The 72,089-nt window shown below is 39.8% G+C and overlaps 1 protein-coding gene across 2 annotated transcripts; it reads right to left on the bottom strand.

The window, feature by feature from the left end:
- Positions 1-36,881: 36,881 nt before the first annotated feature.
- Positions 36,882-64,163, bottom strand: Ccdc198 (coiled-coil domain containing 198). 2 transcript variants are annotated; one of them, XM_076848362.1, is made up of 9 exons: positions 63,941-64,163; positions 61,543-61,625; positions 48,381-48,467; positions 47,074-47,175; positions 45,651-45,810; positions 43,283-43,331; positions 43,190-43,229; positions 39,270-39,284; positions 36,882-37,136 (listed from the first exon to the last, which is right to left on the bottom strand). In XM_076848362.1, the coding sequence occupies exons 1-9, from the start codon at positions 64,161-64,163 to the stop codon at positions 36,882-36,884; spliced, it is 1,014 nt and encodes a 337-aa protein (XP_076704477.1). The 2 variants fall into 2 exon arrangements, with proteins under 2 accessions (XP_076704477.1, XP_076704478.1); XM_076848363.1 differs by lacking the exons at positions 39,270-39,284; positions 43,190-43,229; positions 43,283-43,331 and having other exon boundaries at positions 36,882-37,117.
- Positions 64,164-72,089: the final 7,926 nt, after the last annotated feature.

The raw sequence follows: 72,089 nt of genomic DNA, 5'->3' as shown, positions 1-72,089 counted from the left end.
TACTAAATTATGTATACACAATAGTTTTATTCAGCATAAAATTTAAATGCTCTCAAATGTTTAATAGGTCTAATTTGTAAAATCCATGAAAGGATTTTGGATTAAGTGGGTTTTCTTAAGACCTAATTGGTTTCCAATATAAAACTGTAATATCTTTCAAGGAAACTGGGATTTGTTTTCTATCTCAGAACAAACTTTCCTTATGTACTGTCCTATGAAAATTGATCATAAATGAATGAACTTACTAAAAAATTCATTGTTTTTTTTTAAAAAAATTCATTTTTTTTTTAATATTTATTTTTTAGTTTTCGGTGGACACAACATCTTTATTTTTATGTGGTGCTGAGGATTGAACCCAGCGCCCCACGCATGCCAGGCAAGCGCGTTACCGCTTGAGCCACATCCCCAGCCCCCAAATTCATTGGTATTTAAGTTTAAAATTTCTAAATATTGTGCATGAAACTCTTTTAACATAGTTCCAGTAAAATTTTACTTTGTTAAGTTTCAAGTTTTTCCCATCAATTTTTTTTTGGGGGGGGTAGTGGTACTGAGGATGAAGTTAGCGCCTCGTGTATGCTAGAGAAGCACTGTACCACTGAGCTACATAAAGACAGCCTTTTAAAAAGACAGTCTCACAAAATTGCCCAAGCTGACCTTAAACTTGCAATCCTTTTGCTTCAGTTTCCCAAGTCACTAAGATTACAGGTATGTAGCACCACCCCCAGCTGAAAACCTTTTAATAAGGGGCGGGGGAAGGAATCCCTGGGGAAACAACCACTTTGATGATTAAACAAGTATGAAATCTAATTAAAATATGTATCAATATTTTACTCTGTGAAGTCAGGTCATAATATTTTCTTTATAGTACTAGGCCCACAAAATTTTTAATGGACCCTTTTTCTTATGGGAAAAAAATTTGCTTGAAGTATCAGCTTTTGGTTATATAATGCTGAATGATGGGGCTAATACACAAAGCTCGATTCAGATACATTAAGGTGCTAACGTGCAAAGCCTGTGCCACTTAAGTACTGGTTAAACCAACAATCTCAAGCATACTATAAAAACAAAAAACAAACAAAAACCCTTGTCATTTCCCTACTCATGAGAATGAGGATATTTATCTTTCAGGATAGTTACATGGACTCACTGGAGTATACCTCTATGACGGTAGGGAATTAGTTCATAGCTGGATTTGTTTTCTATTCAGAACAGTGCCTAGAAAAACTAAATTGTGCCAGAGTCATAAAAGAAACCCTTGATACAGAAATGAATTAATTGATACAGAATGCTTTGAAGGTACACAACAGAAATGAGTTCTCAGATTTGAAAGCCTCTGAGGTATCAGGGCAGACAATCTCTTTATTTTTCTCTCCCCATGACTGATCTTCTTCCTTAACATCCTACGTAAGAGTATGCATCCTCTACTTAAAAGGTCATAAAAAATTATTTTTTGCCCTGACCTAGTAGGTTTGTTCCATCATTCACTGAACAATGATTAAAGACCTCCTCTGAGTGAGACATCTGTGCTAGACACGGAGAAAATAGAGCCATCCAAATAGCTCTTGTGGGGTTCACAGATCTACCTTGAAAGATAGGTAGCTTTTTTGCTAAATTTAGTTTACCAAGGAGGAATATGGTTGTTATGTATTTGACTTTTAAATGTGAAGTACTGAACTCTTAGATAGTTATGTAACTTATGTGTAAGCCTTGCCTCTTTTTTTTTTTTTTTAATTAGCCTCAAGGGCTTAACCAAATTAACTACCAGCTATGTATTTCTATACCTGGGCAGAAGGGTGCCTGGGATGTAATCTTTTTGGTTCCAAATCTGTGCATTTCTCTTGGAAAATGGGTTTATATGTTGGGCCGACAGTTGTAAGCCCTGTAGTGCAAACACTGGGAGCAATGGAAATGTTTGCCAGCATCAAAGGGGATGTTTGAATATCTAGCAGAACACACTTAAGCTTTCACTATGAGCCAGACATTGTAATAGGCACTACAGAAGAACAGACACTCCACCTTTGTGGCATCATAAAATCTCTGAGGTCTAAGGTAGCAGAAGTCTGAGGAAAGAAAGAAAAAGGCCTGTGGGGCCCTGCAGGTTTTCTGTATTTTTTGAGCAGGCTGCAGTTTCAAAATTATACCGGGAATCTGGGGAACTCTTAAATAAGTATTCCAGTGTATAGCGAGTCAGAAATATGGTAGGCAAATTTTAAGATTGATTACGAAAAGGGATGAAGTCTTCTTCCTAGAGAGCAGTTTAAAACTGAACAATGAAAGTAATGTCAATGTGACTATTACTTCAGCAGCCTAGTTTTCTCTTTCAGATCATAGTCAGCATTTTGTACTATCACTGTGTCCCTCTTTAAAAAAAAAATCCTTGGGCTGGGATTGTGGCTCAGTGGTTGAGCGCTTGCCTTGCATATGTGAGGCACTGGGTTCAATCCTCAGACCACATAAAAAAATAAAAGATATTCTATCCATTGACAACTAAAAAAATATTAAAAAAAATTTTTTTAAAGCTTAAGGATTTTAGTGTGTGTGTGTGTGTTTGGGGGAGGTAACCCACAAACAGAAAAAAAAAAAAATCCTCTGAAATAGTCCATTTGGAAATGAAGGCCTTAATCCTGCCTTTTGCTAGGAGTGCTGCTGGCAAATAGTCCTGAGCCATCAGCAGAGAAGGGCTGGTGTGTAGGATGTTATACGCCTCCTGGGAGAAGCCGGTACTCAAGGCTGGTTGATGCTGAGTGTACAGTCTCAGCTGCAGTACCCCAATTCTGAAGAACCATCCCAGTGCCAGAACTCCCTAGGGTTCAGCCAAGCCTTCATTGACACTGCATTTCGGCTCAGCTTCCCTCTCTGCTCAACCTGCTTCCTAGGAATACTTCATAATTCACTTCCTACATTCTGGTCTCCATTTCAGGTCTGCTTCCTGAGGATCCTGGTTGGAACACAAGGTAGAACTGAAGGAGTTAGAGATTTGTAGAGACAAAGGAACTTCCTCACAAATAACTTTACAATAGCCATCTTTATTTCTTGCCATCCGGGACTGATGGTATACAGGAGGTCTTCTGCAGGAACACCAGAGCCACCACCAGGGTCTAGGCAGAGGGGAAGGGCAATGAAAGGTCTTGTCTTATGGTTAAACGCACTGCTTGGAGAATCAGATTTGGGTTCAAATCATGTCTGACTTTGGATAAGTTATTTACATATTCTCAACCTTACGATGGCAATCTCATAGGCCAGTGAAATGGCATTGCTTCCACTTGCTGTTTGGGGGGATTCTGGGAGCACAGAAGGGATTTTAAGTATATCTGCCAACATACTCAGTTCCCCCTCATGATCCCTGTGTCACAGCTGATAAGGGAGAGATCCAGGCTTTAGGTGTGAATTCTTGGGCTGGAGTAATTTTTCACAGATTTCTTTACCTCCACCTTCCTTCTCTCAGATCAACTGAGTAGGGTCCTGGGTAAAATAAAATATTTGCAAAGGAAGGAGAGGGAAAAAGTCCTAGTAGGAAGCAATAATCAAATTTAACCTAGAATGTATGCAAGGAACATACATATCCTATTTATAGCTACTTGTGACTTACTATTGACAATTGATACATAAACATTCTCAACAAAATGGTACTCTTTTTGAATTTAGAGTTAATGGCATGCCTATAATGTCAGTGTTGCACATATTTTGACTGTGATATACTTTTCTGCCGCTCCTGACCAACGGGGGCAGCTGGACTTAAGGTCACTCATGTGAATTAACAGGAACACTAAATAAAACACAGACACACTCTTTACCTTTAAACAAGCTTCAGGACGGCTCCTCCGCTCTGGGCCTTAAGCTCTCCAAATGGGAGCGCCGGGGATACCAGAGGCTGGTGAGAGAGAGAAAGCACAGTCGGAAGTGCGCTTTTATTGGGAGGACCCTCCATCTTAGAAAGTTCCATCCAAAAAAGGTAAGAATGGGTGGAGCTACAATAGACATATGAGTGTAATTGGACCCTGCCGCTGTCTGGCTGGGCACAAGATCACGAGCCACTCAAACAGGAACAAACTTTATTTGAAAGAACCGCCAATAACACGTCCCGCCCGGGAAGCTTCCCGATCCACCCACGCGGCGTTCTGCTGGGTCCTTCCCGGAACTCTAGCGCAAGCGCCTCCCCGGAATTCCCTCCTACTGCACTTTCCCAACCAATGGGAACTCTCCAGGAGTCCCGTAGCAGGAGTCCGGTATCCATATGAATGTACTTTTTAACATAATCGTATCATCTCAATGGCTAGCTGGCATCACCTTTCAATCAAAAATGCCATGCATCATATTAATTGGCTGTGGCTCCCAGCATCTCCCCCTTTCTGTTTAATTAAGCAACAAGTAATGTGGCTAGGGACCGTGCCTGTTAGGTTTGTCCAATTCAACATATGGTTCTTACCCGTCATTGGAAAACTGACCTTTAGGCGTCAGCCTCCTGTCTTAGGTTGATACCATTGCAATTGGATCATACCCGTCACTGACTACCGATCCAGCATATAGCCATACTTGTGGATAGGCCTATGCACCAGTGGGGGGGTGAGGTTCTTTGCCTCACCTCTGTTGGCCCCCAGATTTGGCCTTGGTGCCAGTGGGGGGGTGAGGTTCTTTGCCTCACCTCTGTTGGCCCCCAAAATTAGACCATCACTAGTAGAAGGGAGGAGGATACAGAAATGCCACAACACCAAATCAATTGACGACTCCTAGGGAAAATTGTATCACTGGTGACACATCAGCAAAGATACGCCAGCATTACCATAATTTGTTGTATCAACAGATAGATCACAGTGCATACAAGTGATACATAGTCCAGGCAAGTTTTGTAAGCAGTTCAAAGTGGAGGAATCTATCAATATGTCCATTTCCTCCCAAGATCATTGATGTATCAGTTTATACAGTTTGTTGTGATAATTATCGAAGAAGTTGTAGTTTGGTTTCATCTTTGTCTTCACCGGCACTGGGATGAAAAATAAGAATTCTGACAATGATGTTAAAGAGAGAAAGAAAAAAAAAAAAAAATGTAACATTTTAACAGGTACTAAGAAAACATTTTTTTTTTTTTTTTAGAACAATTTATATTATCTTGAACAGAATTATTAAATATAATGAAAAGGAAAGATGAAAATAAACAAACAGATTTGTTAACCTGCTTATTTGTACACATATTAAAATAATTTTTAACAGCTGTTTACCCAATTTAAATTAAACCATTAAAATTACGTGAATAATAAAAAGTACTTGGATCCATTTTTTTTTTTTTTTTTTTTTTTGAGCACTCCTCATATATGATCTATGGACATACGCACATATAGACACATAACACAAAACAGAAGTGTGCACATATAACATACAACACATAAGACAATAGTAAAGGCCTTGTAGTTTCACCTAGGTGAAATCTCCATTGCAATGTTAAAAACTCCACAGTTAAAAAATAAAACTGATCAGAAAAACATCAACCTAGGTCTGTATGAGCTCAAAAATAAAATAGAACCTATGATATGGAAAAATGCAATAATAAAATAGATATTGAAAAAAGCATCCTGGTTAATCAGTCGCAGATGTAAGAATGGCCAAGCTGGAGTTCTGGATATCAGCTGTTATGGATTTGAGTCAAATTATCTTCTTTTTGATCTGTAGAAATCGTTTTAGTTAGTCTTTCTGGAATCCAAATCGGCTGCTGTTCTCCCTGTGGAAACACGCAAACAGAGCCCCGACTCCAGACAATTACTGGGTCAGGACCTTTCCATTGTCCTGTTAGAATATCTTTCCAAAGAACTTTAGGCTTATGCACATTTTTTGGATACATATGCCTTTCCGCAGCACTAAGTCCTGATGAATCCAAATTTAAAAAGTTTAGAGTAAAGAGGGTTATTTTAAGTTTATCTTTGGGGGATATATACCCCTTTCCAATTCCCTCCTTTTGTTTTAATAAGTACATTTTAATAGTTTGATGAGCTCTTTCAACTATGCCTTGTCCCTGTGGATTGTATGGAATTCCTGTTATGTGAGTAATGCCAAATGATGAGCAGAATTGTTTAAAAGAGGTAGAAGCATAACCGGGACCGTTATCTGTTTTTAACTGTTTTGGAACGCCCACAGTGGCAAAATTTTGTAAGCAATGAGCTATAACATCTTTAGTTTTTTCTCCGGCATGAAGGGAGCCCATCAAAAATCCAGAAGAAGTATCAACTGTAACATGCAAATATTTTAATTTTCCAAATTCTGGCAAGTGTGTGACGTCCATCTGCCAAATATGGTTAGGTATCAGTCCTCTAGGATTGACTCCAAGATTAACTTGTGGTAAAAATGTCACACAATTTTGACATTGTTTTATTATATGTCTGGCTTGTTCTTTAGTTATTTTAAAACGTTTTTGTAAAGTATTAGCATTGACATGAAACCTTTTATGAAAATTTATAGCTTCTTCTATTGTGGAGAAAATATGTATGTCATGTGTAGATTTATCTGCTAATTCATTGCCCAAACTAAGGGCTCCAGGCAATCCTGTATGTGCCCTGATATGTCCTATAAAGAATGGATCTTTTCTGTCCCAGATTAGACTTTGTATAGTGGAAAACAAAGAGAAAACAGTAGAAGAAGGGGAAATCCTACCTGCATCTTCAAGGGATACTATAGCATTAACTACATATTGACTATCAGAAAATAAATTAAATACGGAATCTTTAAACATCATAAAAGCTTGTAATACTGCATTAAGCTCTACCTTTTGAGCTGATTGTTTGGGTACTAAAAATGTAAAAGTTTGATCAGGGGTAACTACTGCTGCTGTACCATTATTTGACCCATCAGTGAATATATTTGGAGCATTCATGATAGGGGTCTTTCTTGTCATTTTTGGAAAAACTACAGGATGCTTAGACCAAAAAGACAACAAAGGATTAGATGGCAAGTGATTATCAAATGAAACATTAGATTTACACATGATTATTGCCCAAGTATTTAACTCATTGGCTAACTCATCAATTTGATCCATAGTATATGGAGTAATAATTTTATTGGGAGAAATCCCAAACACTCCCTTTGCTGCTTTTATTCCTTTGAGTATTAATTGTCCTACAGCCTCAGGATATCTAGTAAGAATAGTATTAGGAGAATAAGATAAATGTATCCACAATAATGGACCTTCTTGCCAAAATACTCCTGTAGGAATATTTTTTGTTGGTAGTACAATAAATAATAAAGGCAAACTTATATCAATTCTATCCAAGTGCATATTTTCCATATATGTTTCAATGATTTTTAATGCCTTTCTTGCTTCAGGCGTTAGCATGCGGGGTGAATTTGGATCTGATGGACCTTTTAGGATATCAAATAAAGGTCCTAGCTCTCCTGTTGGTATGCCTAGATAAGGCCTTATCCAATTTATGTCTCCCAATAACTTTTGAAAGTCATTAAGTGATTTGAGTTGATCTACTCGTATTTGAATTTTTGGTGGACGGACCATGGTTGAGGATAACAGGACTCCTAGATAATTAATTGGAAGATTTAATTGTACTTTATCTATTGCTATCTCTAGATTATAATTTTTTAATAAGTTTGTAAGTGTGGCATAACATTCCAGCAATATGTTTTTATCTTTATGTGCCAATAATACATCATCCATATAGTGAAATATTTGTAGTTCAGGATTTTGATTTCTAAGTGGTTGGATTGCTTTGTTAACATAAATTTGACACATAGTTGGACTATTAGCCATCCCCTGAGGGAGTACTTTCCATTCATATCTCTGATCAGGACCTTCATGATTTAGTGCAGGGATAGTAAATGCAAAATGTGGACTATCCTCAGGATGAATAGGAATTGAAAAAAAACAATCTTTAATATCTATAGCTAAAACATACCAGGTTTTTGGTAAAGCAGACAATTGGGGAATCCCTGATTGAGCAGGTCCCATAATAACCATCTCATTATTAATGGCTCTTAAATCTTGTAATAATCTCCATTTACCAGATTTCTTTTTAATAACAAAAATGGGAGTATTATGGGGAGATATGGAAGGTTGTATATGTCCTTTCGCTAATTGTTGTTTAACCAGATCATGGGCTACTTGTATCTTTTCTTTAGTCAGGGGCCACTGAGGAACCCACACTGGTCTTTCTGATTTCCAAGTAATTTTTATTGTCTCAGTGGCCCTTTCTGAAAATCCAACCCATGTCTGTCTGTTCCTTGATCTATTTGAATTGGTGCTGCTATATTTTGTCCTTGTTTTCCTAATCTTTTTTCTTTTTTAAAACCTTGTTTAGCCCTAGTAGTGGGCGCATTAGGATTGATGTTATTTGTTAACGTTAAACCTAATTGATCTAGGACATCTCGTCCCCATAAATTTATAGGAAGATGATCCAATACATATGGCTGTATAGTTCCCTCACATCCTTCAGGATCCTTCCAATCTAATACCATTGCACTTCTATGGGGATTAGTAGCCACTCCTAGGCCTCGAAGCGTTTGAGTGGCTTGTTGTAATGGCCAATGTTTTGGCCATTCCTGACTAGATATGATGCTAAGGTCTGCACCTGTGTCCAGTAGCCCATTAAAGTCGTATCCTTGAATATTTAGTTTTAGCATGGGGCGAGAATCTAAATTTAAAGACAGCATAGCCCAATCTACACCTGTGGAGCCCAATCCCCTGGTACCTCTTTCTACAGTACGACTAGAAAATTTATCATGTAGGCTGGGTATTATTAGTAACTGTGCTATTCTATCCCCTGGTGAGATAACTGATATGCCTCTTGGAGAACTAGCTATAATTTTTATTTCACCTTCATAATCGGGATCAATTACCCCGGGACTTATCATAAGTCCTTTTAGTGTGGAAGAACTGCGTCCCAATAATAAGCCTACCGTTCCTTGGGGAAGAGGTCCTTTTACTCCTGTGGGAATGATTTGAATTCCCATCTCTGGAGTTAGTACTGCTCTTGCGGAGGCGCAGATGTCCAGCCCTGCGCTCCCTCTAGTTTGTCTGATGAGGGATTTAATGGATAATGTGTCCTGGGCACTACCTTGATGGTGCTGCTGGGTTCCTCCATTGCCCCGTATATTTGTGGTTTTGGGCCCCGGAGCATTGGGCCCTCCAGTCCGTTTTTTGGCAATGGAGCCTGATGCCTTTCTCCACGATATCGTGGGTAAACACTTGATCCTTGTCCGTTTTTTGATAACGGAGTGCCCTCTATGGTGGTTTGAGAACGGCATTCATTAGCCCAATGTCTCCCTCTACGGCATCGTGGGCAAATACCTGGTATTCTATTCCTTTGATACCTAGCTTTGTTAAACCCTCCTCCTATGGGGCAATTCCTTTTAAAATGTCCTGTCTGATCACAATTGTAGCATGTTTTTGGCCTGGCATCTAAAGCCTGTTGTACTGCTGCTAAGACTTGTCCTTGTTCATTAATGTCTCTACATAATTTAATATATGTGTTTAAATCTTCATGTTTCCATGGTCTAATGACCTCTCTGCAGCAACGATTTGCTTGGTCATAAGCCAGTTGTTTTATAAATGGCATTGCTTGTTCTACATCTCCAAATATCCTAGAAGCTGTCTGAATAAGCCTATCTACAAATTCAGCGTAAGGTTCGTTAGTTCCTTGTATTACCTTAGATAACTGTCCTTGTAAATCTCCATGCCCCTGTAAAGTTTTCCATGCCCTAACTGCATCTGCAGCAATTTGTGCGTATACACCAGGATCATATTCAATTTGTTGCCGTTGACCCTCATAAGGTCCCTTTCCTAACAACATCTCCAGATTTCTTTGAGGGTAACCGGCTGCTGTATTTCGCCTAGCTGTCTCCATGCAGAATTCCTCATTGGCAACCTTCCATAACAAATATTGTCCTCCATTTAGCACAGATCGACACATGTTAGCCCAATCTGCTGGTGTCATGTCTAAGTTGGTAATAGATTCAACCATGCTTATGGTGAAGGGTGCTTGCGGGCCATAGGTTGTTACAGCCTCTTTTAATTGCTTTACTGTTTTGAAATCTAGAGCGCGATGAATTCGTTGCCCTCCTGCCTGCTCAAGTACAGGGCATGCTAGTCTTTGGGATCTTGCCTTAGGATTTTGTGCATTAACTACAGGAATTGAGGGCCGCTCAGCTCTTACGCCCTCTGGTGATAGAACGGAGTTAGTAGCAGCCTCCTGTTGTAACTCCCCAACTGATGGTCGTTTTTCCTCTAAGCTTTCTTTCTTCAAATTTTCCTCTGTCTGACTAGCTGGAGAGACCTTCTCTTTTGCTTGACCTGACATGTTTTCTACCACAGTTTGGACCTCTAACAATTTACTTAACAGTTTTTCGGTTTGTTTTTTACTAGTTTCTAATCTACTATAAAGGTAACGCAACCCAGTAAGGTAGCATAAAACAAAGCCGAAACAGAATGAAACAAAAACGGAGCAAAGAATAGTTGTATCAATTTTCTCTTTCTCCGGGCCAAACAACTTCAAGCCTTGAGCCAACCATTTTTCCCAGTTTGCCTGAGAAAATTCTAGGGATAGGCAGCTTGAAACAAAAACAAAATAAATCAAAAGAAGAACACATTGTTTTTTGAAATGGTCACCCATTCTGTCGCCTTCTCTCAGGGGCGAGCAATTTTACTCACCTCCAAGCTTCAGGCGCTCCCCGTACGGGCCACCAGTTGCCGCTGTCTGGCTGGGCACAAGATCACGAGCCACTCAAACAGGAACAAACTTTATTTGAAAGAACCGCCAATAACACGTCCGCCCGGGAAGCTTCCCGATCCACCCACGCGGCGTTCTGCTGGGTCCTTCCCGGAACTCTAGCGCAAGCGCCTCCCCGGAATTCCCTCCTACTGCACTTTCCCAACCAATGGGAACTCTCCAGGAGTCCCGTAGCAGGAGTCCGGTATCCATATGAATGTACTTTTTAACATAATCGTATCATCTCAATGGCTAGCTGGCATCACCTTTCAATCAAAAATGCCATGCATCATATTAATTGGCTGTGGCTCCCAGCAGGACCCAATGGTTGTAGGGCCACGCCCAAGCCTGAAGACACACCCTCAAACTGCCCGGATGGGGCAATGTGCAAGTCACTGCGGGGTGTAGCGAGGGTCAAAGCCTCGCCCTGCTGGAAGACACGAATCATTCAGAGCAGCTCGCCACACTTTCCTATGTGAAAGAAATGGATAAGGTTTCAGTAGTTCCTCCAGGATGTTGTAAGTGAGTATGTCACACCAGGAGGATGATCCCTGGAATACTGAAACAGAAAAAAGTTTGGGAGCCTAATACTTGGGACTGAATTAGGATTAAGGGTCTTCTAATTTGCTCCTGGCTTTTGGATGGTACTGCTTTATTTTTGCAGATACTGTTCAGGAGTAATTATTTTATACATTTAAAAATTCAACTAAGGGCTGAGAGTTCTGTTCATTGGTAGAGCTAGCATGCCCAAGGCCTTGGATTTAGTTCCCAGCACTGTAAAGAAACAAAACAAAATAGAAAAGGGGAAAAACAAAACAAGCAAACAAACAAAAAAAAAAAACAACACAAACCCACAAATTAAACCAAAACCCACAAAATTACACACTCAAAAAAATGAACTGTGGAAGAAAATACCTTGAGGCAAGAATGTCTAAAAAGAACATAAAAGGAAAATTAAAAATTGGAGATGAGTATTTTTTTTAATGGTCTTTTCTAAACAACCTTTTCACCCTGCCCTTGATTTAGCCAAAGGAACAACTGAAGATAACTAAATACCAGTTTGCCCTGGGGGTGAGTCATCAAGGACATTCAGCTATTTGATGTGAGTTGGAACTATGATCTAAGATGTCTCTGATATGCAGAACAGTTCTGCTCTTTATGTTTGTGTTTACATGGCTACTATAAATTGTTTTCCATTTGTACATCTCAGGATTAAAACAAACAACAATAACAACAACAACAACTGGAGATGGTGTATTTGTCACAGATTTCTACCCTAAATTATTACTAAGCCAGAATCTAGAGGGACTCACAAAATGCTCATGCTTAGTACAGCATCTTACATAGTGGTTAATTACATAGGCTTTTGGCATTAGAAAGCCGAGATTCAAACCACTTACCAGCTTCATGATCCGGAGAGTTTGGTCTGCAGAGTATCAGTTTCTTTATCTATGAAAGTAGAAGAATAATTGATCCTCATAGGGAAAGGAAGATGATTAAATAAAACAGTGCAAGTAACATTTAGGAGAGGGCTAGAGTGTTTTTATTATTATTAGTGGAACATAATAAGCACTTCTATTTTGCAAAATTAAAAATACCCCGCTACTAACTTGACAGTCTGAACAGTGTGCTGACTTCTAAGACAGGAAGGACACAAAGTCATCTTTGCAGAGGTTGTACCTCAGAAAGCTGTTGAAAGAGCCCTCAGCTGACAAGGTTACGTCCACACCCAGCCTGAGTGCTGCACATGCCAGGAAGGGCTACATTTCTTGAAGAGCTCTAAGGATCTTGGATAATACCTTCGCTTCACCTGGATTGAGTTACTAATGTTCCTTACAGGACCCTTTTCCCCAAGCTAGATGCTTACTACTCAATTATTTATGGGAACTAAATCCTTCCTTTTACATTTAATCCACCTCTTGGAGTTGGCACTCTTTAATAAAGCATATGGTTGGCAATTACATTTTTAAAATTAAAATTCCAACTCATGAGGATGGAGTGGGTACTTTTAAAACCTTTTAATTTTGAAGTAATTTCAAATTTATAGAAAATTTGCAAAAAAAAAAAAAAAAAAAAAAACCACTAGGATTTCTAAATTGCTAACACTTTGCCATTTTTGCCTTATTTTTTCTGAATCATTTGAAAGTTATAGGCACTACAGCCCACTGTGTTTTCATACTGCAATGCCTATAATTAATGTTGAACAATACTATCACCTAATCTGTATACATCAATCCCCATTAAAATTTTGCCTAAGTTTCAGTAATATCCTTTATATGTCCAGAATCTGATCTAAGATCATGGGTTGCATTTAGTTGTCATTTCTTCTTAGTCCCCTCATTGACAGTTATGTACATACTTTTAAGTAAGAAACAGATACATATTTGTGGCAAAATGCTTTGAGATTATGTAAATATCCTTATCTAATTTTCACCTATTAGTTTACTATTCATTGATGATTCATGACTGAATCAGTTATTACCATGATAGCTGCCAAATGGTAAATTTCCAATGTCATCATTTATTTATTATTTGGCATTTTCTTGTAAAGTAGAGCTTCCCTTGTCCTATATTTATATGTATACATTCATTCATGTAAATGTGAACTCATTGATTTCTATTTTATTAAATGTGTTATTACCTGTTTCTATTACTATTTATTTCTTTAAGAGGGTCCTCCTTTTGACATGTTTCCATGATTCTTTGAGCACTCCTTTTGTAGTACAACAGATGCTCCAGTCTCATCTGCTATTTCTCTGCCACATCCCTGGAATTGGTTGTTTCTTCAGAGTCCTGGTTCCTTTCAATGGAGAACGCTATTTAGAAACCATGAACTTGGTGCTCATTGCTGTTGGGTCTCATTGCTTTTAGGCTTTCTTGGCGGACCAGGAAACATGTTTATAGAGAAACGCAAGAGACACACACACTTAGGAATGTACCCTGATGCACATCTTCTCCCCTCCCCCACCCATGTCTCTCTCATCTATTCTAGAAACCATGAATTCACAGTGACATCTTCAATTCAAATCCAGTTTCTCAGGGCTTATCCTAGCCACGGTTACCTACTTGTAACTTTCTTCTCCAATACTAAAATCTCTGGCTCTCACTGGCTTTAATATATTTACTTGGATGACCAAAAGTTCTTTCTGCAACTGGTGTCCTGACCATACAGGCTGCTTCTTTGCCCCTGTCCCTGTTGACTACAGCAGCCAAAGTCTTGGCCCTGATCAAGAGAAATGGAAGTGGAAGAAACAGTATAGATTTTTTCTTTCTTTTTTTTTTTTTTAACTTTATTTTAACTTTTTTTTTTCACTTTGTTTAATTTGTTTATGTGGTGCTGAGAATCAAACCCAGTGCCTCACACATGCCAGGCAAGCGCTCTACAACTGAGCCACAACCCCAGCCTTTAAGCCTGATATGCAAGTTCTGAAAAATGCAACATAAAGTGTTTTTCCTTCATAACTCCAATTCCAAAGTCCAAAAGAGACAAGTAGAAAACCAAAGTGAGAGGTTCAGATTCAATTGTCACAGCTAGTGTTTGACTTGGCAAGTGATTATCTCTTGTACTTATTATCAGAGACTGATGAAATACCCTAGTGAAGCCATTGGAGTCAACCACTTTATTGCATAATGGACAAACCTGCCCATTTTAATGAAAAACGTGCTTGATTAAGGTGGTAGAAATTTGAAGATCAGATGTTAAGGTCCTTTGCCACTCACTTTACATTTCCTAGTTTGCATTCATTTTTTTAGATCATAACCAATATTTGGGAATTTATTATTTCAATTTACTTAAATGTTATCCTGACTGGAGGTATTATCTATTGCATATAGTCCTTGAAGCCTTAGTAGTGTGGATGATAACTTGAGTTTGCTTGATCAGTCCTCATACTTCTTTGTGAGCATCAAAACTTTCTTGTTAACAGTGCAGATCTCTTGAGTCCTTGGCCAGAGATTCTGATTTAGTAACTTTGGGGAATGTTTACATTTTAATGAGATTCCCCAGGAGATTCAGGTGGTATAGGGATGACTGTGAGAAACACTGGATTAGCATGTTTCCATTAAAATCTAGAAAAGTCCTAAAGCTATAGTCAATCATTCCTGGTGATATGCAAGGTTGAATCGGCTATTAGGACTCATCAAAACTTTCATAAGCAAGATAATTGGTATGATGACACTTGTCAGCAATTATAGCACAGATGTATCAACTTGTTCATCAACACTGATGTGTCCAGGCTGTGCTAGTATATCTGAAAGAGGTGTACCTAATAGAGAACTCTATAAAACCAGGCAGAGCTGAGTCCGGATGATAATGCAGTGGGCCAGGCCTGATCTTCTCAGGCAGGAGAACAAAACTTGAATTTGACTGGCTGATGTTCTTATTAAATAAGATGAAAAGTGACCAGGGACAGACTGAGGACATGAGCTTTATAATCATTGGTTAAAGTCTGTTTCCTTTTTCCAGTTTTCCTTTTGGAACAAGGACTGATGACTGAATAATTTATACTCTTCATCAGAAAGAAAGAAACTGTCAGCATTTATTTAATCAGCAACATGGTGAGCTTTCACAAAGGTTTCTGCATGCAGTCATCAAAGTCAGCTAGCAGACAGGTGACTTTATCATCACATTCCACAGATAAGGAAGAGTGTATGAAGTTTGCTCAGGATTACACAGCTAGGAAGTGGTCATGGAAACACTTGGTCTTTGTTTTTAAATTCAGTATTTGGGCAATAAACATTACATTGGGCAACATCTTGTATTTTGACTTTTTTTTTTCCATGCCAGCAGGATGCAATTCAGGAAAACAAGACACTGACATGCGCGAAAGGGGAAAGCCAGGTGGACCTGGTTACTTCACATCTGAGCACCAGCAGGTTGTTTCCTCTGGGTGTTCTGTTTTTTTTTTTTAAATATTGATTTTTTAGTTTTAGGTGAACACATATCTTTTTTATGTAAATGTTTTTATTTGGTCTGGGGTTGTGGCTCAGCGGTAGAGAGCTCATCTAGCACAGGTGAGGCCCTGGGTTCAATCCCCAACACCACATAAAAATAAATAAAGATATTGTGACCAACTATAACTAAAAATTAAGTATTTTTAAAAGGTTTTTATTTATATATGACAGCAGAATGCATTACAATTCTTATTACATATAAAGAGCACAAATTTTCACCTCTCTGGTTGTATACAAAGTATATTCACACCAATTTGTGTCTTCATACATGTACTTTGGATAGTAATGATCATCACATTCCACCATCATTAATTACCGCCATTCTCCCTCCCTTTCCCTCTAACCCCTCTGCCCTATCTAGAGTTTGTTTATTCCTCCCATGCTCCCGCTCCCTATCCCACTATGAATCAGCCTCCTTATATCAAAGAAAACATTCAGCATTTGTTTTTTTGGGATTGGCTAACTTCACTTAGCATTATCTTCTCTAACTCTATCGATTTACCTGCAAGTGCCATGATTTTATTCTCTTTTATTGCTGAGTAATATTCCATTGTGTATATATGCCACATTTTTTTTTTTTTATCCATTCATCTATTAAAGGGCATTTAGGTTGGCTCCACAATTTAGCTATTGTGAATTGTGCTGCTATAAACATTGATGTGGCTGTGTCCCTGTAGTATGCTCTTTTTAAGTCCTTTGGGTATAGACTAAGGAGAGGGACAACTGGATCAAATGGTGGTTCCATTCCCAATTTTCCAAGAAATCTCCAATTCTGCCAAGGACCTGAAGTGACACTTCTCAGAAGATGATATACAATCAATCAACAAATGCATAAAAAAATGTTCATCATCACTAGCAATTAGAGAAATGCAAATTAAAACCACTCTAAGATTTCATTTCACTCAGAATGGCAGCTATTATGCATACAAACAACAACAATAAGTGTTGACGAGGATGTGGGGGAAAAGGGACACTTATACACTGCTGGTGGGACTGCAAATTGGTGCAGCCAATGGGTGGACATATATCTTTATTTTATTTTTACGTGGTGCTGAAGATTGAACCAGTACCTCATGCATGCTAGGCAAACACTCTACCACTGAGCCACAGTCTCAGCCCTCTGGGGTGTTCTTGTTGTCACCCCAAGTGGTTGTGTTATTTGCTTTTATAGAAATTTATGCCTTTACTTCACAGCACTTGCCCTGGTTGAGAGCCAAACATTCAACTGTGTGACTATTGGCCTAACAGATGTCACCTTTGCTAGGCTATAAAAGCCTGGGAGAAAGGAATCCACCTGCTTTTGATCATTGTTTTCAGCATTTTGCATGGAGTCTGATAGCTAAGAAATTGTTGAAAGGATAAATAATGATAAGAGGAATTCAAAAGGACATAGGAAGAAAATTGTGGCCAAATTCTGCCTCAAATATAATGAGACCTTGGGAGAAAAAAAAATCCAAGGCAAGCACAACCTAATTTTTGACTCTTACCCCTTCTCTTTCCCTTTCTTTCCTCTTTTCCTTTCTTAAGGTAAAACTCTGCTTCTCTCCCTTCCCCCTTCTCTCTTTTATTCTTCTCTACTTTCCTACATCTCTTTTCTCACCTTTTTCCCATAGAAATTCTGTCATCTCATTGAACAAAGGCTCTAAACTTTGAAAAGAGAAAAATGGAAGTCACTTTTTTGAAAAACAGGCTCCAGAAGATCTTAGATGCTTCATAAAAGTCTGAATTAAAGCCACTTCACCAGAGCACCATAGGACCTCCATGTTTGTAACTAATTCTCTCATATTTCTCTGATTTCTTAAAAAAGAAAGAAAGAAAGAAATTCTTCCATATTTTTATTTACTTATGAAACATTTAATGGAAAAAATTAAAAGAAAATATAAATTATATTTATATATAAATGTATATGTGTGTATATATATATATATATATATATATATACACACACACACACACACACACACAATGTAATGAACTTTAATGTATTCATTCCCCAGATTTAATAAATAACATCCTGCCAAACTGGATCTATCTTTTTACTTCCACTTTTGTTGTTGGGAGATTTGAAGTTATTTAAAGCACATGACAACATTGTAACTAACTCTATCATACAAGGGTGTTTAAAAACAACCCCAATGCCTTTATAACTTCTAACAATAATCTTTCATTTAATTTTAATATTACATAATTCCCTGCCTATGCTCAAATTTTCCCTGTGGGTCCAAAAACTATCCTAAAATTGGTTTGTCTAGGTCAGGATCCAGGCCTGTATAATGTATTGTTTCTTAAGTCTCTGTAACTATTCTTTCTCCTACTTTTTTTTTTTTTTTATTTTTTTTAATGTCATTTTGTTGTTGGGGACAGTGAATGATTTTTCCCACACACCATCACATTTTGTACATTTGGCTGATTTTAGCTTCCTTGTCCAATTTAAAAAACAAAAAGTTGTTAAATTGACATGTAATAATTGTGCACATTTATGGAGTATGATGAAGATATTTCAATACATGTATGCAATGTGTAAAGAACAGGTTATGTTGATTGGTTTATCTGTCACCTCAAACATTTATCATTGTTTTGACAACATTCAAAATCTTCTCTACTAGCTCTTTTGAAATATATAATTAATTCCAACTTTTTCTTTTATCCTTTGTATTTTCTGAAAACCAATGGATAGATCTCTAGACATGATTAGATTCAGATTCACTCTTTTTGGTAAGCATAACTTCTAAGAGGTTCTACAGATTTTTACTCATTTCATTAGAAGACAGGTTAGGTTGGGTGCCCTCATTTTTAGAATTTTAAGATTGGTCAGCTGAGCAGATTATTGGTGCTCTTGAGTTTCCTGGGGCTATTTCTATATATTGCAAGAAAAGGCTATAATTGTATTTTGTACTATCTTTTCAAGGATGTTTGTTGAGTGATCCATCTGGGAAAAAAAGATAATGTCTCTTTCTGGAGCAAAGGGTAAGCAAGATTGCTTACTGTATAAAATATTGGAATTCCCTAATCTCAGGGTTCCTTCCTCAAATACAATTTATTATGTATAGAAAATCATCTGTTCTGTTGCTCTTCATAATTGATGCAGGGTTGAGGATGGGACCAGTGCAAAAATGGTGATATATGGCTACTTCTCTGCTGTAATAAACTGTCTTGGTTCTCGGTATCAGTCTGGGTTCTTCAGAGAAATAGATCAATAGGATATATTTATCTGCTACAGCTGTGTATCTATCTAGCAATGTATCACTAGATGTCCATCTATATGTAAAAACAGAATCAAAATGCTGTGTTTAAGAGTAAACTGAATCGTTATTCTTTGTGGTTATTGAAAAACCAGCCTCTACCTCAGAGCAAAGCCTGTCCAAGGAAGGGAGCGTGACCTTTGTCCTTGAAAAGACCCACAGAGCACTCCCAGGCACATACCCACCCTGCTGAGATGTTTATCTACAAATAACAGGAGAGATCTGTGGAGCCAGGTGTCCCTGACTCAGTCAGGCTAGGTGAGGACCCATAGCAACCCCCTAGCAACCATCAATCAGCATGAGACAGAGAAAATACCTGGGATGCCAGATGACCCTCCCAGGAATATATGGTGGTTGAAAACATGTTGGGAAATCATGTAGTTCAGCACGTACTCCCCTTGTGGCTTAAACCATGATAACATGTTGGGAAACATGTAGTTCAGCACGTACTCCCCTCTTGGCTTAAACCAATCAGTTCAAATGAATCCCCCTCTTGTACTAACCAAACACCCTTACCCAACTTGTTCCCTCCAGTGAATGTGCTAATCATGTTTTAGAGTTGTTTTATGATTTTCCCGTGGTGTGTGATGATTTGCTAAAAGATGCTATGATGTATGAAGTCCCTGCCTTCCCCAAAGAGCGTATAAAACTGCTGCAAACCCTGGGCTCGGGGCCTCGCAGCGTCACCAGTTGCTGTGTGCTTGGAGGACTGAGCTAGCTCGCAATAAACACCTCTTTGCTGCTTACATCAATCTTGGTCTCTGGTGATCTTTTGGGGGTCCTGAACTTGAGTTTAACACTAGACACAATTATAACTAATCCACATCTACTTCCAAACAATACTATACTGCTTCACAAAATAATCCTAATTCCTCCCACCTGTCCTTTGTATCATTGCTGTCATGAATTTTACTTGTATTTAATTATGTGGGTAGTTAGGTTAATATGCATATGTTTGCTTACAACAATGGTAAGGTATGGGGGCCACATTCTATGGTTCTATGATTGGGTTTTAGTCTTTTGGTGAGTCCGTGTTCCCAGACTGTGAACTTCACTAGCACTTTGCAGTCCCCCTTACCCTGGTAGATGGGACGTTGTTTTAGTCAGCTTTTCACGGCTATGACCAAAAGAACTGACAAGAACAATTTCAGAGTGGGGAAAGTTTATGTGGACCTCACAGTTTCAGAGGTCTCAGTCCATTGATGGCTGACTTCATTGCTCTGGGCCCTAGAGGGGGCAGCACAACAAGGCAGAAAGGCTTGAAGGGGGAGAAAAGCAGCTGAGGACATAGCACCAGGAAGCAGAGTGCTTTTACTCCCCAGGGAAAATATATCAATCCCAAAGGTACACCCCCAGTGACCCACCTCCTCCAGCCACACCCTACCTGCCTATAATGACCACCTAGTTAACCCATTCAATTGGAGTAATGTACTGATTAGATTAAGGTTCTTATAACCCAATTATTTCACCTCTAACGTTCCTTGCATTGTCTCACACATGAGCTTTTGGGGGATACCTCACATCTAAACTATAACAGAATATTTAGAGGGGGCTAGAGTTGGGTATTTTCCTTCCCCCAGGTTGCTTATGTTCTGATAAAACCTCAGCAGATTAGGTTCTGATAAAATAGTTTCTTCTGAAGGCAGGGCCTCCTTAAGGAGAATGGAATTCTGTATTACTTTTCCCTGCCCCTGCCAGAAGCATGAGGGGGTTTTCCTTTGATATTCATTGTGAAGACTGACAGAGCTTTTAGAGGTAAAACATGTAAAAATGTGTGTGTTTTCTTAGGACTGGTTTCTCCTAGAGATTTTAACTCTCAGATTTGTCCACACTGAGCTTCCAGCAATTTGTCAACTGTTGTTTAAGTTTTCCTACCCTGGCACCAGCTCCTACAGTGGTTTCTACTCTGGTAAATTGGAATTTTCTGTGTTTACCTGTCCTTCCAAGTTTTAGGACAGTGGTTCCTATGACCTCACTTCTTTGATGAACCTAAGAAGAGTTGTTAATTTTTCGTTTGTTTAAAATTTTACTCATTGTTAGGACAAAATGAAGAATCTAAGTTCCCTACTTAGGATGACTTGGAAACCCAAACTCTTGCATTTTTTAATTTTTTATTAGTTTTTAATTATGGAAACTTATTTCTACAAGTCCAAATCCTCTAAATAATGGATTGAACTTCATCAAAACTTGAAGTGGTATTTTCATGCCACATATTAATTTATTCAACAGATGTTTGTGAAACCCCTGTATTAGGCTCATGCTGGACAGATAGTATTGAGCACACCAGGCAGAACCCTTATCCCCATGGAACTATATTGGACAGCAAGTCTCTTGATACTCTTTGTAGTTCCCCTCCTTCCTTATCTGCCAGACTGCTGTGTTTCCCTTCTCTTCTTCAGGGACTCCCCATGAAGGAGAATTCAAAATTGATCTTGAGTGGTTAAGGAAAAAGACAACTACCTATGATTCCTCTTTCTAATTTCTCTGTATTCATATTATATATAATAGCTCTGAGTTTTCACATGCCAAAAAATAGGGGAAAGTTTTAACAATGACAAAAATGACAACTATCTCAGGATTTTGAGGATTATATTCCACAGGACAAATATACATTAACCTTAAATCTCTAACCAGAAATAGTGGGTCTCTACTTACATTTCGTTTATTAATTTATGTTATTTATTTTGCCTGACTAGAAATATTTCTTTTTTCATTGATTCATTTTTATGATGACAAATAAAAAAGTTTATTTCCTATTTTTATTTGTTTATATACAAGGCCAAACCACAAACAGGTATGGCCAAGACTTGTTATGTTACATTTACACACTCCTGCTGGATCTTCCTCTGGTTCACTGACCAGGTTAGCTGGGAGGGGAGGATGTTCTTAGGTGGCACCATCTAATTTTTTTTGGGGGGGGGTACAGGGGATTGAACTCAGGGGTACTCGACCACTGAGCCACATCCCCAGCCCTATTTTGTATTTTATTTAGAGACAGGGTCTCTCTGAGTTGCTTAATGCCTTGCTAAATTTCTGAGTCTGGATTTAAATTCGCCATCCTCCTGCCTCTGCCTCCTGAGCCACTGGGATTATAGGCTTGGGCCACTGTGCCTGGCAGGTGATACCATCTTGATGCCCTGGGTCAGGGAGGGAAGGGCAAGGATGGGATGGGCCATCCTACCTGTCTGCATTCACACTTATCCAGGACCAGGATGGTCAGGATGCCCCAAATCATATCTCTGCACTCTGGCCCTCTGGACTGATGGTTAACAGTGAGTGAGGATCAGTCCACCTTAGCAGGAGGTGGAAGAAGCCACCCATCCCTCCTGCCACCTTGATCTCTGGTCACTGGGCCCTGTTTACTTCCTCATGTGCCCAGGTGCCCTTTGGGACAGTCAGCTCATGATTTTATGTTGATTTGCTGTATCAAGAACTTCTGTTGTTTTTTAGTTAGAGTAAGAAAGAGTTACCTTCGATTCAAAGTTTCTGGCCTTGGTGATATTTTTTCTTGTCTGTACCTGCTGCAATATCCATTCTTGGCCTTTGAATCTTCAGGTCCTTTTGCTAAAGATCAGTTGTATTATCATAATTATATCCCTCAATGCTTGACAACTCCTGTAAGAGGTAAGACAATCCTTATTAACCAGTTTTCATTGGTCAAGAAACCCTTCCATTTCATTTGCATCTAACTGATATTTCAGATCAACTTCACATAGATTGATTTATCCTCAGAAAATCAAATGACCAAAAGGGATTTTGGAAGTCTAGCCTAACTCCCCATCCATCTCAGCCATTCTGCTATTATATAATTTTTGATATATGGGCAGATTGTTTACATTTCAAATGTTTACAGGGAAGATTCTAGCCTGCAGAGTAGCCCAACAGATTATGCAGAGGAAATAGAAATGATAAAAAGATTAAAAATGGAAGTGGGGAAAGGAGAATAATTTGTGGGGACAGCTCTTGCCTTCAGAATTCGTGTCTCGAATGTGTGTCTTGTCTTGACACATTTACAACCTACTCCTTAGATGGCTGTGTAATTGCTGGTTCAGGCTTTCTGTGACTACCTCTAATTACTGATAATTCGATCTTATTTTAAAGAGTTGGTACACCTTTTATAGCCTATATTTAGGACCGCCTCTGAACCATTAAGTCAGATAAGCAGTCATAAACTAGGTAATAGGAACTTTGCTAGTCATCATGGAAGACAGAAAGCAGCTCAGAATGAGGCAGGTCAGAGCCAGATCTGCTTACCAGCTTTCCAAGAATGGGTATTAAGGAATGCCTGGAATCCTCCGGAAGGAAGCATGCAGGAAAGAAATGTGGGAGTGAGCTGAGAGGACCAGTAGCAGAAAGGTGAGAAAAAAACTCTGTTCCCAACTTTTTTTGTGATTAATTTCACCTTAAAAACAAAAACAAAAACAAACAAAAAACGAAGGCATACATGTAATAAGAATGGCCAGCAGAGGGCCCTGAGAACATTGTTTAGTATTCATGTGGTGTCTGAGTTTTTGGTTCTCTTCTCTATTGATTTTTTACCCCCCTTGGTGGTGCTGAGGATGGCACCCAGGGCCTGGAGCATGCTGGGCAGGTGCTGTACCACTCAGCCACATCCCCAGTCCTTGAATTTTTTTTTTTTTTAAGGGAGGGAAAAAAAAAAAAAACAGCCTTTTCATCTTATTGGAAAACAGTTGCTCAAAGTATATCACAAGTATTGAGTTATAAACCCCATTTCGTGCGGAATAAGGCATTTCAGCAAAAGCCAATAGGTGGCAAATCCTCGAGAGGAAAAAGTCCTACACTGGTACATTGGTACTTCCCACAAAGGGAAACACCAGGATTCTTGTTCCTGTTTTGGGGAAAAGAGGATGAGTGGTGGTTGGTGTGTGTGTGTTTGTGTGTTGTTAAACATACTGAATGCCCTTTTCCAATAGTTATGAATAGTTACCAATTAGCTAAATCAATATGCATCAAAATCAGTGGGTCAATCTCTTGAAGGTCACCTGTGAATGCTATGGCTATCTTAGCCCTGTGGGAGGGAGAGAGGAATGCGAGGTTCCTAAATTCCCCTTAATTCTAGCAATCTTGTGATTTCAGTGTTCAGCCTTGATCTGAAGTCTAACTTTCCTTCAGTAAGATTCCCAATAAGTTATCAACTGGAAACAGATGGAGAGAGGCTTGGCATGTGGAATAAGTTTGAATTACATTTTGGGGAAAGACTTGTGTGTGTGTGGTACCGGGGATCAAAAACCCAGGGTCTCATGCATGCTCGATGAGTGCTCTACCACTGATCTACATCCCCAGCTTAGAAATGTTGAAGGATGTCAATAACATTTGAGTATGTCTACTGGGATGCAAAGAATATAATATTATAAAAATCACCTTCTTTTTCTTCATTATAAACCTGAATTTGATGTTAACATCTTTTTCTTTATTTCTGGAGTCCACAAACTTAGGGTTTATGAGCAACTCTAGAGAAAAATGATTTGTAATGTAAACTCATTGAGCTTACATCTTGGGAGCAAATTTTTACCACTTGCACATTAGAGCACTAATCTCTAGGGTATATAAAGAACTCTTGAATAGTTGAATGAACAGTTTCTAGACCAATAAGCCGTTTAAACCTTCTCCTCTTAGTTTCCTCTGTCATTGTCATGTTTGGATAGAACCCTGACACTGCTATGTTTTATGGATGTGTGATGTGTTGGAAAGACAGCCAGTCCCTTAACGCTCATTCGGTTATGAACGTCTGTTGCTTCTATTGTATCCTTGAATCCTTTATTTGGAAAACTGACCATCCCCAACTCCATATAATTCCAGCAAGGCTCCCAGTCACATGGACCTGCCTTCCCAAAGTGGAGAAGTGCACCATTGTGGCCACCAGATCCTTTTTGGAGGATTAATTTTCATACTTGGGGGGACATGAAATATGATCTTTTATTTCTGTTCCTGTTCAATTGGAAGGACACATACCTTTGCCTGCTAAGGTGATCATGCCTATCTACTTTGTCTAATACTAATAAGGTCACTCCAGCTTTCTTTTAGTGTTGACATTGTGTATCTGGTTCTTTTATTTTATTTTATTCTTTTATTTCCAACCTATTTGCATCTTTTTACTTACAGTGTGTTTCTTGTAGATAGCATTCAGTTGCTTCTCTCTGATCCTATCTCCAATCTGACAGTCTCTACATTTAAATTGTGTTGTTGACTACTCACATCGAATGTGATTATTGGTGTAATTGGGTTTATGTCTGCCACCTTACAGTTTATTTTTTTGCATCTGTCATTTTTACCACTCTTTTCCTCTGTTTCTGCTTGGGGGGTGGGTTTAATGATTTGATTTTATTTCCTCCTATTGGCTTATTAGTTATTAGTATTACTTTTTTTTTCCTCTTAGTGGTGGTTATACAGTACATGGAACACTTCTTTGATTTATCTGCCTTGCGTTTGGTATCTCTGAGTGAGTCAATAAGAATCCAACATTTTCCTGAAAAACCATTCTTTTGTCATCAGGTTAGCAGTAATTCACCCTTACACAGAAGTGACAGTTTGTCACATAAACATATCCAACTAAACCAAACTAATGTAGCCCCAACTTAACCTCCTGTTAGCCCAATTCTCAGAATGCTGGTGCTTTCCCCACCCTATTTGGCAAGGAGGGAAGTATAATAGAAAGGAAACCAGGGGAAACATGACACCCTTTACAAAGGAAAGTTACTTTTTAAGAATTAGACTTTTAAAAAGTGCAGTGTTATGGGTTGGAGTTGTGGCTCAGTGGTAGAGCACTTGCCTGGCATGAGTGAGGCTCTGAGTTGATTCTCAGCACTGCATATAAATAAAAGAATAAAATAAAGGCCTATCAACATCTAAAAAATATATATTTTTAAAAAAGAGCAGTGTTAGATCACAACAAAGCTGAATGGTAGATATAGAGATTTCCTAAAGAGCCTCCGCCCATACACATGAACAACCTCCTCCATTATCAACGTCCTCACCAGAGCAACACATTAATGACAACAGATGAACCTACATCATCACCCAAAGCCTTTAGTTTACTTTAGGATTTGCCATTGGTGTCATACTTTCTATGGGTTTTCCACAAATGTATAATGATATTTATTCACCATTTTGGTACTTCATGAAGAAGTTTCACTAACGGAAAAATCTTCTATGTCTATTCATCCCTTTCTCCTTCCCAGTCCCTGGTGACCACTTATCTTTTTTATTGTCTCCTTAATTTTGCCTTAAAGGAACTTTTTCACATTTTACAAAAACACATAACTAAGTAGAAATAAGCTCTAGGTCCTCCATCTAAACCTCTCAGGCCTTAATTTGGCCTGGCTTTGCTAGCTTCTGTGTCTGAGTCTGAGAACTTTTCATGGCAAGTAGATGTGTGAACTTATGGCATTTGAGAAATGTCAGATAATTCATTTGTCTTCCCTGTGCTTCAGCATCATCAATCAGTGGCTGACTGGAGGTGGTGTGTAACCCCAGCTCACTTGCCCTCAGCTGAGTAACACAAGACACAGAATTCCCTAACAGGATTAAGCTCCTGTTTCACAGAGTAGCAACTTTCTTTTTATAGTAATTTTTAAAAATATCTTTATTTTATTTATTTATTTTTATGTGGTGCTGAGGACCGAACCCAGGGTCTCACACATGCTAGGCAAGCGCTCTATTGCTGAGCCACAACCCCAGCCCCAATTATTTTAATTAAGAACTTAAAGTCAAAAATTGAAAAAAAAAATCATGTGTCATTTATTTTAAATATCACTGGATGCTCAAACAGTTTTAGGCTTTTCCAACATGAAAGGTAATTTTAAACTATCTCATTGTCTTGTAATATGTCCCAAATAATTAGAAACATGATTACAACCGCATTCCTAGTAGACGAAAAAGTGAGGACCATAAAATTGTGACACCTTTTAAAAGTTCATAGACTCAAAAGATAACTGCTACCCTTTAAAAAAGGGGAGAAAATGAATCTTGACCATTAAGGACTTGGACATAGGATAGAGATTCATAATTAATTCATACTGATGACTTATTCATTGTTCATGCACATTGAAAATTCTTTTAAATCTTGTTCATTTATCTTCTATCTAAAAAGAAAGGAGAAAATTGGTCTATATTGCCTTCTGTGTTAATTTCTGTCTGGAATTTTCAGTGGTAAATGCACGAATACAAGTCTGTTTTCCAGTGAGAGCAAGTCTGGCTGTTCAGCCTGGAGGAGGTGGGGAACCCTGGGCGCCACCAGTGTGGGTCTTGTGTCCTTCCACAACTTGTCTTTCTGAGATTGTCAGATGCAACATGATGCTCAGGCCAGGTGGGTAAAACCCACCTGTGAGACTGACTTTACAGGAATAGTTTCTGCAGCCATCCAGAGTAGCAATTTTCTTGATTGTGTCCTCAATTGGCTGCTTTCCCTAAATGCCTTCTCCATTCCCCTTCTGGTGATTCCTGGGATCATCTCCTAACCAACTGCAGCATTCAGTCCTTGTCTGCTCCTGGGGGTGCTGCAACAAAAACTCAAGGAAATGAATTGCAAGACCACTTCCCACGACAAAGGACTGTGCAAATGAGAAGTTGTGGAGCTTAAGCTCCATGAACTTCATGGTTGGCCACTCCAGGAGAGAGCTTGCAACCTGTTTTGCAGTGACCTCTGGGGGCTGCAGCCCAGCAATTATGGCAACAAGACCTATTTTGGTTGAGAAGGCCTGAAATAGCTCTACTCAGATCTGTTTGACTTCTGTAGGTTATGAAGAATATTTGAAAAATTTCCAAAATCTCTGAAGAGAGGATGTATATAATGTGTATCAAGTAATAAGTCATCTGAAATGTTATTATCTGTTAAGGCACTTTTCTAAGCATTTCATATGTGTTACCTTATTTCATTGTCATGACACACCATGACAAGCTCTGTCCTTATCCCCATTTTACAATGAAGACACTGTCCAGAGAGCTTAATTTACCTGGGATGGGAAGTGCAGAGGATATAACCTCTGACTTTCTGGCCTGGTGGTCCTTGCCTCTAGCTGAGTGTGCCAGTAAATGTTTGTTTTAGCTTTGTGTAGCTGTGATCAAAAGACCTGACACGAATAACTTAGAGGAGGAAAAAATTATTTTGGCTCATTTTCCAAGGTTCAGTCCATGGTTGGCAAACTTCATTGCTCTGGGCCAAGGGGGAAGCAGAACATCATGGCAGAAGGGTGTGGTGGAGGAAAGCATCTTAGGACATCACATCCAGGAAGCAGAGAGGGAACTTTGCTCACTAGGGACAAAATATAAACCCTAAATTCATATCCCTAGTGTCCTATTTTCTCCAGTCATACCCTATCTGCCTACAGTCACCACACAGTTAATAAATATAAGTAGAATTAATAATTCGTATACTTATAATTCATATAAGTAGAATTAATCCACTGATTAGGTTGCAATTCTTATAATCTAAAAATTTCACCTCTGAACCTTCTGGTATTATCTCACACATGAACTTTTGGGGGACAACGTATTCTAAACCATGATGATGTCACATCTAACTTTCTGGAGAAAACCCTAATCCATAACATTTGCTAACTTTTTTTAAAAAAAGAGAGAGAGAGAGAGAGGAGAGAGAGAGAGAGAAGAGAGAGAGAGAGAATTTTTTTAACATTTATTTATCAGTTTTCGGTGAACACAACATCTTCATTTTTTAAAAAAAATTTTTATGTGGTGCTAAGGATCGAACCCAGCACCCTGCGCATGCCAGATGAGCGCGTTACCACTTGAGCCACATTCCCAGCCCAACATTTGCTAATTTTTGTGGTGTAAATACTACGACTACAGCTGACATGGCATCACTGAACATGAATTGGAAAGAGATCCTCACAATTCTTCAAATCTGGGGCTGACTACTCCAGCCAGTTCTAGTATACCGCAGCCTCTGGTGTTCCACCCCAGTGCAAGCAGGTGGTTACTGCTTAAGGCATTGTCTGGTTTTAAGAGAGAGAAATCAGCTAAAGATGGCCTGAGTAGAATGTGGAATGTACTACAGAGATACAGTCCTGGAAGGAAGGACAGAAAACTGCGGGGTTTGATAGGGACTGGGAATGAGGAGCAGACATGCTGTTCAAAGTTCTCTACTGATGTTAAATGTTCTCTGTATCTCCAACACCCATTGCTCATGAGTGCACTCTCTGAGGTTCCTGCCAACAGCAGAGATGGAGGCCCCTTCTGATTGGCTCAGGGGGCCCCAGGTCAGCCTCAGGGTAGCCATCCATGGCCATGTGGCTTCAGTGAGTCTGTTTGCCTTTGTTCATGTTCACTTTGGAGATGCCAGTCTAGACTTCTAGCCCCTTCTATCTCTAAAACCCTGTTACACTTCCAACCCATTGTTGTGCCATTGCCTCTAGGGTCCTCCAATCTGGGCCCTGATCTTCTTTCTGATGACATCCCTGTTCATCTTTCTACTTTGGTTTGAATATTCTGTGTCCCCTACCATATGATCTCTTCTGTGCACATTTTTACCATGATGCCACCCATCATGTCATTTTTGTGGTGTGTACTGATAAGTACAACCAATAAGAGTGTAAGTTAGGGGCTGGGGATGTGGCTCAAGCGGTAGCGTGCGGCCCGGGTTCGATCCTTAGCACCACATACAAACAAAGGTGTTGTGCCTGCCGAAAAACTAAAAAATAAATATTAAAAAATTCTCTCTCTCTCTCTCTCTCTCCACTCTCTCCTTAAAAAAAAAAAAAGAGTGTAACTTATAGGTTATGGATTAGTAAAAAGTATAGATTATAGATATAAGATTTTGATAAGTGAAATCAGATAATTTTAAAGCAAGACTGTCATAGACAGGCCCAAGGCTCCATTTTGCTGCCTTCTGTAAAAAAAAAAAAAACTGTTATAAGAGCTGTTTCTGAGAAACTTAAATGAAAGCTATTTTCTTATAATATATTGTTTTCTGTACTTTGTGCCCCACAAAAATGTACTCAACCCAGGATATGGTGGTCTTGGTGACCCAAGACTTTGAATTAGATTCTTGCCCCTGCTAACTACCCGCTTGAACTCAGGATACAGTTGTCTAACATCCACTCAAACCCAACATGTGATTGTGAGTTGTTGTACTAATTGCTATCTTAGCTTCTATGATTGGCCTGTTTGCATGATGCTAAGGAAATCCACTGAGATGTGGTTTTCATCTTCAAGTTCCCAGGATATAGGCCAGGAAATTGCTGTTCTCCCACAGAGCTTCAGTCTCTATGGATAGGTGACAGTCCCTGGCAAGGTAAGTAAAGTTCTCATTGATTTGAATTCGGACTTTGAGTGTTTTCTGAAGTGGCTCCCCATAACATCATGATGTAGCGATGGGAGCTCTTAACAGAAACTGAATCAATGGGGGTTCCTCTTGAACTTTCAGCCTCCAAAATTGTTATCTAAATAAATCTTAATTTAAAATTAAAAAAAATTTTTTTTAGTTGTAGTTGGACACAATAGCTTTATTTATTTTTATATGGTGCTGAGGATTGAACCCAGTGCCTCACACGTACGAGGCGGATGCTCTGCCACTGAGCTACAGCCCCAGACCATTAATTTTTTTTTTTTTTTTTTGTACTGGGGATTGAACTCAGGGACACTCGACCACTGGCCACATTTTCAACTCTATTTTGTATTTTATTTAGAGACAGGGTCTCACTGAGTTGCTTAGGGCCTCACTAAGTTGCTGGGGCTGGCTTTGAACTCCTGATCCTCCTGCCTCAGCCTCCTGAGCTGCCGGGATTACAGGTGTGCTTCGCTGTGCCCAGCTAAATAAATCTCTTTTTAAAATAAAGTACCTAGCCTCAGTATGTAGCCTACAGTTATAGCTGTAGAAAAGACCTTAGTACATTTTTCTTTGCTCACTCTACCTTTTATATCTGTGCTAGTCAGTTTCCCATCAGTGTGACAAAATGTCTGAGGAAAATAACTTAAAGGAGGAAAGATTCATTTTGATTTATAGTTTCAGAGGTTTCAGTACATGACTGAATGGCTCTATTGTTTCTGGGCCTATGGTGAGGCAGTCCATCATGGTGGATACACTGGTGATTTTATGTTTGGCTCTGGAATTTCCCCCAAAGTCTCATGTTGAAGACATGGTCCCCAATACAACAAGGTTGGAGGTGGGCCTTTCAGACAATGATTGGATCATGAGGATTTATCAGTGGATTAGTCTATTTGATGGATTCGTTGATAGCTGAATGAACTACTGGGAGGTGGGACCCAGGTGGAGGAAGTAGGTCACTGGGGGAGTGCCCTGGAGGATTATCTTCTCCCCAGTTCCACCCCACTACCTGTTTCCTGGGGGTCATGAGCTGAGAACCTCTACCAAACCCTTCTGACTGGATGTTCTGCCTCACCTCAGGTGCAAAGAAATAAACCAGCTGACCATGGATTCAAATCTCTGAAACTGTGAGATGAAATGAATCTTTACTCCCCTAAGCTGTTATTGTTAAGTATTTTGGTCATAGCAAAAAAAGGTGACAAACGCCTGGCATGGTGGTGTACACCTATAATCCTAGCAACCTGGGAGGCTGAGGCAAGAGGATCACAAGTTCAAAGCCAGCCTTACCAAAAGCAAGGCACTAAGCAACTCAGTGAGACCCTGTCTCTAAATAAAAATACAAAATAGGGCTGGGGATGTGCTCAGTGGTCAAGAGCCTCTGAGTTTAATCAGAGGTAAACCCCCTACCCCTCACCACCCCCAAAAAAGCTAACACAAAGATCAAGTCTTCAACACATAAGCTTCTGGGGTACATTTCAGACCCAAACATAACACTAGATTTCTTGTTGACTCTTGGACATTATAAGCACATTCTCACCTCAAGGCCTTTGAATATAGTCTTATAGAATATGGAAAGCTATCCCATAGGCTTTCTCATGGTATATACCCTCTTTTAATTCAGGGCTTTTCCTCAGAGAGTGTCCCGCCTCAGCAATCTACTCCATCAGTGTCTGTTTTCTTTTCTTCCAAGTGCTTAAGCTTGCATGAAATTATATACTAGATTATCTGCTTATGGCCTCCCTATGGGAATGTAACCAACGGGTACAGAAGCTTTTCTTGTTCGAGACTGTAATCTTAGCATCTGGAACAGTGCTTGGTGTGTAGAAGCTACTGTAAACTCATTCTCTGAATGCGTGATTAAATGCATAAATGAATGAATTGCAGACATATTAGGAAGTTATGTGACTAAAGACAAACCTTGACTATTAACTTAGTTTTCTGTATTTAAACAAAATAGTATTTCTTTGAAAATGAGATGTAATTCAGATTTTTAATGGTCTATCTTCCCTAAACTACCCCTTAGTGTGCTTTCTCCCAAGCCCTCTGGCAGTATTCTAAACCAGTGTGGTTTTACAGTAATCCATAGAAATGGGCTTCCTTTGTTCATTCAAGGCAGGAAGTAGTTGATGATAATTATAATTTGATGACAGTATGCTTCCATGGTAAGAAAGGGAGTGGCACAAAGAGCTGGCATTCTGTTTTCTGTTTTTAAAGGCTCTGTGCAAGCAACAAACATTATGTGTTTGCTTACAAGGCTGTTTCATGGATGATCTCTGAAAAAGTCATCTTTAGTTAAACCCCAGGACAGTAATGAAATAAAGGGATGAGGAAACTGTCCTCGCCTGAAAAAAGAAAAAGAAAAGAAATAATTGAGAGAAGCATATTGTTGCGGGGTGGGGGTGGGGGTTGTTATATTTCTCTTTCTCATGAAAAATTCAGAGCAAGAAGGAAAATGTTGTTTTCATAAAATAAGTATCCATTTGGTCATAGACAAGCCCTTTTTCTTTCCAAAGCTGGAGAGATTTTTCAGCTGAAGAAAATTGACAACAGTGCCTCCAGGCTGAATTTTATAGTTTTCACCAGCAACATCTGTGTTATGATGGCTGTATGTTGCCCTGAACGAATTCAAGATTAACTATAGGCTGGGTGTTCTCAGATAATACCAGAAAAATGAACATCCCTTTTCTGTGGGGGCTATAGACCTCATGCCCTTAACTGGAAAAAATTACCTCAGAAGTTGTTGCTTTTAGATAGACGTTGATATATTCTGGTAAAATAAAATATTTATGCTGCTGGAGCTGTGATTTCCAATCTTAGACAAGCTTAGAATTTTTTCCTTTCTTCCTTTGCTGGGGATTGTACCCGGGGCACTTACCACTGAGATGCACCCAAGCCCTTTTGATTTTTTAATTTGACAGGGGCTCTCATTAAGTTGCTTAGGTTCTCACTAAGTTGTTGAGGCTGGCTTTGAACATGCAGTCCTCCTGCCACAGCCTCCCAAGTGGCTAGGATGATAGGCATGCGCCATCAGTGCCTGGGCCAAGCTTGGGTTTTCAACATTACATCCATTTGGAAGCTTAAACACAAACAAACAAACAAACAAACATTCTAGAGCCAGAGCCCTCTACCACTCCCAGCCCCCAATCAAAAGGGGGGCCCAGAAATCTTGACTGTTTTTACTTTTTTGATCACTTTATAGATTAATTTTAACTGAGGCCGGCATTGAACATGATGTCCTCTGGCCCTTGCCACAGTGTTTAGCTGAATTACATCCTGGATGGTGCTTTCTGATGGGGCTGCTCATCCTGCTGCTCCCCTGCCAAATCGTGAAGGGGGCTAAGTAGGGCTCCACTATCTCATCTGCCTTTCTTGGTGCTTTCATTCTTCTCTGTGCCCACAGTTCAGTGATTAGTGTAGCTACTCTACATCCTTGAAAAACAGTACCACAAAGTTCTTGCCTTTTGCTGTATACCGTCACACCTTTCAAACAAAATGAAACAAAACACACCATATAATAGAAAAGAAGTGTGGAACACCACATGATGAAGCTGGTGTGTTAGAAATAAAATTGGGGCATTCATTGAATCTGTTTCTCTGCTTCCAGGTTTCTGTGCTACACTGGAGCTGAAAAAAAAATATATAAGGGGAACACTATGCATCCTGAAATACAGAAAATGGGTCTTGCTAAGTTGCTGAGGCTGTCCTTCAACTTGTGATCATCCTGCCTCAGTCTCCTGAGTTTCTGGGATAACAGGTTTCTGTGCTACACTGGAGCTGAAAAATATATATACATGGGGAACACTAAGCATCCTGAAAGCCAGAAAATGGAACCATTGACATTAAGGGATGTGGTCATTGATTTTTCAGAAGAGGAATGGATATGCCTGGACCCTTCTCAGCAGACTTTATATGGAGATGTGATGTTAGAGATCTGTAGAAACCTACTCTTTATTGGTATGACTTCTAATCCAAACCAAGAATTTTCAGAAGAACATGAAATAAAATATTTTATGCAAAACTTGATAAAGAGAAGGTATGGATACCCAGACAGTTAATACTTACTTTTAAACAAGAAATAGAAATTAAAAGAGAGGGAAGTTCATGAAAAAAAAAATAAAATTGGGGAAAGAAGGAAGAGACCCTGGGTCCCAGCAGATTACCTTTGGTAAACAATGTTCTACCCCAAAGGGGATTTCTACTGGGTGACTTTGGAAAATGAATCTCTGTTCTCAGTTACCTCATCTATAAGATGGGGATGATGTTAATACCAAAACACAAAATGTTGCAAGTATTAAATATGTAAAGCATTTGAAGAGTGCCTGGCACACGGAGGCAGCCCATGCACATTGGCAGTTACTGTGATAATTATTATGGCTTCAATTCTTGAATTTACAGTCGGGGAGGGAGAGTTCCACATGCAGCAAGCAGATACACTCAGAGAAGGCATTATGATTGATTGTCTTTGCATCTAACACATTCTGATAGAGTTTTGAGAAATATTTTGAGCTTTTTGCATCTTCATCTACATGTGGGTATAGCTTGTGTACGTACCCCAGGTGATGTTTAATTTAGGCCATCCATTTAGATGTACAAATTCCAAGAGCTTTTGAAACCAGTCCTTTTCTTTACTGTCTAATCAGCCTTGAATATATAAGACTCTTGAGAAATGATGGAAATGAGTGTAAGCAATTGCATAGCTGGAGAGAAACAAGTGCTTCTCTAGTTAACACATCCATTAATTAATCCAGCTAACATTTAATAGTAAAGTCTGCAACAGATGTTGTGCTAGGAAGTGTTGATACCACAGGGAGAAGACATGGTCTGTACCCTCATGAAGCTCACAGTCCGGTGAGTTTGCAGAAGGGAGCTTTGTCCAATTTCAAGTGACAGAGCAGAGCAATAAAGGCATGCTTTGCCCCTCTGACTGCAGCCCCTGGGAGTTTCCAGTCCTACTTTAAAATTTCCAGTTTCACCATAATATGTGAGGACACTACGCAGAGGTTGCTGCATTTATTTATCCTCTCAAGGATCTTTTTTGAAAAATCTAGCTGGTCAAACAATTTATAAATTCATCTGCTGGAAATAAGCTTCTTGCCGAGTACAAAAATAGTAAGGGGAGTACTCACAGAGGGCTGGGAGTAGATGTGCCCACGGATGGGGTTGTCTTGGAAAAAATCTGAATGCTCATCCCCTGATATATCAGGCTTTTTGTCTTCTTAGTAAGATTGGTCTGGATGGACTGAATGTCAAGCTTCTATTTTTCCTTTTTTGAAGTTTCCATTTGAAGGTTTCAAGAGGGTTTTTTCTTTTTTGTTCTGTTCTAAAATTTTATTAAATTCTTGGAAGTTTCTGGATTGCTGCATCCTGCTGCTCCCCTGCCAAATCGTGAAGGGGGCTAAGTATGTCTCCACTCTCTCATCTGCCTTTCTTGGTGCTTTCATCCTTCTCTGTGCCCACAGTTCAGCTATTTTTTTAGACTATGCTAGACATGGAGCTGAATCATATACAAAAGAAGTTCATAAAAATTGCACGAAAATCTAATTTTTACAAATAGAACAACTTCTGGACTGAACATTTCTAAGATTTCCTTTAGTTTTATTTTATTTATTTAAAAAAAATTTTTTAGTTGTAGATGGCCACATTACCTTTATTTATTTATTTTTATGTAGTGCTGAAGATCAAACCCAGGGCCTCACACATGCTAGGCAAGTGCTCTACCACTGAGTTACAACTCCAGGCCCATTCTTTAAGTTTTAAAGAGCTCAAAAATCAACATCATAATCTAAGAGTTCTTAATTTTGAGCTATTATTAATTCATAATGACCTTTCACATCTGACATTATTCCATTCCTTTCTTGCAGCCTTTCTGTTATGGTCAACTCACAAAAATGTGACCTAAACAAGCTTAGTGTCCAATATAGCATAATTGTGATTTTCTTAGAAATTCACTTTCATTTGTATCAAATCTACTCTCTCATCTATTTATTTTATATGGTCTAATTTGCCTTTAAAAGCATGGTGTGGTAGCAAGGCTCTTAGAAGGACTCCAAATTACTATGGTTTGGCATTCATGCCCTGCGTAGACACTTCTGTTGGCATATGACGCCTGTTTACCAACAAATGTGCTGGATGTACTGCAGAGCCAGTTTCATGACTAGAGACCTCGACACTGGAAGCTTCTGTTTCCTCTTCTTGGGACATTTGCTTTTGGGAGCCCTTGGCTAATAGAAAAAAAGGGCTGATAGCCCTTTTCTTCATAGAAAATATCTCCACCCAGCAGCAGAGGCTATGGAAAGTGGCTTTGAGACTGTATGGAGAGTAGGCAGGGCCCAGCTATTCCAGTGTGCTAATTAAGGCTCCAGATGGCTCTGGTCCAGATGCTATCTGATTTTAACTACATGGGAGATTTCAAAAGAAACCAGCAGAAGAGTCACCTTGTTGAGCCCAGCCACCCACAGAAGGGTGAGACAATAGAATGGCTGTTGTTTCAGCCCCTCAGTGTTGAGCAGCAGGTAGTTCTACAGATAGTCACCAGCATATATGATAGATCTTCTAGTCAGAAGACTCCAAAATGGTGTCCTGTTTATTAAGGTGAATTGCTTTCCTCAAAGTCAATAAAAATCTAACTTGAAGGATAGGAAAACAAAATTTCAGTGCCCTCACTGTCTCACTGAGTGAGTGACACTCTTATTCTCCATCAAAAAACTCATCGAAAAGTGGGATTCTCTCTGTCCTGGTCCTCACCAGTGCTCGTGGCTTCTTATCATCATTTCCCTGCTCATCTGAGTCTGAGCTGGAAATGTCCCAGAGCACCTGTCCCCGGGCCTCTTGTTCACGGAACCATGCTTCCATTTTCCCAATTTTTCTGTGACAATATTCATTCCTTGCTTGATAGTCCAGAAATTCTGCAGCCTGTGAGTTTCCTACAAAAGATGAAAAGCTCTTTTAATTTATGTTTTTCCCAAACACTGTCTTTTTTGTTTGTTTGTTTTTCAAGTGCCTAGGTTTTTGTGAACACAGAATAATCTGCTTGGTATTTTGTTTGGTGTGTGTTGGTATGTGTATGTGTGTTAGTATGAGATCTCTCTCTCTCTCTCTCTTTCTCTCTCTCTCTCTCTCTCTCTCTCTTGCATACACACACAATTCCATGTGGTGTCTCTGTAAGCATTAATAAAATATTAGTCATTATTTTAAAAAGTTTGAAATCTCCTGAAAGTCACAAGAACAGTATGATACCTATGTACTCCAACCCTTTAACAACACTTTGTCACATATTGCTTTCATCTGAACCATGTAAGAATTACTTAGAGAGTCACTTTCCCCCTAAATACATCACTACAAATCTCTTAAGAGTAAGCACATTTTCCTTACATAATTATAATACAATTATTATACTTAGGAAACTTAATATCGATCTAATACTATTCTAATATATAATCCATATTCAAATATCCATGGTTGGTCCAATAGTGCTATTTATAGCAATTTTTTGTTTTATGTTTTATTTTTATTTTTTTGAATCCAGGGGTGCTTAATCACTGAGCCACATTCCCCAGCCCTTTTTAATATTTTATTTAGAAACAGGGTCTTGCTAAGTTGCTTAGGACCTCATTAGGTTGCTGAGGCTGGCTTTGAACTTGCTATCCTCCTGCCTTATCCTCCCAAGTTCTTGGGATTATAGGCATGTGCCACTGTGCCTGGATCATGTTTTAATTTTTAGGCCCAGGATATAGTCTAGAATCATGCATTCTATTTTATTTTCTTCTCTTTTCATCTCTAATTAGAGAATCCTGGGGCTGGGAGTGTATCTCAGAGGTAGTGGTAGAGCAGTGGCCTAGTACATGTGAGACCCCAGCACCACAAGAAAACAAAACAAAACAAAAAAAACCCTAGCCTATCCACATAAGGTCCTCTCACCTCTCACTTCCTTTCTCCTTCATCCTCCTTCTCTCCTGCTTCTTCTGTCTTCATTGTTTGCAATGCTGACATTTTCTTTTCTTTTTCTTTTTTATTGCAGTATTGGAGATTAAACCCAAGGGAAGATACTGACATTTTAAAGAGTACAGGTCAATTATTTTGCATAATGACCAATCTTAGGCTTTTCTGATTGTTTCCTTGTGGTTAAATTCAACATATTGGACAAGGATATTGAACATCTACTGTGTGTTAGGCACATGAGGCTTTTAACTTCCACATCAACTCTGACTTCGTATCAGAATCACCTGTGCAGGCTGTAATGCCAAATGCCCGGACCACACTGCAGATCTATGGAACTGGAGAGCTCAATAAGTCAGACTTTATCCTTTTCTTTTCTTTCTTTCTTACTTATTTTTTGTGTGGGGTTTGATTATGTGCTCATATGTATTTACTTTAGCTTTTTAATTTAAGCAGTACCCAGCCTTCTTTTTAGAATGCACAGAGCAACATGGACTTTGCTCAAGTAAGTCTGGCTTTCCAAAAAACAAAATCTTCCCAACTACTTCTGAGCTAGGAAAATAATCCTAGGTCAAAGTCCAAAGTCTTCACCAGTCTGGATGGAGCAGACTGAGTCATATGAATGATAATCATTTATTAAATCTTTTGGCATATTTTATTTAAATCCTTGATATCTGAAGTTGTTTACTATTATATAAGAAAATTAAGTGTTTCTTTTTTCCTCTATGCAGCGTATATATATATATATATATATATATATATATATATATATATATATATATATATATATATTTTTTTTTTTTTTTTTGTATCCAGGATTGAACTCAGGGGCTCTTGGCCACTGAGCCACATCCCCAGCCATATTTTGTATTTTATTTATTTATTTATTTATTTTTTTTAAAGAGAGAGTGAGAGAGGAGAGAGAGAGAGAGAGAGAGAGAAAGAGAGAGAGAGAATTTTTAATATTTATTTTTTAGTTATCGGCGGATACAACATCTTTGTTTGTATGTGGTGCTGAGGATCGAACCCGGGCCGCACGCATGCCAGGCGAGCGCGCTACCACTTGAGCCACATCCCCAGCCCCCCATATTTTGTATTTTATTTAGAGACAGGGTCTCACTGAGTTGCTTAGTGCCTCGCCATTGCTGAGGCTGGCTTTGAACTCACGATCCTCCTGTCTCAGCCTCGCGAGCCGCTGAGATTACAGGCATGTGCGGTGCCTGACATCTATGCATCATATTCTTAAAAACTACTTTATTGAGGTATGATAACATACAAAAACCAGTATGTACATATTTAATGTTTACAGTCTGGTGAGTTGAAAATCAAGTATTGCAATGTAAGGATTCATGCCTGTGACATACCAGTTTTCTTTCTGCCTCAGCAAAGGGCTGATTTTTTTTCCTTTGGAGGAATACCATCATCATTGTTATTTTTTGCTTATTTACATAGCCATGATAGATAGCTAGTTAATTTATTTCTGCAGCCTTGACCTCTCCTCTAAGCTACAAGCCTTTTTTGTGTGTGGTAAAACTGGACACCTACACTTTGATGTCTATTTGGCAATGTCACTACCTTATCTTTCTCTCACAAACCTGCTCAGGTCTTGGCTACCCTAATCCCACAAACGGCACCACTTTTGCCCCATTACTCATTCAGTTATTCAAGAGGAACCCAGGAATCTACCTGGCCTTCTTACTTTCTCCATTTACCTATGTCCAAAACATCACCAGGTTCTGCAAAATTCTCTCATCTGAACCCTCTCCACCCTCATCTTCGCTGTACTCCCCCCATCCACACACTGTTTTTCACCTGTGCTACTGCTGTGTTCTTATAACCACATGCACAATTGCATTTCCTTTTGCATTTCTCCACAGTGTAGACAGAGTGATATTTAAAAATTTAAAACTGACCATGCCACTCCCATCAATGGCTTTTTCTTGATCTTAAGATAAACTTCAGAATTCTTATTTGACATTACCTGCAATACCCGAGTTGATCTGGCCCTGTTGATGCCTCAGAACCATTTCTAGTCACTCTTTGAACCTCTCTTCTCTGACAAGTGTCTAGAACCCACTGTGCTTCTTCCCACCACAGGGCTTTTGCACATGCTGGTAGTAATTACAGTTTGAATGTTCCAGCATTCCTGGTTCTCATTCTCATGGCATTTCAGCCCTTTCTTTCAGTTACTTCATGTCTCAGCTAAATGTTACTTCTTTACGGAAATCTGACCTTGCAGGTTATTTTAACTTCCAGTTATACTCTCTCTGAACATCTCCCTATTCATTGAATGAAAGCTCCAGAAGCCAAGATCCACATTACCTAGCTCACTATCATAGACTAAACCCACCACACATGCCTGGCACCTGTTATATAATCAGTAAGTACTCATTGAGTGAGTGAATGAATAAGTGAATGAATCAATGAATGATCAGACAATTTTAGGAGGTGAGAAGTAGTGGTAATTAGGACTTGGGAAAGACTTCATTCGTTGGGATTTGGGGTGTCAGTCATCTCTGCTCTGCAAATGAGCCAAGAACTATTCGAGGCATCATCTAAGTAGACTAGGAACATGAGTTTTCTAAAACATCTAAGTAGAGCCAGGAGCTTTGAAACAGGAAGAAAATGTTTGTTAGTAGAGTGATCTAATGTAATATTAATGATAGCTTCAGTCCTACAGCCCTGTTGATGCTATGATAATTCAGATCTAAAGTTACTGCATGAGGCAGAATTCACACAGTTTTATCCTTGAAAATCAATCACTGGTCACAGTATTATATACATGGTTCTGTGTACATAGCATTAAAGTTGAGACCTTCTGAGCTAGATGTTTTATTACTTCTTACATTTCTATAAGATTTTTGGTTCTCTGTGGTTTATAGACTTAAAAAGAGTAAAAAACAAAAACAAAACCATAACTTTAAAGAACTTAAATGGGTTTTGAGTGAGCAGAGTAAAGGGCAGGTGTATCCTACTCTAAAATTAACTGGAGAAACCACATAGGCCAAGGGGGAAAACCTGTGGAGTGACTTGGGGAGTGATTTAGGGTGTACAAGGATCACGGAACATGGCCAATGTTGGTGGTTGTGTGCTTTATAATATGTGTTTTAGAAAAGTGTACCACTACTATGTCAGACCCACAATTTTACAAAGTTATATTTAAAAAGCAAAACAAGACAATAGTACAGGTAGCCAGATAAGAACAGAATTGTGCAGTAATTTTCAAATGATGGATTTAGGGTGACATTTCTGTGAAGCATATGGTTGTTTTGCTCCATGATATCAATTCCATCCTCTCTGTTTTGTCCTTTCCCCTATATGTTTAAAAAGTATTTTACATTTTATTTTATTTTATTGAACACATAAGGTTCATTTTTACATAAACCCTATGGCAAACAATATTTATTCCCATTTTGCTGATGTCGAAACTTAGGTTCACAGAGGTTATGGAAGTGTAATTCAGCTATATTCTGTATGTAGAATAAAACCATGTAGAAAAATATACAGTTACTATTTATTGAGAGGCTAGTATGTGCCAGGCCCTGTTGTAGGAACAAGAAAACGTGCTGCTCTCTTGGAGCTTATGTTTAGTGAGTGCTCTGTTGGGACTCAGTGAAGGACTTTGACCCTGCATCCAGCACCTTCCCTCCACTGTATTCAAACCATGGCTTCTGGAAAGGGGAGACACCTCAAAAGCACATCAAAACTCATACAGCCCAAAGAGCAATGCTCACTTCAAGTAGGTTGTATATAATCATACAAGTCATATGCTCTATACATGCAATTTATCAGGGAAATATATATAAAGTATATGCAAAGAGCAGGTGATTTTTAAAGAGGCAGCAGAAAAGATTGATTTTTTTTTTTCTCACAAGAGGCCAAAACTCTCAGCCCACCTTCCAAAGGGAGAACAAGAAAGGGTGAATATGTCATTGACTAAAAGGGCACTGTTACAGAGGAACCTTAATGGCCAAATGCTGACAAGCAGGATGCTCAAGTACATGTAGGACCTTGGCAATGCCCCACTTGTGGGAGACAGCAAAGCTAAGTACTTTTAGAAGGCAGGGAAAGAAAGCAAAGGTGCTCCCTGGAAATAAAGAGGACTCATTGCTAGACCATCTGCCAAGTGCAGTGGGGTGTGTAGGCTCTGGAGTCAGGTGCTCTGAGCGTGGATCCCTTGCGCAGTTTCACGACTTGCAAGGTCAAGGCTATGATCTTGACCATGGACTTGACCTCTCTGGATCTAGTCTCCTCAACTGTAAAAGAAAGGTGGTAGTAACTCTCACCTCACAGACCTAATATGTGGGGGATTCAATAATGCATTTAAAAATGTTAGAAACTACTTTTAAACTACTGTCTCTGCCCATTATTATCCCAATATTCTATACTTTAACATGTACAGTGTAGAGTGAGACTTATAGCATAGAACAGAAGGGTCAACTGGCATGCACTGTAATCTCTCCATCAATGAATAAATGCTCAGTGATATTTGCTTTACTTCCCTTTCCAACAACTCCAGCAATAGGTTAAGTGTGTTGATGCAGACCATGAGATTCTAATTACTTGTGATTTCATTCTAATGAGAATTAGAGTTTCATGCTAGCAAAATCTACATTTTTCTAGGTTCATTTTGTCATGTGTACCCTCACATACAGGTGCACACACAGGCAAAGGAAACACACACACACACACACACACATTATAAAGAAAAGATTGTCATAAAATTTAAGTGTTGAGGGAGTTTTTAAGGGACTTTGAAAAGGTAGAATTCTCTGGACCCCTATCTAGAGATTCATTCAGTAGGATGAAGGTGGGACTCAGAGCATTTGAAAGCTCCCCAGGAGTTCATGACCAGGCTGTGCTTCACCTCCCTGCCTGGTGAGTGGCTTGGCTTCTGCCCGTGTCACTTTTTCTGTCCCACCCTGGGAGAGCTGAGGGGCAGGAGACCAAGCAGGTCAATTCAGGTCATTTTAGAAGCCCCAGAGTGCAGCCTTCTTCTGAGAGGGAGGGTTGAGGAGTCTCAGCTGGTAGGTCTGCAGGACTTCCTGAGGTGTCTGCACAGAGCTCTGAGTCCTTGGGGTCCTGATGAGCCTGTGTGAGCTGACAGGTGAAAAAGCCCGGACTTTGAATCCTGGCTGTCACGTGGAGTGCACAGTAGTAAGTCCTGCATTCTAAGTTGTGTGAGAATTAAAGAGACAATATCTGTTAAGGGAGGAGCACAGACTGGTTTATCATGCACACTCAACAAACCTCAACTTCAACAAAATGGAACCACTTTAAAAAGCCCAGGACAGCAGAGGAAAACCCCCTTTTCTGTGTGCCACAGTCTCTCCTGGGCCCATCCAGGTCTTGGGGTGTATTCCAAAGCCTTTTCCAATGTTGGTTTCCTTTTAGGTCTTAAGTGATGAGTTGTTGGAGTGTCTAATTTTCACTGAGGCTCTCTTCTTGGTTGTTGTGCCCAATTTTTTTTTTTAAAGGGCGGGAGAAATATTGGAGGAAATGTGATAATTTAAGAGTTGATAGACCTTGCCAGCTTCAGTGAGCCAATCCATTGGTCAATGTCTGTTTTTTTTTTTTTTTTTTAAAGAGAGAGGGAGAGAGAGGGAGAGAGAGAGAGAATTTTAATATTTATTTTTTAGTATTTGGTGGACACAACATCTTTGTTGGTATGTGGTGCTGAGGATCGAACCCGGGCTGCACACATGCCAGGCGAGCGCGCTACCGCTTGAGCCACATCCCCAGCCCTTGTGCCCAATTTTTTGAATTGTAAAGGTTGTTTATCTCTGTGCTACAAAGTATATTTCATTCTGAGATTTGGGAGCACAGGTTAAATGGATGCCCCAAGTGGATTTTCAATTATTCATCCTTTTCTTATTTAATTAACTTATTGATGAAGCATCTTGTTCCTCTGAGCTGGGGCCATGTCTCTTTGAGCAGGTGATTTTGCATCTTAGAAGTTCTAGGTCTCCAGAGACACGGTCAATGTTTCTGCAGCTCTCTCCATGGCCAGTCCCACTGATGTGGGGTTTGGCCCACAGGTCAGCACTGTTGTGGAAACAAAAAATGTCCACTTTCAACTTCAGGTTTACCTTGGGGAATATGGACAGGGAAAACCAAATGGGGCTCTAATTGGTGGGGCTGCATAGCGTCGAGGTTGGGGACAGATATGTCTCTTAAGAAAGTTATGAATAATCTGAGTTCACAGAGTAATTTGGGTTGGTTGGACAGGAGATTGGCAGGAGATGATGCTAGGAAGGAGGGCAGTAGCTAGAAAGGCCTAGAACCGCGTGTTGAGAACTTTAGTTTTGTCTTGAACACTCACAGAACAATTTTTTTTTTTTAAGCAGGAGAATGACATGATCAGATTTGCATTTTATGATTGCATGTAGTACTTCTAAAACTTCAGTGTGTATGAGAATCACCTGGGGATCTTGAGAGTGGATCCTGATTCAGTGGGTGGGTGGGGGCTCTGGAATTCTACATTTCTAGACCACTCACAGGCAGTGCCTATGCTGCTGGACCTGAGGTCCTACTTTGATCACTGAGCAGAGTAAAGAAATACTTCAAGTTCAGTGTTTCTCGATCTTTAGGGGCATCAGGATCACCTGTAAGATGGTCAAACCCAGACTTCGGGCCTCACTCCTGCAGTTTCCGATTCAGCCCTCTTTCTGGGGCCTGAGCAAGTTCTCAGGTGATGCTGCTGGCCTGAGGACCACACTGAGAACCACTGGAGTGGAGGGTTGCTGGAGGGTGGGTAAGACCTAAGGGGGAGACCTGGTCAGGTGCTATAGCAGTGGCCCTGGTGTGACAGATTGAGGGCCTGACCTAAGGTGACACCATTGAGAACAAAAGAGAGGACAGATTTCAGCACGAGGTGACCTCAGCAGGACTTTGTGACTGTCCAGCTGCAAGGAGAAGGAGAAGAAAGTCTGGAGAGGGCTCCAGGGCTCTGGCCGGAGACAGACTGGGCATGGAGGCCTCATCTAGGTCTTGGTTCTGCAAGAAGAGCCAGCTTGGGGAAGGCAATGATGATGGATACATTTGAGGCCTTCTGCGTGTGTGCTCAGGAGAGTTGATCTGCAGAAGAAAGTGTGCAGCCAGGGACAGGGGTTCTGCATATGATGTCAAACCAGCTAATGCAAGTTTGCTATGTGGCTGCGGGCTGTTTAATATTTCCTTGTGCTTCATTCTAACCATAATTTAAGGCTTTTTTGTTTTGTTTTGTTTTACCTCTTCTCTTCCTAGGGATGGGGTGAGGATTCTAATAAGGTATATAAATCATGTTACACCCATAAAAAAGAAAGAAACATCTTATTAGAGAGCTTAAGCTTCTGTCTTTTCCCCCCAGCTACCCAAAATTATATAACAATATGCCCACTGCATCTGAGAAGTAAAACATCAGCAAGAAACCAAGGATGTTTGCTGTTTTCCCACTCTCCTTCCCACCCCCACACTGGGAGTATATTTGATGAAGTTTTAAAAATACTTGAGATATTTTACTAAAAATGCCACATGACTCACCTGGGCCTCTGTTCATGGTTTCATCAGGTAACGTGGTTAGAAGATCATCATCTTCATTCCCTGGGATGCTTTGAAGAATTTTCTTGACTTTATGGTCCCTCAGGTTTTGCTTAGTAATTCTTTCTTCCCTATGAAGACTCTTCTTCAACTCCATTTGGACCTGAAAATCAGCAATAAATGGTCAATGTTCTCTTCAAGCTATCCTTGCAGGAATAGATCAGCAGATTAGCCACTGTGCAAGTTGTAGATTGTCCACAGACATCTTGTGGTCCCTTAACCACAATAAAATTTTCTTTTTCTGTTAGAAGGTGTGGTGACATCTTTTTAAATTCTCAGGCTTGTTAGGAGAAAGGGGAATGTGCCCACAGTCTAAAAGTATCGCTCAATTAAGGCGAGGATGATTGCAGAAGCCTTTCTCTGTGGAATTGTAGTCAGTTACTACAGGCTCATTCTGCAGAGGCAGGAATTTAGAATATGACAGTTATGGGACATTACTGGTAAAAAGGTTTATTATCTGTTATGGCTTGAATGTGTCTCCTAATAAATGAATTTACTCCCCAAATTCATATATTGATGGTATTTGGAGGGCAACCTTATTGAGGCTGTGATCCCAGGATCCTAGGGGTGGGTTTGTTTCCAAGTTTAGTGCCTTAGCTCTCTTTCATTCCTGTCTTCTCACTCTCACACTCTGTCACCGTGTGATGCTCTCAGCTATGTTATGACAGCATCAAGGTCCCTACGAGATGCTAGCACTTTGATCTTAGACTTCCCAGTCTCCAGAATTGTGAAGCTAAGTTTCTTGTCTTTATTAATTCCTAGTCTGTGATATTCTGTTACAGCAGCAGAAAATGGACTAAGTCAAGGTGTTTCTTATAGGAGAATTGTACAGCATGATTTAGAGAAAGAGGCCTAGGTGTAGGAATAAAGACCAACTCTTTCTCAGCCCCACTCCTTTTTTTAAAATTTATTTTTAGTTTTAGGTGGACACAATATTTTTATTATTATTATTATTATTATTTTTTACGTGGTGCTGAGAATCGAACCCAGTGCCTCACGCATGCTAGGCAAGCGCACTACCACTTGAGCCACATCCCCAGCCCCCGCTCCTTTTACTAAACAAAGAAAAACGATCTACTCCATTTTCCTGCTGGAGCCAGAATGTCAGAGAAGTGACCTATTTTAAAAAAGGGAGATTTGAGGCATAGATATATTTTCAAGGGGACTGAAAACAGAGAACAGAGTCAGTAGGGTTGTTAGCAGAAGGGATCTTCCTGTCTTCCCAGGTTCAGTAGTTGAATCTTTAGCTCCAATGACTTTTAAGATAATAAGTCAGGACTAGACATGTGCACTTACTATATTCATGTGCCAGGGCAGTGATTAGGTGGTATACATTTGGTAAATATGACATTCTTCTTATATTTACCTCTTGTCTTTTACGGTTCATTTCCAGCATTTGCATTTTATGTAAATATTGTCTTTTCCCAGAAGTATATGTTGGAGTTTGCATTTTCTTTTCCAGTTTTTGCTATGAAAGATGACACAGTCATTAGTACAGGGTAATTTGTTACTGACTGCAATCTACAACCTTAAATTCTTCTTGGAACAGAGTGAGATCTTAAGCCATTATAATCCATAGAGATTTCTTGTGATGATAAATGGGGACTACTGTGTGTCCCTGACAAGTCCTTTGTATCACTATCAGTGAGTGAAGTGGCACTTTGCAGTATATATGAGGTAGTTTTAAAGATTCCCGTAGAGTTTTGCAGACCTCGAATGCAAAAGCTTTGACAATTTCATTTTGAAAATCTCACTTTGACAATACATAATTTCCCCTGCTTGTTACTATCCCTCTAGAAATGTGTTCTGATTAAATGACACCTTCCTTTCTCTCCTTGCCTCTTCTACCACTGACTGATGGGCTGGTTGTAGAAGAGTCACTGACTGGTTAAATGGAATCTATTTCCCTATGGTGTATTCCCATTGGCCAGGATAAGCCCTGGGGAGTTCTGCCATTTAGGGGGGACACTCAGGGAGGGGCCCATCTCTGCAGGTGTTGTCTACTGTAAATGGCCTTGAGGATCTGACAGTACCTGGACACCAAGTCGTCATACCAAGTCACACCAAGTCATCATACCAAGAGGCATAGCAGCCCCTGATGGCTCTGGGATGACTTAGTGGAACCTATAAAAAATTAGCCCCACCTCACAGCTTTTGTTTCTGTGTGTGTGTGAGGAGTCCTATTCAGGAGAGCATTGTCAGAGTATGGAGGGAGAAGGTGCTACAGAAAACTTCCCCCAGGATCCCCAGGATTCTGGTGAGTTAGGGACAGAAAAGTCAGGAACAACCTGTGGTTAAGATTTCTCCTGCAAACTGAGAATGAAGAGAATGGTTTAAACTGAGGAGAGAATGAAAGGAAAGGGTCATAATAGATTTTTCACAGATCTGAAAACTTCCAGAGTCACTAGATTCCATGTAAAATTTCTCTTTCTCATTGACATGTTTTCCCCACAAAGGGCTCAGTGCTCATCCAACAGGAAAGAGCAGCTGCCGGCTGGAGGCCTGCACAGGTGAGAATGGCTAGCTCTGAAAGGTTCTCACTGCAAAGGATTTATCTGTTTGATCTGGCTTTGAACTCTTGAGTGCAGACAGGACATGAGAAAGACCGCTTGCCCTGTTCCCATGCAGCCTGTCCCCTGCTAACCACCCCCTCAGGTGACTCCCATAGCTCACCTTTGCTTTGTGCCTTGTCCAGGTTTCTTGCTGGCTCAGGAGTCTTTCGGAGGTAATTACTTGTGGCAGGTCAATGGGTTCAAGCTTCTAGAAGTCCAACATTAGAGTATTCAGCATTCCTCATGCCATGAGATGATGAAACACAAAAGCCAGTCATTAAACTATCTGAACACTTTGCAGCAGCACTTATTCCTGCATAGGGAAGGCGATCCCAATGGCATGACAGTTGTTATCTGTGCCCAAGGCTTTTTGACCTATCTGGGTTCTTTATTTCTATTGCACCGTTGCTGGTGACTTACCAATTGAAATATTGGTCAGAGAGTTAAGAGACTAAATTGTTTTCTGTCTGCACTGCATGTTCAAAGTATCAAATAGCAAGTTCGTAGAATATTAGAGGTCAAAGAGGTACCTGGAGGTTACTTTATTTTACTCATCTCTTGACCACCCAGCTGACCTATTCGACTCCTTAGGGAAGGGTCCTGTTTTTAAGATCTCCAGAGAAGCTCACTCAGACTCCTGCAGTGACAATCACAGGTGATTAGGAGAAACATTTAAAGTGGAAGGGCCATGTGTTAACAAACCTTAGTGATGTCTTTTTCTAGCAGAGTCTAGGCTTCATGGAGGACATCATATTTGAGTTTTGAGGGGTCACTAAGACTGGGTGGTAACTCATGTACTTGGGTCTGCCTATGGCCTTTTAAAAATCTCAGATGTCCTTATGTTCCACAAGCTGAATAGCAAGACACTGAGAAGGGACTGAGCAGACTTGGGAGATGAAGCTGGTCTCTTCACAATGTGATGTGCAATGAGGGGCCTGGAGAGTTTATTTTTCACCCAGTGAGCATTTGCTGAATGACTGCTGCTTGTCAGGCATGGGGATGCAATGGCCAACGAAAGTGGACATGTCCCTCGTGGAGCTTATAATCTATGGGATCAGGTTGACTTTTGCTTACCCAATTATTTTACTGATAATTACAAATTGTGATCAGGGCTTTGAATAAAAAAGTATTTGACAACATATAACTGGAGGACCTAACCTTGAAAGTGAATGGGGCATGTTATGGTTGAATTGTGCCCTCTCCCATTTACATGTTGAAATCCCAACGCTTCGTACCTCAGAATCTGATCTTATTGGGAAATAGGGTCAATGCAGAGGCAATTAGTTGAGATAGAATATACTAACGTAGGATGGGCCTCTAACCTAATATGTTGGTTTTCTTATAAAATGGAGAAATGTGGACACAGACACATTCATAAGTAGGACACCAGGTGAAGATAAAGGCAAAGACCAGGAGTGTCAAAGATCACCAGCCAATCATCAGAAGCTAGGGAAGAGGCATGGAACAAATTCTCCCTTGCAGCCTTCAGAAGGAACCAACCGTATAGATATCTTGATTTCAGACTCCTTTCCCCCAGCACTGAGTTATACTAAGTTTATGTTGCTGTAGTCACACAGCTCATTGTGTTTCACTATAAAAACCTTATAAGGCCAGCTGGGGGGGAAGGCTAACGAGGCAGTCCAAGACAGTTTCTTGAGGAGGTAATTTTCTAGCAGAATTTGGAAGATTGGGAGTTTTTAGGGGACTAAGGTGTTCTGGGCAGAGTTAACAGCCTGTGCTCTAGCCCCAAGGCAGGGTGAGAACATGATCTGTTTAAGGAACTGAAAGAGCTCAGTCGACTGCAGTTCCAAGTGAGGGAAAGAGAAGATCAAAATGGGGCTGGAGAGCTCAGGCAGGGCCAGCAGGTCATTCTAATGCTGGCCCATCGTAAGGGAAATGGGAAGCCACTGGCAGTATGAAGCAAGGTAGTGACAATGATCACCTTTGCTTTAAAAAAATGTGATCATTCTGGGTGCAGTGTGGAAATGAGATTAGAGAAGAGTAACTATGAAGTGGGGAGAGAATTGAGGAGGACAAAGAATGATGAACTGAGGTTTCAAAGAGGATGGACTGAAGATGACAGAGGAACATTGATGGCTCTGTGAATATATAGACCTGACTAGAGAAGAAGAGCCGAGGCTCCCAATGACACCCAGAACAAAGGATGGATGGTGTTATTTACTGAGATGGGGACCCTAGAGGAAGACCTGGTTTGGGTGGGATTTAGAAGAAAGATAAAAATTTGGTTTGCAGCAGGTTGAGTTGGAGATATCTTTGAGAAATGTGAATTTAGGTGTTAAGTAGTAATTAGTTAGGCAAGGAGCTCAGAGGAGAGGTCTGTGTTGACTGTACATTTGGAAATCATCCCTGGGGAGAGCATGACTGAACCCAAGGTCAAAGGCAAGGTCAAGGCTGAGAAGAGCAGTGCCAAGGACAGCAAATTTGAGCTCCAATATTGAGAAACTGGTGGAGGGGGATGAGCTGGCTAAGGAGACTGAGAAATGATGATTCAAGTAGTAGGAGGAAAACCCTGAGAACATGAAGCTGCAGGCCGCAGTGTGAGCACCACTCACACACTAACCAACACCAAAGACAAATGATCATTTATTTAAAAATTGTTTCATTTTGGTGTGACTTGTTGCATTGTCAAAAAGTTGACCTGGAAGCCAGCGTGGCTTTTAAGGTGACTGTGGAGAGCAGTGGTCTAAATCATGGCCCATCTGACTCTCATGGCTGTGTTTTCACTGGGAGCTGCTTGTTCGAAGGTGCAGGTCAGAATGCCCCAGTTGCTATGGTAACGCTGGCCAAGGGTGGCTACGGGCAAAGGCACATGGCTCCATCAGTCGAGGCCTTGAGTTCAGCACCTTCTCCCAGGGAGAATGAATTCTGAGCAAAACAAGATGACCCTAATGTCTCTCCAGTCCTGTGTCCTTAAGCTTGCCTGCTTCACTGACTTTCCCACAAATAACCTTTTGATGGTGAAATCTGTACAACAAACTTGCTGAGCTAGTTCTGGAGTCAATCAAGCCTCACCAGAGCTTAGTATCCCACCTGGCCCCAGCTTATTCTCCCTATGTGTGTCTGTTTGTCTTTTCTTTATCCCCCATCACCCACAGTCCAGTACCTTCTTAATTAATGCCTGCACCTGAGAGAGATGAGAGAGTTGAGACAGGTGACTAGGGTAAAAAGAGACAACAGAACCATGAAAATAGATGCCGAGTATCCACTTTTCTGTGGACTCATTTCCTGGCTTCTGGTCCTAAGCTTGACTTGTTTTGGGGATAGCAGCCTTTCTACTGGAGCAGTCCAAATTTGACCTAGCAAGGAAGAAAAAAAAAAGTCAAAGGATATGGAGACAGGGAAGGGACTTAAGGGCAAGGAGCTCCTCTTTATGTTTCAGGCATTTTGCATTTGTGGTAGGAACTACTTTTCTGTTCCATTTTCATATCCAATGAGGAAGTGGTCTTTTAAACATAATTTAGCAAAAATGTAATGAAAAATAATCAATAGTAGTAAAAGAAGTTCGTTTCCCTGGCTCTCAACTTTGTAGGACATGAAAATGTCAAGCAAATGAATCTTGCTAGCACCGGATGCAGCAGAGGATTGAGTCAGAATGCTGAAAGAAGGGAAGACAAGATAGGGAAAGGGAACCCAAGACAGAGGGGACCCTCAAGACACCTGTGGCAGGATGGGTCAGCAACAACAGGAGGGAACTCTTGGAGATCAGAAGAACATAGAATTTTTTGTGCCATACTCGGCACTGGGACAGGGTTCAGAATTTGAGTCTCTCCAATGAAGCCTGTAGGATTTTGCAGCCACTGCACACTACATTTAGGTAGAAATATGTCACCTCACTCAATCCTCAGGTGCATCCTCTGCATAATTATGAGGATTCCCATTTCAGAGAGGTTAATGACTTGTCCAAGTTTGCATAGAAAAGAAAGTGGCACTGCCAGGATTCAAGCTCAGGTGTGTCCAGTTCCAAACACCAGGTCCTTTCCTACTTGTTCCCCAAATGATTTATCATCAGAATCTCCTGGAACTAAAAATGAAATTCCTGGGCAACTCACTGGAGATTGAGATTCAGTAGATCTGAGTATGTCCTGCCTGTGAAGTGAGATGCCTCAATTCATCATCTCCAGGAACTCTGATGATTTCTTTCCAGATTGGGTCCATTTGCCTCCACGTCGCCTCAAGTAAGTAAAGAAACTACATCAAAATACGCTGTAGAGGGCTGGGGATATGGCTCAAGCGGTAGCGCGCTTGCCTGGCATGTATGTGGCCCGGGTTCGATCCTCAGCACCACATACAAACAAAGATGTTGTGTCCGCTGAAAACTAAAAAATAAATATTAAAATTCTCTCTCTCTTTCTCTCTCTCTCTCTCTCTTTAAAAAAAAAAGAAAGAAGGCTAATATCTCTGTATTTCTGTTAATATTAAAAAAAATACGCTGTAGAGGATTTGTTTGCAAAGTATTACTGAAAACTTGAGTCTGAAGAAGTCAGGCTATTTTATTCATTTTAAATCATCTATCCACAAATTCAAAGGGCCAGGTTTTTGCTTTTATAAGGATATGGTTAATAACAGATCCTTTTATTCTGTTTCAACGTAAAATCGCCTTCCTTCCTTCATTTCTCCTTCCTCCCTCCTTCCCTCCCTCCTTCTCTTTCTTTCTTTTTGTACCAGGGATTGAATCCAGAGGGGTGTTAAGCTGAGCGACATCCCCAACCCTTTCATTATTTATTTTGAGACATGGTTTCACTAAGTTGCTTAGGGGCCACCCTAAGTTGCTGGGACTGGTCTTGAACTTGCGTTCCTCCTGCCTCAGCCTCCTGAGCCACTGGGATTACAGAGGTGAGACACTGAGCCTGGCAAATTCATAGTTCTGATAAGGGCTAAGTGGTAGGTAAGCTCAGGAACTCTTCCAGGCAATTACTTTTTTTCCTGGCCTTTGGAAAAAACCCAAAGAACCACACGATTCCTTCGGAAAGCCACTAGATGGCGGCAACTGACATCACAAATGGGATCCCACCTTGAAGTCATTTGCTCTTGGCCTCCTAAATGTTACAGAAAATATTGCTTGGAAAATTGGTTTCATCTAAATAGTCAAACAGCATTGCCTTAGAATTCTGGGCCCTTGTATGCGCGTTCCTTTTCCCTGCCTGTGAAGTGAGATACTTCAATTCATCATCTTCAAAGAGAACCCAATGGAAGGAATTACTAGAAAATGGGTAAAATGACAATTCTTAAAAATCATTGTATAATATCAAGATATGTATTATTTGTCTAAAGGCTTCTGAATTATTTGGCTTCTCAAACAAAACAAATGGCCAGCATAGTTGAAATGTCTGCTAGGAGATTCAAGAATCAAGATTAAATCAACCATAGGCCCCAAATCACTGAAGCTGGTGATAAACATTAACCTTTTCCAACAAGAAGAGGAACATGGACTAGAGCAACTTAACGAAAATGTAAAATCTATCTGGCACCATAACTTAAGAATGTGTTTTTCAAGGTTCTGGGAAGCAGAGAAAGGTACCCAGGACACCTCCGAAGTGAGAAATCATAAGGCCAAAAAAGAATTTCTGATCAAGGCATTGCATTGAGCTCCTAGTTCAGTAACATTTGCTCCACATAGCTAGCAATGAAAAAATAAAATGCAAAATAAAAAAAGATATGGCCTGGCTTTAATTAAGACAAATATCTCCTTAGACCAGAAAAAAGAACAGGAATACAAACATTTAGGGGAAGCTGATTTATAAGGCACTTAGTGGTCTTGATGGCTATTATTTCTATTGGTTAAGGAGGATCTAAAAATGGTCCATTTAAATGGGAAATCAGAATCAGACTCACAGATTGAAATTAGGGACTGATTTATTTTCCACCAGCCTACTTTATAAAAGAATTACAGGGATGGGGGTGTAGCTTAGTGGTAGAGTATATGCTTAGCACGTGTGCGGTCCTGGGTAATATTCCCAGCACTGAGAAAAATAAAATGAAATAGCAGAATCTAAAGGATTTAGATTTGTTTTATAAGATTTGTTTTATAAGCATTATCAAAGTCAAATATAGAGAAGATAAGACTTTTTGTAATTTTAAACTTTTTTTGTTGGTGTAGATGGACAGAATGGCTTTATTTTATTTGTTTATTTTTATGTGGTGTTAAGGATTGAACCCAGTGCCTCACACATTCTAGGCAAGCACTCTGCCACTGAGCTACAGCAAATTTAAAAGTTTAGGTAAATGGAAAATTTCTTGTAATCATATAGATTAGCAAAAAGAATAAGATACCCAAATCAACTAAGAACCAGCAAAGAAATTCTTAGTAAAAAATTTCTCACTCCCCTTAAAAGCCCAAGAGGCTAAAAATTGTTTTAAAGGCCCATTTTACCAAACATTAGGGAGAGATAACACCTGTGTTATAAAAAATGCATCAGAGAGTAGAAAAGAGGGACAGGTAATTGACTCATTTCACAAGACTAATTTAATCTCGACAGCAAAACTGGAAAAAACATACAAATATTATATACGTCACTTATTAAAATACATACACACAGCTGTAGAAAACCCAATTCAGTGGTATATTTATATACGTATCTCATGACCAAGCAGGACTTAGGCCAGGAATGCAAGTCTAGTTCAACATCATAAAATTCTTAATCTATTCACTGGTTAAAAAGGAAACCCATATGATTATTTTAATATATATAGGGAAAAATAAACAAATTTAACACAGCCCTAAGGAAAACTCTTAGCACTGACGAATAAAGGGAAAGATGATAATTAAAATAAATGGCATTGTGCCATTTCTCTTTCATTTGTTTTTCTGGATCCACTCGCCACACTTCTCTGCTCTGGTCTCTGTGAGGACTGAGCAGTTTCCCTGCTTATGACTTCACATCCAGCACAGCCACTGGGGGACCTGGCGGGAGACCAGAGTGGGGAAGACAAGAAAGCGAGGTGCTTGTTCCTCTGTCTCCCGTCCTGCAAAGCCATACTGGGGTGACTCTGTCTCTCAAAGAAAGGTCCCTGTTACTCTCAAAGCAGCTCCCTCTTCCCCAATTTCTCTTTCCAGGCTCCAGAAATCTCTCTCTTTCTCAGTCTGTGGTTACCCTCAGAGGCCACTTGTGGCTATTGAAATATCTTTTGTGGTTTTCTTGACCCAAATCTCTATACATAGATAGTTATAAGGAAAATATTCCTGGATTATTGTGATTTGATTGTGACATTTGTTTCCTTTTGGGAATCTGACTGGTACCAGTACCTATCAAAATCCCATTGTAAATATTGTACAGGTTGAGTGTCCTTTATCTGAAATACTTGGAATTAGGACTGCCTCAGATTTCAGATTTTTTTCCCCCCAGATTTTGGAATATTTTCATGTACATAATGAGGCATCTTGGGGAAGGGATCTAAGCCTAAACACAAAATGTTTATTTTATGCTTCCTCTACACATAGCCTGAAGGTAATTTCATGTCATATTTTCAGTGCACCTGCATTTGGCTGCAACCCATCACGTGAGGTCAGGTGCAGAATGTTCCTCTTGTGGCGTCATGTTGATGCTCAGAAAGCTTTGGGTTTTGGAACATTTTGGACTTCAGATTTTCAGGTGAGGGATGTTCAACCTGTACTTAGTTTTAGAACTAGTCCCATTAATGTTATAGATAAGACAAGGATACCCATTATCACTGCCTGTATTCAACATTGCAAAGAAATTCTAGCTGATGCAGAAGTCAAGAAAACAAGTACAAAGAATAAGAACTGGGAAGAAAGAGGAAAAAAATTATAGATGATATTGCCTGTATAGAAATCTAGAAGAGGGCTGGGGATGTGGCTCAAGCAGTAGCGAGCTCGCCTGGCATGCGTGCGGCCCGGGTTTGAGCCTCAGCACCACATACAAACAAAGATGTTGTGTCCGCCAAATACTAAAAAATAAATATTAAAATTCTCAATTCTCAAAAAAAAAAAAAAGAAATCTAGAAGAATCTACAGACCATGAGAATTATCAAGGTATGTGAATAAAGTTGTGAAACACAAATTACAAAAATTTATAGCTTTCTTGTTCACTAATAATAATCATTTAGAAAATTCAATGGAAAAAAAAAGACCTCATTCACAATAGGTAGGGGAAAAGTCCTATAACATATCTGATAGTTATATGTGGCAACTCAGCTAGGCTATGGTCTCTAGTTATGCACACACTAATCTAGGTGTTATTGTGAAATATTTTGAGGATATGATTGAGGTCCATAATCAGTTGAATTTAATGAAGATTATTTTGGATAATCAATATGGACTGAGTGAGATCTTAAGCCATCACAATCCATAGAGATTTCTTGTGATGATAAATGGGGACTACTGTGTGTCCCTGACAAGTCCTTTGTATCACTATCAGTGAGTGAAGTGGCACTTTGCAGTATATATGAGGTAGTTTTAAAGGTTCCTGTAGAGTTTTGCAGACCTCGAATGCAAAAGCTTTGACAATTTCATTTTGGAAATCTCACTTTGACAATACATAATTTCCCCTGCTTGTTACTATCCCTCTAGAAATGTGTTCTGATTAAATGACACCTTCCTTTCTCTCCTTGCCTCTTCTACCACTGACTGATGGGCTGGTTGTAGAAGAGCCACTGACTGGTTAAATGGAATCTATTTCCCTATGGTGTATTCCCATTGGCCAGGATAAGCCCTGGGGAGTTTTGCCATTTAGGGGGGACACTCAGGGAGGGGCCCATCTCTGTTGTCTACTGTAAATGGCCTTGAGGATCTGACAGTACCTGGACACCAAGTCGTCATACCAAGTCACACCAAGTCATCATACCAAGAGGCATAGCAGCCCCTGGCTGGCTCTGGGATGACTTAGTGGAACCTATAAAAAATTAGCCCCACCTCACAGCTTTTGTTTCTGTGTGTGTGTGAGGAGTCCTATTCAGGAGAGCATTGTCAGAGTATGGAGGGAGAAGGTGCTACAGAAAACCTCCTCCAGAATCCCATTCTGGTGAGATAGGGACAGAAAAGTCAGGAACAACCTGTGGTTAAGATTTCTCCTGTAAACTGAGAATGAAGAGAATGGTTTAAACTGAGGAGAGAATGAAAGGAAAAGGTCATAATAGATTTTTCACAGATCTGAAAACTTCCAGAGTCACTAGATTCCATGTAAAATTTCTCTTTCTCATTGACATGGTTCTGTTTTTCCCACAAAGGGCTCAGCGCTCATCCCAACAGGAAAGAGCAGCTGCCGGCTGGAGGCCTGCACACGTGAGAATGGATAGCTCTGAAAGGTTCTCACTGCAGTCCTCACTGAGCCAATTGAGAAGTTTTAAGAATAAAACTAAAGCTACCTTGGAGAAGAAATTTTGCCAGTGGACAGCAGCTTCAGCTTCTGCCTGAGAGTTCCAGCCTGCCCTTCTTGCCCTGTAGTTATTGGATTTGCCTTGCCAGACTCCACAATCACATAATCCAATTCCTTGCTGTAAGTCTATTAATAGATAACTTCTTCTGCTGGTTCTGCTTCTCTGGTTGAACCCTAACTGATACAAGTGCCTAGAAACAAACTTTAAAAATTGCACAAGACCCCCATGGAGAAATCATGAAACGCTATTGAAAGATCCAAAAGGAAATCTGAGTAAATGAAGGTCTATGTCATGTTCACGGTTCTAAGGCCAAAAACAACGTTGAAACCATCCAAGGCAGAACCATCCTCCTCATTTCTCACTAGCAGATTTACACTCATCATTCTTTCTTCTCCAATTCAATCATTCAATAACCAAAACATACTTACTGACCATGTGTTATGTGCCAGGCACCATTCTAGATATTTAGATACATTAGTAACAACAGAGAAATAAAATCCCTGGCTCTGTGAAGGTTGTTATTCTAGCATGAGAGAGATAAGGGAGCAGTGAAGAAAATACAAGATGAACACAATAGGTAAGTAATGTGTTTGATGTATTAGATGGAAATAGGCATGCTGGGGAAAATGGAGACAGTGAAGGACGGAGCGAATCAGGAGGATTGGAGGAGGGTTGCTATTGTCAGTAAATTGGTCAGGAGGGTAGGCCTTCTGAAGATGGTGACATTTGAACAAATCCTTGGAGGTGAGGGAATTATCCAAGCAAATCATCGGGGGATGTAGTACATGTGGGGGCAACTTTCCAACTTAGGCTGGATTTTAGACGTTTGCAGGAGAAGCTAATCAGACCAGAGGGGGTGCTGCCGATCAACTCTTCTCCATGGGGCAGGCACATTTGATTCACTGTCCTGGCAGAGGCTCTCAGAGCTCAGTTCCAAGTTGAGGAACTTAGTTCATGACCTGCTCTATGCTTGAGGAGTAGATGTTCAGGAAATGGAGAGTGCCAAATACACAGCTCAAATTATTTAGGATGCAATTATATTTGGTTTAATAATTAAAAATGCTTTCAGAATTTTTTGGGGGGCAGAGATTAGGCTACTAATTAGCATGTCATGGGAACCTAGCATTTATTATTCTCTCAAAAACCCATTTGTGGTGGAAAATGTGCTGAGCCTCATTTGTGAAGATAATTATAGCTGATATCTTTGGGAGTGTCTGCCAAGTTCCTAGTGATTTCCCTCTTTCTGGGAGCTGATTCCAGAATCTAGAGGGTGACTCTTCCACCCACATTTCTACTGCATGAACATGTCCTCTGCTTATAACTCACTGGATCAGAGCTCGAATCATGAGCAAAGCTTAGCCAGTCATATCTTGTCTCCCAGGAATTTGGAATCAGAGCCAAGAGGCTCAGGTCAATCTATCCATTTGACTGGAACTATAAGATGCAATCCCAGGGTGCCCATATTTCATCAAGTGCACCTGAGGAGCAGAGAAGGATGATCTGCAGAGACATTAAGCACACAGACAGAAGAGAGCTTGGGGGAGAAACTTGGAGAGTTCTGCCTTTCCGACAGGTGTCTCCCTGCTCTGAGGTTCAATAAAACATTCCTCTACCTTTATAATTAACCATATTGGTTGCTCTGGGTAGGCAGCTGGAATTCTAATACAGGGATGCTCCAGGTCTGTAGTAGCAGGGAGTGCATTTTGAGTGTTTTTCCCCCAGCCGACATGATGTTCATTCATTCACCAACTGACTTTTCTGTGGCACACAATGTTAGTGGCTGAAGATATATGACTAAATGAGACATAGCCTTTGTACTCACATAATCTATCCATTCTTCCTTTCTTCCTTCCTTTCTCTTCCTTCTTTTTTTCTTTCTTTGGTGCCAGGGATTAAATCCAGGGGCACTTAATGACTAAGTACATGCCCAGTTTTTAAATTTTTTTTTATTTTGAGACAGGATCTTACTAAATTGCTTAAGGCCTTGCTAAGTTGCTGAAGCTGGCTGTTATGGTTTGGATGTGAGGTATCTCCCAAAGCTCAGGTGTGAGACAATGCAAGAGGGTTTACAGGAGAAATAATCGGGTTATGAGAGTTTTAAACCAATCAGTAAATCAATTCCCTGATGGAATTAACTGAGTGGTAACTGAAGGCAGATGGGGTGTGGCTGGAGAAGTTGGGTCATTGGGGGCGTGGCTTTGTGGCATATGTTTTATATACGGTAAGTGGAGACACCTCTCTGCTTTCTCACATCATGTGAGCCGCTTGCCTCCACCTCACTCTTCCACCATGATGTTCAGTCTCACTTGAATCCTGAGAAATAGAGTCGCTGTCTATGGACTGAGATCTCTGAAATTGTGAGCCCTCAAATAAACTTCTCCTCCTCTACAACTGTTCTGGTCAGGTCTTTCAATCACAGCAGCAAAAAAGCTGACTAAAACACTGGCTTTGAACTTGCAGTCCTTTTGCCTCAGCCAGCCTCCCAAGGTGCTAGGATGACAAGTATCTAAGACTGAGCCCATATATTTTTCTTGACTTTAATTTTAAGATGGTTGGTTAGTGTGTGGGGTGTAGTATTAGATGCTGAAATATTAAAGTCCTCTTTTGAGCTTGTTGGACTATTGGGAGAACCCAAACCTGACCTTGTCTTCTATAGGTTTGATAGATAATAAAAATACTTTGTGGACTAAACAGTGCTACACAGATGTTTTTCACTGGCTATATTTTCTTCTGTTTGAGTTAGTCAGCTTCACAGAGACATATTAAACACACGCCATTGAAAGGAAACTTTGGTTTAGGAATAAAACATGTCTTAAAATTATTCAGTTTATCCACAGATGTGCTCAAAAACTTTAAAATTATATATTAATTCATTACATTTATATTTTATTTTTCTTGAGCTAAACAATATTTTTGAGGTTTTTAATATTTTGGAATATTTTCTAATAATTTTGGAAAAGATGCTCTTTTTGAATGAAAGCCTATAATCATTTCAAATGATAATTTTGAGCTTCTGAAGAAGACAAATAAAAACCAACTGAAACAGAAATAATTCTCAAAAATAAGCTTCAATACCCCTGGGGATAGCCCAGGCATCTGGGTGAATTATGTAGGAGGTGGGATTTGGCTATAATCCCGTTTCTCAAATGTCAATGGTAGATCCTGCTCATGAGAGAGCCCCAAACCCTCCTTTTAGCTGTTGCTCATTTTCAAGGACCCACTCAGATCTCTTTCCCTTTCTAGGATGATACTTTTTGGACTTTGTCGCTCTTAGAATTTGCATCCCTCTAAAGGGAATCTATTAAACATTTATTATGGTGAATGCAAAGCTTTTGCTTTGTTGAGGTTTAATGTTCCTAATATCAACAACTAATTTACTTTCTGGGAAAATAAAATTAAAGATAGAAGTTGTAGAGATAATTTGGACTGATGATTAGGAGTACGGACTTTGATACCTGGCTGGTATTCAGTCTCTGTGTGTCCTTGGGAAAGTTACTTAGCTCTCTGACCACATGTATAAAATAAGGGTAAGACTTCCTTTCTAATAGGGGGCTTAGTGGGTTAAATGAATGCCATAGATTAAGTTGTCTAGTATAGTATCAGACTTGTAGAAGGTGGTAATTGAATAGTAGTGGTAGCCATTGTTTTTATTATTTATTATAATTTCCCAGAGACACCCAATGAGTCAGTGCTAGATTCAGATCCTGAAGTCCCTCTACCCATGTACTTGTTAGTATACTTGCTCCTTTTGGAAATGAAACCATTACAAAGGAAATTCTAAGCAGATTGGTCTTTGCAATTGGCAAAATTATCTTTAAAAATATTCTTATTAATGTTAGTTAATATCCTTCTTTTATGATGATAGTTAAAAAGAGATGTTACTATTAAACCCAAGAAATTCTTTAGGAAGCATCTTAAATTCATCTTACTTCTGGTCTTCGAGGTGGATGCCTTTTAATAATACTTGTTTCTCCCTGTTCCAGTGGGATGTCAAAATACATGGCCCTGGGTGCTTGAAGAATTGGGGGAGAAATGAGAATAAGCCATTAAAACAATTTACCATTAAATTAGAAAGATGATCCTTAGTTTTTAGACTTGTTAACATAATTTTGTACCTTTTCAGTTATATACGTTTAACCCATAGGTTGAATGTGGAGATGAAACACATGGAACAGGGTCCCTACTTGAATGTGAATGATAAAATTTTAGTCTAATTTCTGATTTCATCATTTCCTTCTCTGATAGATATTTAGAGGAAGATCTGCAAAATTAACAATGCATGGACTACAAATGCAACTGAAACACAGAATTTGGCCTATGTAATAGAAAGTCATAGAAACTTACTTATTTGTTTTAGTTCCATGAATCTCCTCCCCAAAATATAAGATATCAGAAAAAAATATATTTAACAAATGAAAAAAATCTATCTTATCTATCTTTTGGAAATCGAAATAGGTAATAGGTGATTAGATGCAGAGAAAGGTGACTCAGAATTAGAATACGAGCTTCCAATAAGAGTATGCAATGCTTAGCCTTGTATGATCACAACTAAATAGTTTCTCTCAAACCAGGGAAATTCCAGGTTGCTACTGTAATACAACATATTGACATTCTTTCCTGAGAAAACAAACCAGGGCTACAGAGTTAAGCCTCTGCTAGGAAACAGGGAGTTTCAATAGGTCTATTGTGAATTTTATAATCCTGGGCTCTTGTACTGTTGTCAAGACCAAAGAGCACAAGTGAAATCCTTGTCCTTTCCCTTGGCAATATGGATGCATATGATTTCTAGATTGTTAAATAGACCATCCTATACTCTCACTTCACATTTGAAATGGAAAATTCCAGGAGCATTATGCATCTCCATCCTTAAGACTTTTAATGGCCACTTTAATGACTTTGCTCTAACTTTTAGTAGTTTGAAAACTATGTATTTTCTTTCAATGATGATACCACATCGAGAGTACAGAAACAACAACAAAACATTGGATTTAAAAGTGTAAATATTTTTGGCAAAAATTTTTTAGAAGTTTGACTACTTCTTATTTTTATACTGTGATTTGAAAGATACAACCCCATTATTTAGTTAGATTTTTCCCAATATGGCATGTTGTTTTCACCCCTGATTATAGGTGAAGAAAATTGATGAAGTGACTCGTTCAAGATGGTCTGGTTTGGTATTTGGTGGAACTGGGATTAGCCTGTAGCATGCTCACTAATGCCTTGTTATTTATATTCAATGAGATTTTGTCTTCTCAAAAATAAAAATTTCCAGTTGGAACTCTAAAGTACTAAAATCAGCTTTCACTATCCAGTTAACAAAAATCTTAAAACTCTGGATAAAAAGTTTGGATAAAAAAAAAAAAAAAGAATCTTTCAGTGCAACTAAGGGGAAAATTCCCATTCAGATATTAAAGAAGTTGGAGAACAAATAAAATAGGCTGTATAGAACTACTTAACATTGTCTATTCTACAGAAGACACTCATGCAAATCATTGTGGGCAAGTTCTGCTAGGTTCCAAAAGAGAATGCAGGCATTCTGATCAAGACTTCCAGTAAGGGGAGCTTACTTGTGTTACTGATCCAGGATGAGAAGAAAAGAGAAAATTCCATACATATATACTTGCATATACTTTACAAACATATTTCTCTTCCCAAGTTAGAATATCTGTTTCATTATCTCGACGATCATCACAACATATTTTACATGTCTTATAAAATATCACAGAATAATTTATAGCCACTTCAGGCTGAGAGCTTCCAATCAAATGGAAAAAATTATTTCCCCTGAAGATGACCATGAAGAGAAGGGGTGACTCATCCACTTATCTGTTCTACAATAAATCAATTTTGTTTGGGGTGTTTTCAAAAGTCACATTAGAGAAGATTCACACCTAAAGTGCTGCTTTCAAAACCACAAAGCCTGATGCATTAAACTGTATTGGAGATGATGATTTAAATTTAGAATCTAACTGAAATACATGATTGTTATCATTCATTACATCAGTGCCTTTATAATTTTAATGATCTGGCAAAGCTTAGTACAAACATGGAAAGCACTATAAACTAAGCTGAAACAAAATGATTTTCCTTCTCATTTGGAATGTTAAAAATGCCTTAGTACACAATTTACACTCCCATTCTAAGGTGCCAGAATACCTTTGATTGACAGACATTCAATTCCCACTTCAACTGACAAATGTTCAATCCCCACATATTTCCTTACATCTCAATAAATTAGAGACTTGCTGAGATCATGGAGATGGGTCAATCTATCAACAGATCTATTAGGTCCCTATACATAAATCCCATGCTGAGTTTTGCATTTACCTGTAGAATATCTTCCATACCAGGTTTCTCGCAGAGGTGGCAGCTGACCATTCAGAATTTCATTCCGGTCCTGTAGTCTTGTCAACGAAGATGAGCTCTTTTCTTCCAGGTTCTGATTAAATGCAAAATCCATAGGGCCAGCTGAAGGAGTGTCTGCTCCTTTGTTTTCCAGAGGGGCTACTTTGGTGACCCGAGAGTGAGCCTTAGAGTGACTCCGGCCCATTTCCCATGAAAGATATTCAAAGGAAAACCATGCTGGAGGTAGTTTGGGGGTCTTTAACGTAGTTTGTTTTAATTAAGATATTTCAGAATCCCAGCAGCTTAGGAGATCCTAAGCCACTTGGTGAGTCTCTGTTTCTAAGTAAAATTCAAAAAAAAGGACTGGGGATATGGCTCAGTGGTTAAGTGACCCCTGGGTTCAATCCCTAGTACCAAAAAAAAAAAAAAAAAAAGGTATTTTGGAAGCTGACCCCAGCTTTAGAAAGTAGTGGTTTCCCTCACAACATCTCTCTCTCTTGCTCTGTTCCACCACATACTAACCCCCTGGCCACTTCCCAGAAGGTTGGTTTCCATGGAGACTTCCTTTCACCTCCTGCATTGCCATTCCAGAGCCAAAGAATCCAGTTAAACATTGACTTGGTTATGCTACTCTCTGAAAAACACAGCTGTAGGAATAGAAACCACTATTGATCATTAAACAAATGTCTAACACCAGGAAGGACATTAACAGAGACGGGGAGCAGAGATTTAGAGAAGTCTTAAACTTGACTCTTTCATTGCAGGTACCCTTGTAGGGGATGGTCATCAAGAATAGCTAAGTCATCTTTGGAAATCAGGGAATACATGCTAATTATGGAGAGTTTTGCTAATCTTTAATTTGAATCAGAGTATATGTTTTTCAAATAGGAAAAGAAGCAGTGGAGTGGCCAAAGTTTCATTTGATTTTTCTATCAATGATTTCAGTTTCCTTTGAAGGACTACATTGAGGGAGGGCAGGAAGACAATAGGATCCTCCCACCCCAGACAAGGGAAAAAAATATCTTGAATAAATTATCCAAATAAAAGCTGTTTTCAAAGCCAGGCTATTTACTACATTTTTTAAAAAACAGAAGAAAAGACTGGATGGTGAGTAGTGATTTATGCATGGTGGGACTATGGGTGATTTTTATTTTATGTTTTATACTTAAAAACAAGACTCACTGTCTTGCTCACGATCTCAGATTACATGTTTCCATCATGTCTTCATAGAGAAATTTTAAAATATATATATTTTTTATTTTTGCAAAATCTGTTTGCTAAGGGGATAACATGGTTTTTGGAAAGTCTTGAGAGTCAATAGAAGGATTCCGCTCTCATTTTTTGCTTTATTATTATTAAACTTGGGGAAATTATATTTGTGGGGAATATAAGTCTTTACTAAGGAGCCAGCTTAATTGATGAGGAAATGATTAAAGAAATGAAAATGTGTTTCTGGCCATTTTTTATTCTCTTTTTATTCCTGGACACTTCCAAGCTTTGTGACTTCCATAGATTACTCAGTGTCCTCCTGCTCTGTAAAATAGGGTTAATATAATATTCATAAAAATTGAAGGGCTTGATTCCATTTATAGCTCTTAGAACACTACCTGGCAAGTAGTAAGTTCCCCCAAAGCATGGGCCAGTATCCTCTTCCTCTTAAGGAAGATTTGCTGTATGTCCACATGTGCATGGGATAGTCCTGATTGCCCATTGACAGAAATTCATTAAAATAGACATGTTCTTTGTGTAAAAAGAATTTTACACCTAAGTATAGAAAATCCAGTGAGGATAAAGAAGGGTTAATTAATTGAGTCTACTCACCTGAATAAACAATAGTGCTGAAGAACTATCATTTTAAAAAAATTTCATCTGTTGAAAAGGATTTTATAAGCATCATGGTAAAAATTTTTAATTTCTTTAAGAGAAAAATGAGAATTTAATCTCACCTATAGACTTAGACATAGATGTAGTCTGTTAACCACTAGAGTTGGCACACATTAACATTAAAAAGCTCTTATCTACCCAAACCTGACCATTCCCAAGACTACCCATAATCCTTTATAATAATTACCCCCCTGCAGTTCAAGAATGACTATAAATACACATTATTATATGCAAAAATAATAAATAGGATGTTATTTGTAATAGAATTCACAAATATGGAATGAGAATACAAGTTTATAAATGTCTCAAGATGAAGCTCAGAAAGGATTAGCCACATTTTTTTCTGAAGCTGAAGATCGTACCCAGAGTAAAATTTATTAAGACAAAAGCACAGATAAAAGAGAAGGTGGTGAGACCCCAGAGGGAAGGAGGAGAGCAGGGGCTAGCAGTCCCTGTGTGCTATTTCCACATGTGAGGACAGCAAACCCCCAGCCGGGCGCAGCTCCACAGGTAGCATGACCTGGCACTTTCCACAGAATTGCCTTGCACAAGCTCAGAGTGCTGGGACTTGTCTCCCCTGGTATAAGGAGTGCCCTCTGTCAAAACAGGGTGAGCCTAGCTTTGAGGCAAAAAGCTACAGTCAGATTTCTCAGTCAGAAATCTCAGCTTTTGTTTTTGATTCACTCCAAACTAGCCTTGGGGCAAAACTGTTAAGTCATCTTGTTTAGTGGATTTAGATTCTATAGAAATTTAATACACATTCATAATGAGATATGTGGATTTTCCTGCTTTCTAATAAAAGAAAGTTTAACATTTGAAAGGACAAGAGACAAGATCCAGGGCTTTAAAGTATGAGTTTGGTATCATAGAGAGATTTAGGTGCTCTCGAAATTTCCTTAAAGCCTTCTATAGCCTAATTATCTAGTCAAAGCCGGCAAGAGAGGAGTTTTTCTTGCTGGGTATAAACATTTACCTACCTTTGTCCATAGGACTGTGATTTAGCTGCTTTGCCTTGGTTTTGATGGACTTGCAGAGTCATCCACACTCTTCTAGCCCCACAGCTTGTAAGGTGGTTGCCTATGGTAAAGAATGTGCCTTTGGTAGAGAAAGACAAATTTATTTGATAGCTCACCAGCTACCGTGAGAATAAAACAGGGAACCAGTACCACAGTAGCACTCTGTTGTAAGTAGCTACCTATAGATAACCATAGAACCATTTGAGAGTTAATAGTAATAAATTTTAAAGTTTAAACAAATTAATACTGGATGGATCAGTTTCTTTTTGAAATAGGCTTTAGGTAACCACATTGGATGTTTTATACAGCTGCCACTTATATCTGTGGGGGATTGGTTCTAGTACCAAAACCTATGGATACTCAAGTCCTGATATAAAATGGCATAGTATTTGCATATAATCTACATGTGTGCTGTTTTATACCTCAAATCATGTCAAAATTACTTATAATGGACAATATGATATAAATGTTACATAAAGAGCAGTTATACCATATTGTTCAGGGAATAATAACAAGAAACAAGTTTGTACATGTTCAGACAATTAAAAAAAATATTTTCGATCCATAGTTGGTTGGATCTGTGGGTGCACAACCTGAGGATACTGAGGGCCAACTGCCGGGTTGCTCGAGACTTAAACACTCAGGGGTCACTCCAGGGGAACTGGGCTAATTGAGCTGTGCGAAATAACCACACAAGAGACAGAAATACCTTTTTGTTTGTGCGTGCTCTGACAGCTCCTCTGACCTTAAGGGTCTGGGGAGAGAGAGAGAGAGAGAGAGAGAGAGAGAGAGAGAGAGAGAGAGAGGGAACACGCACTGACCCCTTTTATTGAGGAGAAGCTATTCAAATGAGGCAAAGGGTCAGGTTTCAGGGGGCTGAGTCTAGTTTCATGATGTCCACTGTCAGCACGTTGACTGACATCTGGGTAGGCTACACCCAAGGGCACAGTAAGAGAAGGGGACACACAAAAAGCACTTCCATGGAACATTCTATCCCAAACAGGGCAAGGTAATATTACAAAGGAATAGGTGAGCGTAGTTCCTCCCTTGGGGCTCTAGGAAGACAAACCCAGGCATGAAGACACATACACTCGAACCCTAAGGGAATGGACTCAGTCACGTGCTAGTGGGTCTCCCACAACCAACTATAATAAGCAAATGACAAACACTAAGGTGACACTCCTTAGGATAGGATGGTAGCTTCCAGGAGCCAGGTTGGTTAAATTGCCTTATACTCCCTTAGTATATAATTTTCTTAGAAAAGTCTCAGGTGGAGTTTCAATGTGCACATAAATATTCCTTAGGGTTAGATTTAATTTCACACATAGGTTAATGATTATGCTTTCCATCGGTGGGTTTTAAATCTTAAATGTTTACAGGATTCCTAAATTATGCTTCTAATAAAGTTAAAGCCTCATCTGCAATTGATCTGTAATGGATAAGCAATCACTGGAGACTTTTCATCAATGTGAATTATGTGTTTGGATGCAAAGTAAGCACAGTAAACCTTCATTTTCCTTCCAGGGATTATTCTTCTCTGTATTTATCTATACATTGGGTGTGAAGGTGACAGTGCAGCAGACCCATCTAGTTTAGAAGCACTGAAGCAAAGCAGGAGGGGAAAAAAAATCATTCTGAAGCTTCTTGTATAAACTGCTAAATAAGATCAGTTGAGCATGGTGTGGTGGCACACACCTGTGATCCCAGCAACTTGAGAGACTGAGGCAGGGGTTTGAGGGCAGCTTCAGCAATTTAATGAAGCCCTCAGCAACTTATAAGGCCCTGTCTCAAAAAAAAAAAAAAAAAAAAATGGTGGGAGGCTGGGGTTGTAGTTCGGTGGTAGAGTGCCCCTGGGATCAATCCTCAGTACCAAATAGTAACAATAATAATGAGAATAATAAAGTTCTGTTGAATGAAATCTGTATTTTTCCCCTTTAAATATACTCTGCAAGTACATCATTGAATTAAATGCTAAAATCAGGTTGTCACATGCCTATGTTACTCTGAATGCAGTCAGTGGATAAATTTGTTAAAATGCATTGCTAATGGATTAATTTAGATGAAAGAATTTTTTGTATATTTTCCTCTCCCATTGGGAATATCAATCTAGTTATAATACTTTTTAAGACGTCTTTAGAAAATTGTCTTCCTTCATCTCCTTCTCCTCCTTCTCCTCTTCCTCCTCCTCCTTCTCCTCCTCCATCTCATTTACACTGAAATTTAACCTTTAGTAGATGGTCTCTATCTGGTCTAATGGTCACTCAGCATATAATTAAATAATATGTATTTTTCTCCTAAAGGAAAAATTCTCCTCTTACTAATGCCTGCCAAATTTTTTGCCCCTCCCCTCTTTTTTTTTGTAAATTTAAATTGAGGACCCAGAAGTGGAGATATGAGCTTCTAGCTGCTAAGGGAGCATAAGACCAGGGTAGAGAGGAGTATGGTGAATCAGATGTCTTAGAGTTCAGGGTAGTTCAGAGCAAAGATTCAGCTGTTGTCACAGAACTAATGTCAGCCTGGCCAGTGCTAGTTCCTGAGTTCCAGAGATATCAACCATCAGCTGTTTTAAAACATTTCAGCTGATTCAAGATAGGAAGTAACCCTGCCCTGGGAAAGTCTTTGCTTTGGGTTTTGAAAAATCACATCACTATGAAATTTAGAGGACACCAAAGAAGAGACCAGCCCATTTCCTTGTTTTTCCTTGTATTTTTCATCAAATACAATGCCAAGAAATACCAAGATAACATTATTACTACTCAGGCCCTCTGCCTAGCAATGGGATTCTTTGTTCAGGTGGCCTAAGGTCCCAGACCTGGTTCAGGTCACTTGGCAAAGCAGTGAGGACAGAGGATTCCTTTGACCTGTGATTGAGCTTCCATTGGTGTACTTGGGTGACCACTCAGACCCTCGTTATTACTTTACTTGGGGCAGAAGTTATATTGATGACATCCAATCTTAACTCTATGATCTCTTTTGGAGTTCGGAGGGCAAGTTTTGGCATGTGTTTGCTTTCTGGGTTATTTACTTATTTGGTATAGGGAATTGAATTCAGGGGCACGTTACCACTGAGCTACATCCCCAGACTTTTTTTTTTTTTTTTTCAAATTTTGAGACAGGATATCACTAAGTTGCTGAGGCTTTGAACTTAGATCCTCCCAAATTGCTGGGATTACAGATGTGAGCCACTACACCTCACAATCCATGTCATAGAATTTTTTTTTTTTGGGTGGTGGTGGTGCTGGGAATCAAACCCAGGACCTCACACATGCTAGGCAAGTGCTCTATCACTAAGCTATCCCCCAGTTCTTTGTTTTTGTGTTTTAATAGCAGCAGAAAGCAAATCTGCATGATTGCTAAAGGACAGAGGCAAGAGGTTTGCTGATCTTAACCTTGCTTCCTTTTTACCAATTTGCAGCCTGGTAAAGGACATAGATCTTGGATTAGCTAGCTTCAGGAACATAGGACAATAGAATAGCGTGTTCAGTCCGTTTATTCTGACTACGTCTCACGAGAAGGGAGTGTCAGGGACTCGGGCTCCACTTCCACCATGATGCCAGCTGGGACTCTCCCTCTTTCTGAGGTAGTTCCAAGAGCAGTGCTCAAGGCCTTGCTGCCATTTGTCCTGCTGCCTGTTCTTATGGCTTCTTGGCTTGTTCTGGGCCTCCTCAGCATGTCCATAGGCACAGGTGTTCATGGGCAAGGTGGAGAGTTTAGGATTCTCTTGATAGAAGCAGTGCAGTCTTTGGGGGTCTTTTCCAGGGCTTTCTCAGTGATCCTGCGGAAGGTAGGTTGCTGAGGCTTTGAACTTTGATCCTTTGAACTTTGGTCCCTGGGCTCAGAACTCACAGGCAGTCAGTCAGGTGTTGTCCAGAGCTTCACCTCTTCTAGATGTTTTCTATTACAGAAGTTATGCCCTCTGCAGGATTGGATGCTGAAACTTCAGGCATTTCCAAGCAGCCAACATGTCTCTGGGTAACCAAGACCTCTAGGGTGCCAGCTTCATAGTCATCACTCCTGGTGGGAAGCAAGGTGAGGAGGCTGTTGTGGAGGGGAGGCTGGAGGGAGCCCACTGTGCCAGGTGCTGCTCTGGGAGTAACTGTGGAGAATGAGGCATGGCGCTTGCTGCTCTGATGGGATTCAAACTCTAACACTGATGGTGGAAAGGCAAGAGCAAGACAGCTCCGATCTCTAGAAGAACCCTGTGAACTATAGTTCAGTCAGTACCTCATCAGTTGTCACTGCCTTCAGTGTACAATCCAAACTCATGTATGTGCCGTCTTAGTTTTGGTCCCTCAGACAGCTTTCCATGCAGGTAGTTTATTTGGGTGATCATCCTGGGAAACAGAGGCAACAGATGTAGGGGGTAACTCAGGAAAAGGCAAATAAAGCTAGTCTAGAGGGTATCCAGTTTGTTAGTGGATATGAGAAAAATTTACTCTTGCTGCCAAATTCTCAGACACAGTGTAGAATACACTATTTCCCCTGTTTCTGTGTCAGAGATATCTCACCAGGGGGGTGAGGGTGTTGGACACCTATTCTCCAATGCCTGTCACTGGTGGAGAACTCCTGAGGGGAGGGAGCAGAGGGTTGTTTATTCCCTACCACTTCTGGAGATCAGGGAAGGCTCTAACAGGTAGAGAAAGCCCTGAGGTAGAGAGATGTATGTGCCAGCAACTGCCTTGAAATAGGAAAGTTCCAGGGGATGGGACAGGGCCCAACAGTGTCTGCTAAACATGTTCTTACATATTTCCTCACAAGCACCCTAAGAAGTGTGTGGATGTAATGGGGAGAGTGCCTGGGGAGATCACAGTCCCCAGTGCATGACTATGGTAAGCAGGAAAGTAGGTAAGTATGTAAGCAGGTAGGCCACCGTGGCCCCAGACCCAGGGTGCTCCACAGGCAGGCAATGGCCAACCCACTAATCTCCAAGAGCTGCTGGTTTTGAGTACTTAGTTTGCAAACACTCTATGCTAAAGAGTGTTTCCAGAAACAAGTTTCCAGTAACAAGAAACAAGTTTGTACATGTTCAGACAATTAAAAAAAAATATTTTCGATCCATAGTTGGTTGGATCTGTGGGTACACAACCTGAGGATACTGAGGGCCAACTGCCGGGTTGCTCGAGACTTAAACACTCAGGGGTCACTCCAGGGGAACTGGGCTAATTGGGCTGTACGAAATAACCACACAAGAGACAATTTTGAGCAATCCTCCCACCTTTTTTCATGCTACT

Source organism: Callospermophilus lateralis, chromosome 3 (genome assembly GCF_048772815.1).
Source record: "Callospermophilus lateralis isolate mCalLat2 chromosome 3, mCalLat2.hap1, whole genome shotgun sequence".
Taxonomy (NCBI): domain Eukaryota; kingdom Metazoa; phylum Chordata; class Mammalia; order Rodentia; family Sciuridae; genus Callospermophilus; species Callospermophilus lateralis.
The sequence above is the reverse complement of the archived record's forward strand: the minus strand, read 5'-3'. Positions and strand labels throughout refer to the sequence as shown.

Coding starts and splice junctions, on each gene's coding strand:
- Ccdc198 (XM_076848362.1), bottom strand. CDS start 64,163: ATGGGCCGGAGTCACTCTAAGGCTCACTCTCGGGTCACCAAAGTAGCC. Junction 61,626..63,940: donor GTATGGAAGATATTCTACAG/GTAAATGCAAAA, acceptor CAATTCTTCAAG/CACCCAGGGCCATGTATTTT. Junction 45,811..47,073: donor TGAACCGTAAAAGACAAGAG/GTAAATATAAGA, acceptor GCTGATTTTCAG/GTCCAAATGGAGTTGAAGAA.